This window comes from Ambystoma mexicanum, chromosome 2p, assembly GCF_040938575.1.
Source record: "Ambystoma mexicanum isolate Mex_15411 chromosome 2p, UKY_AmexF1_1, whole genome shotgun sequence".
Taxonomy (NCBI): Eukaryota; Metazoa; Chordata; class Amphibia; order Caudata; family Ambystomatidae; genus Ambystoma; species Ambystoma mexicanum.
Genome location: NC_090923.1, coordinates 892328923 through 892401011, shown reverse-complemented (window position 1 = coordinate 892401011; position 72089 = coordinate 892328923).

The window sequence follows — 72089 nt, the reverse complement described above, 5'->3', positions numbered from 1 at the left end:
TTTTGTTCATTTTTTACTCAGCCAGTGAGGTGGTAGGGCCCTCTAAAGGGAAAACCTAACCCTTCAATGATTGCTACAGGTGCTCCAAAAATATTTATAATAGACCCTCATCAGTTGTGCACATACTGCCTCTATCCTCATGACATTCAAGGATGTCTCATGTTTCAGACCATCACACAGAGGACCCTGCATGATAGCCTCCTTCTCTGCCTGGAAAGTAAGTGCCACTCCTCTGATGAAGAATCTGTCAAAACTGCTCCTGTCACTCCCCACTGTAACCACCGAGAAGCATGCTTCCAAGAGGAGAGCTTCATCAGTGGATAGAGGGACAGCACCACCTTCAAAGGAAAAGGAGATGAGGACACCCGATTTTGTCCACAAGGACAAAACATCAAATTTCAGAGGGAAAAACAGGTCCTTCAAGCTAGTCTATCACAGCTAAGACCCCCTCGTCCACGACTACAGCCAAAGGGATCTTCCACTGTGCCCTCTGTCGGGCAGATTACCGTCCACAGCCAAATCACTGTCGACCAGTCTCGTCCATGAAGGTCCTATCAAAGAAACATGAACGGTCGTTGCAGTGCATGATAAAACGCAGTATCAATACCACTGGCACCCGTGTTCGCGGAACAAAGGAAGAAGCATGCTCCTTCAATACTGCATGCCTCAGGATTTAATATTAACCTGTCACTTATCAAGGAAAACATTGAAATCCCTGACATCCTTCAAGAAGATTTTTCTGACCTGGAGTAGACCTTGGACAGCCCCAATTATGACTAATAGCCTTCTGTGTCAAACATCGGAAGACACTTCAGACCCTTTCCAACCCTCATTAGTGCAGTTCCTGAAAAATATAATGGATGTATTCTAGAGGAGACAAAGGGCGTACTTAGCTACCGCCAGGACGGAAAATACCAGCACACCACCAGTTATGACTCAGACAGTACCAGCCAACAGGCAGAGGAGCATCTCTGTTAAGGAGGTGAAAGAGCGTCTCTCTGCCACGGTCCATCAAAGCACCATCCTTACCGCCTGAATGACCGGCACACTTCTATTGAAGATCCGTAGAGGGACATTTCAGAGCCAGAGATGCAAGTAGAACCTGAAGAGGGAGAGACCCCTCAATACTCCCAACAGGACACGGACGAATGGGAGACTGTCACTGAGAAACAAAAAAGACAAGTGTCTCCCAGAGGTTCCCGTGCGCCTGACAGCACTGCATCATTCCATTCCATCATTGGAAAGGTAGCTAGTATGTTCGGTATCCAAGTCTTAGGTGAGAAAAATAAATCAGTGCTTTATGAGCACAGAGATGAGAGAAGAACAGTCGCAGCCATACCAATTTTGGATGCCATATGGGAAACGAGAGCTAAGACGGAGAATGAATACAAGATTCTAGAAGATGCACCGGTATTCCTGCGAGTGCACTCAGAGCCTGATTTTGTATTCACAGGGCGGCCAGGAAAACACGTCCCGACCCTGCTTCCCTGTTAACAGCCCCACCGGACAAGGAAGGCAGGAAACTGGAAGCAGTAGACAGAAAGGTGGCAGCTTCTGCTTCACTATCCATCAGAACCGCTAACGCTGTCGCTATGACGGCAAGGTGAGACAGGGAATTGTGGCACAAAATGTCCAGTTTCATGGACCACCTAGCAGCCGAGTTTCAGGAAGATCATGGACCACCTAGCAGCCGAGTTTCAGGAAGAAGACCGGGCTATTGTCAAGGATGGGGAAACGACGTCTGACCACATGATCGACTTCAGTTGTTGCAGAGGATTCTGTGTTCATGGATGACGCATGGACCAGCCTGCAGATGCCAAGCCTGGCTGGAGCCTACCAGCATTAGGTCTGAGGTGCAGGCTCAAATTCTGAACATGCCATTGGATGTACAAGAATTGTTTGGCAAAAAGGCATAGTATCACCTAAAGGGGATCAAGGCAGACACAGCCATGACCATTAGCGCTCTGAGGGAGAAAGATGTGAAACATTGTTCTTTTCATGGTGGATTAGGGAAGTTCCGACCTTACAACAGACCCTATTCCACGGAGAGGTAAACGTCTTGCAGATACCAGCAGTCCTCCATGGGATATGCAGCACAGAGAGGCAAGTGTGGGGCAGGTCAAACAAGGACCCAGTCCAAGCAAACTTGACGTGCCCACTCCTTCCACATTGCACCCTGGTGGGAGGGAGGATCAGCCATCATCTGCTTCAGTGGCAAAGGATCCCTTCTGACAAGTGGCTGCTACAATTAGTAAACAAAGGAAACCCCTTTGAATTCCTCACATCCCCACCCACGATACCATTGCATGCATACAGCTCTCACCACATGGCTCAACTCAATGTGGAAGTGAGCAAGTTGCTACAAAAGGCTGCCATAGAAGCCGTAATGTTCTCGCAGAGGGGAAAAGAATTCTACTCCCGCTTCTTAATGGTAAGAAAAAAGAGCGGACAGTAGTGCCCGATTCTAGACTTGCGTGCAATAAATAAATACATGAAGTGCATGAACTTCTAAATGACCACGCTACAACAGATCTTAGCGTGGCTTCAAAAAGGGGAATTTCTGGAAACGATTGACCATACATACCCATACATCTGGCACACGGACTCTGAGGTTCACAGTGGGAATCGAGCATTACCAGTTTTGTATGCCCTCTTTTGGCCTGCAGTTGGCACAGAGGATCTTCACCAAACGTCTAGCCCAGGTGGCAGTGCACTTAAGAGCCGGAGTGCAATTCTTTCCATACCTAGAAGATCGGCTTATAAAGGCAGAATCAACGGAGCAAGCAGCCATGGCTGCCCCTCAGACTAAGCAAACCATCACAGTACTCTTTCTCCATCAACATCGACAAATCAGTGGTCAAGCTGGCTCAAAAAGCCCTCTTTTTAGGAGCACAAGATACCTGCATCCCATGGTTGAGACATCCACTGAACGAGTCGCAGCAATCTTATACCTAGCAAAATGGTTCCTGAGTGCTCGTATTACCACGTTGCATCACTACAAATCCCTGCTGGGCATGACGTCGTCATGTCTGTTACTGGCTCCAAATTGCAGGCTGAGAATGTGCCCCGGTTCAGGCGGATTTGGATCGTCAATGGGCACAAGCATTGGGTTCATTGGAGGATGTAGTGCAACTGTCACACCCCTTTCATCAAACGTGTCACTTGTGGCGGGACGAATGAAACCTACAACAAGGCATGGCATTTCAAGCCCCTACCTCATGTTCTGTCTCAGGACAGATGTGTTCCTATCGGGATAGGGACCCCATCCCTGAGACTTGCCGACAAAGGGCACCTTAACCAAACAGGAATCTGTCCTACACATAAATATAAAAGAACTCTGAGCCATTCGATAGGCTCTGAAGTCATTTCAGCCCACCCTTGCCGGTCAGGTTGTCACTATGCAAACACACACCACCATCTCGATGCACTACACAAACAAGCCAGGGGGCATGAGGTCAGTGCTACTATCTGCAGGAGCGCAGGAACTCAGGAAGTGGGCTCTCGCACAGTGTGTTCAAGTCAGAGCAGAACACCTTCTGGGGAAGGACAACATTCTGGCAAACCAATTGAGCAGGAACGTCTCCCCATCCCATGAATGAGAACTTGACAGGAACGAGATCGAACACATTTTCAGAATGAGATTACCCTTTCATCGACCTCTTTGCCACCAACCGCATCACAAAATGCCCCTTCTTTGTGTCCAGATACCCATAACAGGATTCAGTGGGGGGATGCCTTCACTGACATGGACAGGTGAGTTCCTATTCACCTTCCCACCAATCCCATTGTTGGCCAGGGTCCTAAGATGAGTAAGAGAACAACCATGCAGGAGGATTTTGATAGCACCAGTCTGGGCTCGGCAGGTCTGATATTCGATCTTCCTCCGGACGTCACGCACCACAGCGATACGTCTCGGGATACATCTGGCATTGTTAGCTCAACAGAACAGGCAAATCCTTCACCTCGACCCAGCAGTCCTCTCACAGGGCTTTGTTGCTGAACAAAGACATACCAACCTGATGCTGCCAGACGGATGCTGTTATATCCTCTGAGAATCTAGGGCTCCTTTCACACAGAAAACGTGCGAAAAAGTGGAAATGCACAACAACCTGGCATGCAGTTAACCCTGATGTTTATCATAGTAGACCAATTGCTACCCTACCTGCTCCATTTGGCTAAAGCAGGTTTATCATCTGCCTCTATCAAGGTTCACCTCTCTCATGTCTTACTCCAGCAGTCCCTTTGCACCATCGTTTTTCTCTAAACCTGCAGTGAAAACATTTATGAAAGATTTACTTAGGACCTTTCCACTGGTACCTTCCCCCTACTGCAAGCTGGAGTCTCATTACAGTACTGGCAGCATTAATAGCTTCTCCGTACGAACCAATCCACAAATGCAAAATAAACTTTCTCCCATGGAAAGTTGCTTTCCTGGTTGGCAATCACATCGGCAAGACGGATCAGCGAACTACAAGCATTCTCCACGGCTCCTCCGTTTACAGTTTTTCTCAAGGACCGGGTAGTTCTCAGGCCACACCCGAAGTTACTCCTGAAGGTGGTGTCAGAAATGACCAAGTGTATCGTACTTCCAACATTTTACAGCAATCGCACTTCCAGCACTGAATGCGCCTTACAGTCACTAGACCTGTTGCAAGTCCTTAAATTCTATTTGCAGAGCACTACAGTGTTCTGCACTGCCTCCAGGCTTTTTGTTTCCTTTGCAGGCCCTCCTAAGGGCCAGGCCATTTCCAAACAAGGCCTTGCCCACTGGCTGTTTAATTGCAATACCCACCGTCACAAGATCAATGACAACCCGCTTACCTGTCCAGTCACTACCCACTCAACCACAGGAAGGACAGCAACAGCGGCATTCAAGGCAGGAGTGGCCATTAAGGACATCTGCAGGGCGGCTACATGGAGCACGCTCCATATGTTCGCCAAGCACTGTTGTCTGGAAAAGGACACTGGAAGGGAGTCGGCTGTCAGACAAGCAGTCCCGCGATGCCAGTTTACGCAAGGTAGTACCAGCCATTGTTCTTTCTTTCCTTCCTTGTACAAGCATGCATAATGTGTTCTTGGTAGCCCCCTGTTGTACCCAATCGTTTTTGGGATTTGCTTACTTTTATCAGAGGTTTATCGGCTCTTTTTCTGCCATGGCTGCTCCTTTAACTCAGTTAAACAGTGTTTCTGTTCCGTTTTTGTGAACTGAGAACGAACAACAGGCCTTCGAAAACTTACTGGGGCGTCCACTCCTGTTGACATGGACCATCAGTACCTCCAGGCTTTAGTGGCCTTGAAAGGTTCTAGGGTATGGTATAGAACTAATATGTGCTTCAGAGAAGTAGGTGTCATGCCTCCACTGGTTGGTATTCTATTGAAGCATGTTAATCTTTGACAGATCCAATGCTGGCGAAGTCTTATATACTTACCGGTAACTGTATTTTTTTCATAGATTCACATGCCCTCTGCCTGCATCCCAGAAGAGGCTGCTCCAGATACAGGCAGTCCTCCCTACTGGATGATGTTCAGGACTGAGCCACTCGCCGCAGAGAGGTGGAAAACTTACAAGCATCGATCAAGGGACCTGCCTTATGTACAGAAACATCTGTACATACTCAGTGATGACACGAGGGCAATGGCTGATCCAGTGGCGTAATGATGTGAAGCTTGCAGCCCATCCCATACAACGTTAGACTTGCTGCACCACTGGTTTTGGTGGCCTTCCCTAAAATGTGATTTAGTGGAATATATGCACACCTGTGCTATATGTGCCCAAAGTAAAGCCCAAGGGCATAAGCTTTGCTAGGGTAAATTCTGCGGTCGGCAGCACCGTACCTAGGGTCAGCGGACCTCAGCTCTCGTAAGCCCCTAACTCCTTCCAATGTCGCAAAGAAGTTGAGGTCCACACAAGGAGCAAAGGGTTACTGCTCTTTCATTGTAGCAAACAAGCAGGGATCACACACATGGAGCAAAATCCACTCCAGGCACATCTCTCCGATTTTGGGCTCGCAGGCCACTTTTGTACACTTGTGACATCACAATCCGCATCACTTACCAAAATCCTTCCCCCGAACCCAACGCCACTCCGGGTTGGTTCCCTGAGTGGTAGGTCCAGTATAGAAACATAGTGCGCAGTGTTACTGGTGGACACTGTGTCAGATGGTAGACTTGGATCATCCCTTAAAAATGCTACCTGAAGTGTTACATTAGAGAGCCCGATGATTGGCTGTGGATTCCCACCGCCAGCCCCTAACCCCCTGTGTCCTCATTGGTCAGGCTGCGGGCCCCCAAGCCTGGGACTACTTTTGTTCCCAGCCCGCAAGACACCTGCTCTCGTACACTGTGTATCACCAAGGTGTGACTATGTGTCGGTGTGTAACAATGGGGTGCTTCTACTAATGCTGCTATGAGACCGGTCCATTCCCAGCGCATGCTGTAGGTGGATTGTTGCAATTTGTTGCGAGCTCGGTCCCAGATGTGAAACAGCTGCGTCTTCCCAGCTTCCAGGCTTTGGCACCATTTCAGTTCGGCCGATTTGCGTGTGAGGAGACCGTCAGTGAGGCCGAATTACTTAGATTTCATTTGTATTTTTGCTTGGAATATTCTCTCCGATAGCTGGTCTCACCTTGGCGCGGTGGGTGAGGAATGTCACTTGCAACAACATGGCCTTGGTGGCAGCGGTCTCTGCCTGTATAACAAGGGGGGTGGTTACCGCCGTTCAAAGTTAAATCATTCTTAAAATGTAGAATGTTGTATTTCGAAGGAACTGTAGTGGTGTTTAAAAGTGATCACCCTATTCCAAACCTGCAAGAACTGAAGCATGAACTCGCATTTATCTATAAGTAACAAAGCAGATTAAATCATTCTTTATGCGCCCTTATTAATCAGGGAGCATTTATTTATTTACATGTGATAAAAAAGAAAAACATATTCACATCTTTAGGCAAAGCAAACTTTTTATGTTACATTTTGCCATGGTGTATAAAGCAACAAGATGATAGACAATGTTAAACACTAGGATTGTCCATTTGAAAGAAAAACTGAGGTTCTATGACCAACATTTACATTTTAGTTGAAAGGATAGCTCTTGTGCATGAACCTGTCTGCAGAGGAGAGTTTGTTCCTAGTACATCAAGCATAACTTTTTTTTCCCCAACAAATGTCTATATATTGATATTGCTCCTGTAATTTACTAACAGAGCTACAATATTATCTAATGCAATCAGAGTATATGCTCATTGACCCAATCATAAACTGCTCACAACAAGTAGAGTGCATTGTGTTTTGTGGGCGCTGTTATGTACATGACATTAGGGTCAGGGGGAAAAAAAGAACAACAAATAAGCAAGAGAGCAAAACAGCCACATTTGACATGAAATGTGGCATTATTTAGAAAGTGCTCAGTCTGGCTTTATGCAGTTTAATTTAAGCCAGACGAATTTTGATGTTTTGTGTTGAAGTCTTTGCACATCAATGCACATCAATGTAATGGTGGCCAATCCTTGGTCAACTTATGTCAGTATGTATGAAGCTCTGTGGGCAAGATCGATTGGGACCTATCCCAAATGTCAATAGTGACAGAGTGCTGGGGGGGGGTTGAGGGGGGGGGGAAAGGGAGGGGGAAGGAAAGGGAGGGGGTAGGGTTAAGGGGGAAGAAATACAGTTCTAGTAGTTTTCTGATGCTGGGGCTTCATTCAGCCCATGTTCAATTGTATGCAATTTGAACATTCACCACGCTTCTTTGTAATTCAGAGCATTTCTGATGTTTGACGTCTGTTGGATTTTATCAAGGACCCACCATTTCAACTGATCCTGGGTATGTTTGAATTCCACGTAGTGGGAGACCAGTGGTGCTGAAGTTGAGCGGCATCTTATTTTAGAGCGATGTTCCCCGATGCGTTTGTGTACTGGTCTTGTCGTCTGGCCTACATACCGTAAACCGCATGGGCATTCAATGGCATATACCACGTTAGGAGTTTTACAGTTGGTAAATTGCCTAAGCGTCCAGTCCTTGCCTTAAATTTTGAAGGATTTTATTTTACTTGTGTATTTGCAGGCTGTGCAATTGTCACAAGGGTGGTGGCCTGTCGGTGTTCTGAGGTCCCACAATCCTGTTCTGGTAGATTTCTTTGGCAGACGAGCATGTGTAAGCCACTTGCTGAGATTTTTGGACCTTTTCAGTGCCATCCTGGGTATAGGTTAATCTGGAAGGTTTTGGTGTACCAATGGCCAGAATTGTTTAATGATTTTTTTGATCTTATTTGTGTCTGGTCCGAAGGTAGTGACACAGGTGATACGGTCTTCTGGTGTATCTTGATCCTTGGGTTGAAGCAATGTTTCTCGAGGGATGCAAAGTACTCTTTTGCGGGTGTTTTTAACCAATTTTTTAGAGTAACCTCGTTCCACGAGTTTGCTTTCAAGGTGAGATGCATGTTGGCGGTGTTCTCGCGTTGCTGAGCAATTTCTGCGAACCCTGAGAAATTGTCCAAAAGGTAGATTGGTTCTCAGACTTTGTGGGTGATTGCTATTGAAATGAAGCAGTGAATTGCGGTTGGTTTCTTTCCGATATAGTGTGCATTGAAGCCTGTTGTCATCTGGAGAGATTGTTAAGTCCAAAAAATTGATAGTAGTCCGGCTGTAGTTGAGAGTGAATTGAATTTCTGTTACTTGAGTGTTCAGCCATGTAAAAAATGTGGCGAGGTCTGGTATGGTACCTCTCCAGACAAACAAAATGTCATCAATGTATCTGTGCCAATGAAAGATTTTCTCAAGGAATGGGTTCTGTTGATTGAGTACAAAGGAAGGAAGCTTCATATTCTGCCATAAAGATGATGGCAAGACTGGGAGCAAATGCTGCTCCCATGGCGGTGCCACTGACCTGTAAGTAGAATGTTTCTTCAAAAGTGAAGACATTTTTTGTTAAAGCAATTTCCAAAAGTTCCAGAATAAAGTTAACAGGGACTCTGCTTTGCTCCGTGTGATGAGTGAGGTGGTGTCTTATGCAATCCAGAGCTGCTGTTTGAGGAATGCTTGTATAGAGGGCTTTGATATCCAGAGTGACAAGAGTGTCATGGCTATTGTCAAACGGAAGGTCTTCAAAGATGTTAATAGTAGACATAGTATCTTTAAGGTATGTCGGTGTGAGTTGGCACAAAGGCTTCAGGAAGAAGTCAATGAATTTACAGAGGGGTTCCAAAATGGAACCACAACCTGAAACGATAGGCCTGCCAGGTGGATTAGAGGCATCTTTGTGGATTTTAGGAAGTGCATAAAAAGCTGGAATTCTTCCTTCAGAGGTATTAAGAAATGTTTCTTCATCCTGTGTGATCCAATTTTGTTCTCTGGCGTATCTGGTACTGGTGGAAATTTCTCGTTGGATCGCCTGAGTTGGATCTTGACTAAGTTTTCTATAGTTGTTTTTATCCTCAAGAAGTATGGCGACCATCCCTTTGTATTGGCTTAGACTTTGTATTACTATACCGCCGCCTTTGTCAGCTTTCTTGATGACAATGTTGTTGTTAGATGATAGTTGCCTGAGGGCTTGCTGTTCTCCATTCGAGAGGTTATGACGGAGTGGCTTTTGTTTCTTCTGAAGTTTTTTAATCTCCTGTATGACGCATTTCTCAAAAGTGATGAGAGCTGGTTTAGTCTCATTGTCACTTGGGCAAAACGTAGATTTAGGTTTCAAGCCTGTGCTATCTTCCACATTGGGAGGCTCAGAGTCTTGAAAGAAGGTTTTCAGACGGATTTTTCGAAAAAAAACTTTGGAGCTCATTTTCCAAAGTGAACCAGTTGGTGGGATTGGTAGGTACATATGAAAGCCCTCTACCAAGGACAGCTGTTTCTTCGTTTGAAAGATTGTAGTCCGAGAGGTTAAAGATTGGCAAGGTGTCACTATTCGCTAGCGTCGTCGGTTGCGGCGGCGTCCTGGAGGCGGCTGCCACTGGGGGTACATTTGCATGGGTGGGGGGCCCCAGAACATGTTGCCGGGACCCCCTCTGCCTAAAAAAGGCGGCTGGTGTTGAAAATATGGAGGTCTCTGTTGGGGGTACGGTCTGGTTGGCTGATTGGAATCTCCTGAACCTGACCCAGAGCTGGAGGTGTCAGAGAACTTAACCCATCTTCTTCTTTGTCTTGCCGAGCCTGCATTGCTTTGCGCTCTCTCTTTCTCCTTGTTTTCTTTAAATTCGGGAGCCAGATATGGATACACCTTTTCCAGTTTGAACTCATTCATATCTTTGGCTAATTTTTTGTTTTTTCTCTAATGTATCAGACATAAATTGATCCAAAATTTTGTTAATTTCTTTCAGTTTTTCTTTGGCATTATCCAGTGCGGTGTTGTTCAGGAATTTCCTCTCTTCTTTTTCTAGGTCTAGTTGGATCCGAAGGTGGATACGTTGCGCCGTCGTGATGGTTAAAACCATCAGGTCTCTACTGCATTTAGTCGCGATTTGGCTGAAACCCAGCATGTACTCCTGATCTTCAAGAAATAGAGCTGGTTCATTGCGTACAGTTAGGCCGATTGGTACTATGTTGGCTTTTAAATACTCCCTTAGAAAATGGCCATGAACCTCAGTCCGAAAGCATTTCTTTTTTAATTTCAAGAGTTCATCTCCTGAGGCTGTGGCAGTAGTAGTTTGTAATGCCCCTGGCATGTTAAACAATGATGGGCCCTCTATGATAGCGTTTATTTGATCCTCTGTAAAGCTCATGGTGCGGTCCATTGTGAGATTGGATAGTGTTCATAGGGGGGGGGGGCGGAGAAGGAGGGGGAAAAGGGGGGGGTGGGGTGGGGGTTTGGATTGGGTGAGGTGTGATGGACAACCTTGGTCAGAAGGGAAGAATATATCCCAGTGGGTCAAGTAACTAGTCTTTGAAGGGAGCAAATAGATGCTCAGACAAGGTTTATTTGAACTGGGCCCTATTACAGCAGGTGCTGCATCGAAGGGGTGGTTTTACAGGAGGGGGAAGCCGTACTGGCGGAACCTAAGGCTACATACAAAACTGTATAACAAGGGGGGTGGTTACCGCCGTTCAAAGTTAAATCATTCTTAAAATGTAGAATGTTGTATTTCGAAGGAACTGTAGTGGTGTTTAAAAGTGATCACCCTATTCCAAACCTGCAAGAACTGAAGCATGAACTCGCATTTATCTATAAGTAACAAAGCAGATTAAATCATTCTTTATGCGCCCTTATTAATCAGGGAGCATTTATTTACACGTGATAAAAAAGAAAAACATATTCACATCTTTATGCAAAGCAAACTTTTTATGTTACATTTTGCCATGGTGTATAAAGCAACAAGATGATAGACAATGTTAAACACTAGGATTGTCCATTTGAAAGAAAAACTGAGGTTCTATGTTAAGAACTATAACCAACATTTACATTTTAGTTGAAAGGATAGCTCTTGTGCATGAACCTGTCTGCAGAGGAGAGTTTGTTCCTAGTACATCAAGCATAACTTTTTTTTCCCCAACAAGTCTATATATTGATATTGTTCCTGTAATTTACTAACAGAGCTACAATATTATCTAATGCAATCGGAGTATATGCTTATTGACCCAATCATAAACTGCTCACAACAAGTAGAGTGCATTGTGTTTTGTGGGCGCTGTTATGTACATGACGTTAGGGTCAGGGGGAAAAAAAGAACAACAAATAAGCAAGAGAGCAAAACAGCCACACTTCTCTGCCTGGGCTATTCTGCTTGCACAGCATCTTGCGACTTGGGATGTCTGTGAGACGATTCTGGCTTGCTGGACTTTCCTAAAGCCTACTTTGGCTCAGATTATGTATTCAGCGTAATTGTCCATAGGGTTGGGGCATAACATGGTCAGGCAGGCCCCTTGAGTGCTCCTGTCATCCATAGGGTTAATAGCGTGTAGCATCTGCAAGCATATGCACAAGCTGTTCTGTCGTCTTGCGTTTCTGCAGTGCTGTAGCGAGCCTAAGTGGCAAAATAATAAAAATGCACACCGTATGTATATGTCACTGTCCTATAGCTCATAGAACTGTACGCGCGTGTTCTTCATGTGGATTGGTGTGCGAGTGTCCCGAAGGTGCAGGTTGCATGTGTGCTTCCTGTCTAACGCAGCCATGTCGTTATGGTGTCCCTAACAACCTGCAACATGCTTTGCGGGTGATCCAGTCGAATCGGTCCATATAACCATCTCCATCTCGGTCTTGACTGTCGTTGCTTGGTTTGGATAGTCTGTACCATTGCTGGGTTATATGGTCGAGTAGCTGGGTACCGTTTATAGTGTGTGCTCTTTCTGGGAATGTTGGGGATTGGTGCAACCTCATACGGTTGGTGGTTATTCTGTCGGCGTGCTTCTTCCGGTTGGGGGCCCGTCAGAGTTTTCCCTCTTCAGTCCCCCCCTGATTGCTCCGTTTGTCATCTCTCAGGCGCCACACCTTTGTGATCCCAGCCAGATGTCCGTAGTGACTTACATGTGCTTCAAAGGACCAGTACATATATATACAGCCATCCTCCTCCAGGCTTGCATTAAACCCACTTTCCAACATAAATCTTTGGGTTCCTTGGATTGTCTAGTTTCATTGATGGTGGATACATGTCTGATTCCATTAGCTGTTGCCTTAGTCTCTCTCATTCCATACATGTATGTCTGCTGGTCATCCTCTGCAGGCAGGAGTAGCTTCATTCCGATCATTTCTTCTGCAGTCGTCTTAGATTTTGCCATGCACACTTTTACCCCAAGTAGCGAGGCCATCCCCAGGATCAGGCCTCCTGCCAGTATTTTTAGGCCATCCGATAGCCTGGACGGCATCCAGGACCAAAGGTATGAAAACCAACTTCCATCCTTGTTTGTGCCTTTTGGATTCTTCTCTGATACTGCTGTCTTCATCATTTGCCGGTATGAACGTACAACAGGAACTTACGATCTTTGCACATGCTCCTCCCTCCATTGCTCTGAGGAGGGCCAAGACATTCCTGCTTTGTAAGGCCACCAATCGTATAGCTCGGAGCTCTTCCTTTATTACATTGAATCCGTTCACTGTTGAGTTTGTCATCATTAGCTCCCATCTTGTTGTTTGGTGCCATTTTGCATTTGCGTACATCTGGAACCCGGGATGTATTATCGCTGAGAAGAACAAGGCAGTCCTACTGAACAGCCGATGTGATGGTGGTACTTCGTCGAGAGCAGTTTCCGATTTGCCCCAGAAGTAATTCCCTTGTCGTTTTACTTTCCGTAATTTCCCATCTTTGGTGATGGTGTTGCCTGGAGGTAGTTCAGCTGGGGATAACAACCTCTTCCTTCTTCTGTTGCCTTCATCCATTTTCGGGACGTCATCTATTTTGACATGTTTCTTAGGCACTACCAGTGAGGGTACGTTGACATGTGCCATTGAACAGATCCCTCCCCAGTTCGGTGGTAGTTTGTCGTATGCTTTTGATCCACAGGCCCAATAATGATCCACGAGTACTGCTGTGCCTGATCCCATCTCCACTATCTTCTCTATCCACCTGCATCTCTCGTTTGTGCCTACTTCAATATCCCCGTCGTGTTGGTAGCACAGTGTACTGGGGAGACCCCCGGCCGGCCCATAGTCGGGATTTGCTCCAGAGTATTTTAAGACAAGATAGCTGCACCTTGAGATGGCTGGGGGTGCATGTTTTCTTACTCCAACACCAATCAAGAAGGACAACTCAATGGTTTGGCAAAGGGGAGTCAGTTTAATGACAAGTACAAAAAACGGGGAAACATGGAAATCAGCAGTGATGTGATAGTCCGTCTCGCTTCAACTCACTCGAACTTCATACAAACAGTAACATTTATACCCAAAACTCATCACCATTGACGTGTAACACTCAATAGTTAACATGCAATTCTATTGGTTAGGAAAAGGTAACTTTGCTGTCGGTGCTATATTTGTATATGGTAACGTAGTAAGAGGATTGGATAAACACCATCAGGTGGGCGTCTAAGCCCTTCCTTCTAACATTACTCTAGTAGACGTCACTATGAGTACGACGTCCCATTGGTTCTACTATCTATAGAACCCTGATTATTTGGTCCATTGTGATTGGGTTGGCTTCAACACCATGCATAAATCTCCACTTTACTTGGCAGCACACAGAATGGTCAACCAGGTGCAAGGTGCCATAAGATTCACCCTGCCTTCCCTCAATCCATCATTACTTTAGTGGCTATGTGTCAATTAGTTGGCTGTGGTCGGCCTCGAAATACTGTGTCGTCTTGTCAATAAAAGTTGGGATATCTCTGGGCGGCTGCCAAGCGTATGTGTGAACCCGTGCCTCTTCTCGCTTGGATGGTCAAGTGCTACTACACCGTGAATTAGCTTTGTTTCTCTCAATGTGTGTATTTGATTTTCGTTTCACCCGCCACCTGCCTTCGCCTTCTTATCTCTATCCTTCTGAAGCAGGATATTCTGTTCTTCGCTTCAATTAAAAGTAACTACTGTTCATAGCTTGTATTAATATGACCTTGGCTTCCCTGGCACAAGCTGCCTCTGCCGAGTTTCGATTCAGCCTTCTTTCCTCGTGTTTGCTAGAATATGAATCTTCTTACCTTTGGCCTATAATAACCTAGGTTGGTTCTGCTTTTAGTGCGAAGTGGACTAGCACTTATATAACTTATATATATAATCATTTTCGAGGTAGATTGTGTACAATGGTGCTGGCCGCTCTATTCTTCTACTTAGCATAGCAAGCCGCACTGTTTCCTTAGCTTTCTTGCGGTTACAAGCATATGTACAGGCGTTAGCTGGTTGAATATCTTCATCCTGCTTACAGTTTAAGCACCTTTGTCTTTTATCAACGTTCTCTTCTTTCAGTTTCACGATATCTTTATTCATGGCATTTCGTGTCTTTGTGCCATTCTTGGGTCATCATATCTTCTATGGGTGCATTAGTTCAGGCCCACATGACGTCACCATTCGTCTTCCATTACGGACTTTGTGGTTTCTTCCTGGACAGTACTTAAGCAATCTTCATTTCGTTTAATTTGCTGGTAGGGTTTTCTTAATGGGTACCTTACTGTCCATGGTTGTGTGGTTATTGATACTTAAATAGGTATTGTTCTTCTGATGGGTACTGGGCAGAGCCCTGCTGTGGCTCTCTGCTGGTTTATTTGCTCATCATACGTCACGTATTTCGGTGTGAATGTTTCCTGGTACTTCAAAATGGGCGACTGGAGTGCAGGCTTTATTTGGGACCACCTCTACAACAATGTTGGTGTTAGAGGAATAATTTGGTGGCCTATCGTCCTTGTCTAGCCATGTCAGCAAGCTTGCGCTCCCAGCCCATTCCTTGAGGCACTTGTAATTTTCTTCCAGAGCTTTGTTTACTGCAGCTTTTGTCAACGTTAGCGGCTTACTTCCCACCACTTCATCTATCCATCCTCCTTTAGTATATACTTTCCCAAATTCCAACATCTGGGGCCGCTCCCAGCAACCAGGTTCTCCGCCTGTTTCCCTAACGTTCCATTTGCATGGCAGGCAGTCCAATGTCACTTCCTTCGTTTCCCCTTTTTCTAGTCCGTCAAAATATACCGTAGTGCTTGAGTATGCTGCCAATAATTATCGAACATAGGTAGTGTTTTTATAAAACTATCCTCGTAGGGGTATAGTTCAGTTTCATATAAAAAAAGTATTCTCTACAATTCTAATACAATGCATGTTCTCTGTATATTTCATAAGTTGCAGTATATTACACCCCCAAAAAAGTATATAGTTCTTAGTCTATGTTGTGGCAAACAGGATTTTTGCTTTCAAAATCAATAATAAATCTGGTTTCTACCTGTCAGTGTGCGTTCTGCATTGCCACCTCTGGGCCCAACAATTACTTGGTGTATACCGAAGAATGTTAAACTTTTGGTGTTTCCATCATTCTGAGAAGTGCTTTGCCATCACATATGCACAGTCTTTGGCTCTTATGTGTTGTAATATACGCACCTTAAGTTTGCATTTAGTGCTCCCAACATACCATTTAAGGCAAGGACAAGTCAGGATATGAACAAGCTTGGATTCACATGTAATTCTACTCATAATCTGAATAGGATTTTTTAAAATAGGATGGATGGATGGATGGATGCAGGTTTTACAATTCTGTGCATATTGGCAAACCTTAAACCTACTACACGTGGAAAAGCCATTCCCCCCCAGTGGAAAACCAGTTAGCACTAGCACCAACTTTGTCAGGAACCATATAGCTGTTCACTAATGTCTTTCATAGAGGCACTCCTGCAAAAGGCAATATCTGGGTGATCATTCAGTGCCTGGCTAAGTCTTTATCAGTCTTTAATACCTTCCAATATTTATTTACAATTTGTTTAATGGTTTGAGAGTGGCTTCCAAATGTTAAAATCAGTCTGGTAGTGCGGTCGTCTTCCATATTTTGTGAATCTGGTTTCTGAACTGTCAACAGTTTGTCTGTCCATGTCCCGTACTTTAAGGTATGAGCACTCAATCACCTTTCTTATATTCACTAACAAACGTTGTTAAAGGAATGTTATGGTTAAGTTGCACTTGCAAAAACCTATGAAATTCAGTGGAAAAAAGTGCCACTCAGCGGCATACAGTCGTTGTTGGAATGACCGTAATTAAGGAAAAGGTAGCTGTCCTATGGACACCGCAGATCCCCGGCCTATCCACAATGACAATGGAGGCATCTGCACGACGCCAGCACGCTCTGCATGTCTGCATGTTGTCCTCCACCTATGATTATGTGTGGGAGGGGACATTTGGTTGTTGTTGAAGTACAAGCATGTGTATCTGGTCCTCTGTGTCCTGGTAATACTGCCACTGTACAGCATATGCGAACAAACATTAATTGGGTCGAGGCAGTCACCCACGGCCTACAGGTACCTACATAAGCATCCCACCTGCTATACGCTATAAACAGCCAACATCTCCCAAAATGCTTGGCACACGTATGGCGCTCTATCATTCAGTACAGAAGTGGCAACGGTATGCACATGCGCACAACGGATTCCACCCAAAACATGTCCTGTGGACAGCAGTTCGAGAAAGCAGTGGTGACATCACCCTGCGACCGCACCCACGCTGAGTGTGGCCCCTTATTTTGGTGTCACGAACCGGACCCATGGACAGCGGCAAAGTACAGTGGTTTTCCGAATAAAATACACGCTAAAGAACACACCACAATATGCCGTTGTACATGTATGAACATTTTTTGAATAATGTAGGCCTGTTTTCCAGGCGCGAGTTCTCCAAAGCAGCCCTACAAAAGGCCACACCCCAGAGCTGCTCCGCAATCTGTTTGCAACTTTTCAGAACAGAGTAGCAGGCCACATAATTTGTCGTTTAAGTGATGTTGGACCAAATGGGCTGTGCTACATTGTGTTTGCAAGCAATTGCAATCATGTCAGTCCGGCTCAGTGCGCACAGTAATGTAGAAAATGATGAACAGCCCTTCCTGTGACCCACAGGTGTGATAGTCCCCAATGTCATGGGTAGCATGCTGAAAATGGGAGTATGTGCACGTGCGTTTCCCCAAGGACGGCGAGGGCCATGCCCCAATAAAGCAGAAACATTCCTTCCCTTTCTATTGTCTTCTTTCCAGCACGCCGTCATTGCATACTGTTAAAAAGTTTCACACGCATCCACCAATAACATTAAAGAGCGCCCAATGTAACCGTATCAGTTCTGTACAACAGTCCTCTGCGTACACACCACGCCCAGAAATGTTATTGCGCAATCCCTCTGTCTCCACAGTCCCATTTCCATTCCCGCCATCCTCAAAATCCCTGTATGTGGCTTTCATGCTGCGTGCGGGCATGGGGGAATAACTTGCAACCAGGGTAGGGTGAGTTTGTGGTAAGGAACGGCTCTTAAAAGAGCCTTTTTTAATTTATATTTTTAGATGCTTCTAGAGAAACACCTTTTTTTTCAGGTTTTTATTTGCTTTTCTGTTTTCTTGTGCTCTCTTTATTACAGTAAACTCTTCACTGCATCCTGTAGACGGGCAAACAAAACTGTATTGCCAATGATTGACAACAAAATGCCATTTTCATGGAAAAACTCCTTATTTCCACAACTAATTAGGTCATTGTTGCAGAAGAACATTCCACGAGTGGTCAAAAAAGTACACATGCTTCTGTTGATAAGACACCCTCCTGCGTCTGGCTCGGAACAACATCCATGAGCAGCGGCCCATACTCTTTGTGGTATGGATGAGAAAAGCACCTTGGCAGTGGGAAAAAGTGTCTTCACGGTATCCAGCAATCTCCTCAGTTGACGTAACAGGTCTAAGCAAGCCATGTAACCCATATGCATGCCGACATAGTGGATGACGATCACATCAACAGTAGCAAAAGTGGCCAGGTCTTGGCAAAGTGCATGCATATTGGCATAACTGCACTCGTACACAGAGTTCCACAATGCATCCACTCCTTCCAAACCGAAATTGCCATCAAAGTGTCTGTCTAGGGCATAGCTGTGCAGATCTATGACAAAGGGATCACCTACAGTCAACACAATGCGTTTCACCATGTCAGCCACCCTCAGTACGCAGAGTATAATGTACAACAGTTTGACCGCCCCTTCCTGTGAACCGCACCCACAGTACTTGATTGGATAATCCCCACAGCCAAATGGGGCAACATGGTGAGAAGGGCAGATTGTGGCACGTGCGCTTCCCAAAGTACCGCGAGGGCCGCACCCCGGTAAAGCTGGATCCCTTGCACTATCTTCTCTGCAGCACTACCTCATTGGGTTATGTGTAAATAGGCACACATGCATCCACCAATCGCATCCAAGCCGCCATCATCCAACACTTTCACTCCTGTACAACACTTCAAATGTACCGTTACACATTCACAGTACAAGTGTCTTGCCATTCCAAAGCACGTTCACTACAAAGTTCAGTAAAAGTATGCACAATTTCTCCATCCACATTGCCACCCAGAATGTGGCATGTGTAATCCTGAAAGTACTGCGTAATCCGCAACCTTTTCGTGATGGTGAGGGAGGAGGGTGGCCGGGGAAGCAAAATCATGCAGGATAGGGGATTGCGTCTTCCATCCTAAATGTAGAAAGGTTTTTCTTTACATGCGTGCGAGCAACATTTTTAGTTTTTTCTTTTTATATGCGTTTGTTTGCCTCGCCTCACATTTTTACCACATTCTGCTCAATGCTTCTTGCACAGTGTAAAAGAAATCAGCATTGCCAATGGCGCTCAAATAAATGCCATTTCTATGGAACCACTGCATATTTTGCGACCTCATGATCTCATAGTGGGTCTCCTAGTGGATGGAGAACATGCCAGTAGTCTGCATACATTCACACATCCTTCTGTTTATGACACACCTTCCGACCTCTGGCTGGGGAAAAATTACACCGGCATGGCCCCATACTCCTCTTGGTGTTATGCATGTGAAAACGACCTTGGCAGTAGGAAAAATCTGCATCACTGCGTTCAGAAACCGCGTCAGGTGATGGATTAAATGTGCACACAACATGTAACCCAAATGTAGACTTCCATAGTGCACCACGACAGTCAACGTTCATGACGGAAGCCACATATCTGCAAAGGCGAACCATCCCGCCAAAACTGCAGTCATATTGACAGCCCCAGAAAGCATCCACTCCTGCCAGCCTGAAATTACCAGCAACGCCTCTTTGCACACAACACCTGTGCAGATGGCGCACAAAGGTATCACTGACGATAAGCACTGTGCGTCTCTCCATCTCTACCAACATCACAACACAGTATTGGGAAAAAAGGTACCGCCCCTTCATGTCAAACGCACCCTAAATGCCTAATTGCCTATTTCCCACAATTCCATTTCCATAGCCACCATGCTCATAATGGCAGGATGTGGCACGTGCGCTTTCCCAGCTACAGTGAGGGCCACGGCCCAGTAAAGCAGACGCAATACTTCTTCCCTTTGCACTGTCTTTTTTGCAGCATTCCCTCATTGGGGTCTGTGGAATTTTCAAACACGCATGCATCAATCACATACAAAACTTCTGCATTGCACACTATAATTTCTGTACACTACTCCATATTTGCCGTTAAACACTCTCAATGAACGTTCTGTTTGATTCCAAAGCCCCATCCACCAGAAACCTCTGCTAAAGAATGCATGATTTCAGCATCCACAAAGATCCTGAGGCGCCCCCAGTACACCTTTGGCCATGCACACAAGAGTGCAGCCCTTGCCCACACCCACCACAACACTATGGATCCATGCATGCGACCATGTGGCAGTTAACATTATGCACATACGTAACATATGTAGCAGCACTTCTACCCAACTCCCCCACACCATAAAACACCCATTCATGAAAATGTGTCACAATTGGCAGAATCTACAAACATACCACAGCCTGCGCCACCCGTACCCACTGCCATTCACAAAGTGTTGTCATTGGCAACCTAAGCACAGCATCTTCACAACATTGGGCCTACTTCAACAAATCTGCACACAGCAGAGTAACCAAGCACATATAAACTGCACTTCAACCATACCCTCTTCCATACTCACAGTATAGAAACACTGCACCCTGTGGCCACGCTGCACAACTTCTCACTGCGCCATCTCCTGCTGTACACCAAATACTGTGGCATGTTGCAACTATCACCACAACCATGGAACGCACAATAGACACTTTTTAACTCACTTGTGCTTCTGTAGCACGTCTACAATGTGTGCCACACCCATTCTCCAAATATCACCACCCTGTGCCTGTTGCACTATCAAACCCGCATTGCTGCAGTGGGTGTGTTCCTTGCACACATTCACCGCACCGTAATGCAACCATGCATGTCAGCATGTCACCAGCTACCACTATGCACATATGCACCACTGGCAGCAGCACTCCTACCCAACCTCCACACCGGTATGGAGCTATACAGCGTAAAATAAAACAGTTACCATAATCTACAAACATACTGTCTCCGGCACCCCTAAGCACTTTCACTCACATATTCTGGTCTTGCCCACTTCCACTCAAAGTATTGTCACTGCCAACCAAACCAGAAAATGTTCACAACATTGCCCCAACTCCAACCAATATACACACAGCAACACTATCCAAGCACATATAAGCTGCACTTCAACCATACCCTCTTCCATACTGACACTATGCAAACACTGCACTCGGTTCCCACATTGTGTGACTTTTCACTGCACCATATCCAACCACACATGAATAAATGTACCATGTTCTAACAGTGACCTCACCTGCGAAACCAGCTCACTTCTGCTGCTCTGTTACGTCTGAAATGTGCTCCACAACCATTCTGTACAAGTCACCACACTCTAACTGATGCAGAGTCAAAGATACATTACTGCCATTGGTGTGCTCAAGCCCTAGGCTCTTGAGTGCATGACCTATGGCCATGCACCCAATAGTCTAGGCCTTGAACACACCACCGCAACGTAATGCTACCATGCATGTCATCAACTACGACAATCCACATACACACCACTGCCACCAGCACTCCTACCCAACCTGCGCACCGCCATGGAGATATGCAGCAGAAAATTGCAACAGTTACCATAATGTAGAAAGAAAACACTGTTTCCTGCACCCGTGTGCACTTTCATTCACTTACTATGGGCGTACCCACTTCCATTCACAAAGTATTGTCACTGCCAACCTAACCACATACTGTTGGCTACATTGGCCGTGCTCCAACCAATCTGCACACACCACTCTATGCAAGCACCACCCTCTACTGGGTGCAGAGTCAGACGTGCATTGCTGCGGTGGGTGTGCTGAAGCCATAGGCTTTTGAGTGCATGCCCTACAGCCTTCCGCCATGCACCCAATCGTCTAATCTTTCAACAGACCCACCGCAACTTCATGCACCCATGCATGCCCCCATGTGTCCAACTACTGCGATCCATCTGCAGAGCACAGCCACCCACGCTCCCACCCAACCTATGTCATGGGCAATTCACTCCCCTTCTGAAATTCACCTGCCACCACTCACCACGGAAATAGGTCGCTACAAACAGGTCGCCACACAAGCTATCGAGCCGTTACGACAGCTGCTTCCAATCACCACACAAAGTAGTCGCCTGTCTAGTTACCCGTCAATTGGTGCAATACGCATGAGTACTGCAGGCACTCCTCCGTCTTCTTCCACCTACTTACATATGTCACATGAACCACTTCTCACTCCCTCACCCTTTACCTCCCTTCTTGCCGCCAACACATGCTGTACGGTATATTTTACAGACCCTTCCGCTGGCTCACTGTCCTCCGATACACCATGGCGGCTTTTGCCAAAAAATGTTGACACACAGCATACTTCCCTCCAGCCAACCACCGGCTGCATCCAAAGTTCTCTGACGGCACACCGTACCACAAGCCAATGGCACTTTTGTCCGCAGAGCGAACAGGGAAATGGGTCCACAGAGCGGACGCAGATATCACTAATTTTTAGACACGTACATTTCAGTTCTTTGCAACCAAAGAACTGATCGGATTCCCCCCAAATACACAAAAGCACGCTTTCTGACCCAAGCCCCAGCTCCTGCTGCAAATTTGGTGCCAATCCATCCAGCTGTTTGGGCTGTAGCCGTGTGCAAAGTTTTTGCCCATTCAGTCTATGGAAAAAAATGTTTTGGGACCCCCCTATAACTTTTCCCCCCTGCTCGAAACCTCACCAAACTTGCTGTGATATTACAGAGCAGGCTGTATACTTTATCAAAGTTTGGTGCGTATTCCTCCAGTGGGAGCGAAGTTATAAGCTGCCGAAAAAGTGGTCTTCCTATGGGTTTAGCAACTTAACCATAAATACACACCACTTCAGCTAATCGTAGGGAATTTAATAAAACAGCCGCGTGTGCACTGTGTTGCACGGCCGTTTGACAATTTCTCTGCCATTTTTACAAAAAGCAGAATTGTTGGGAACATGCAATTTATTCCTAATTTTACCCTCCACCGGTTCGCCAGCCCTTAAATCTGGGACATGTTCACAGCAGCCTGGAAACCCTTTAAGCTCCACATTACAATTTCCTAAATTGCAGGTGGATGAATTTTATTTCAATAAAATCTCCTGGAAATTACCTAAGATATGACACATCAACCAAGGAAGCACAACTTATGGTTGCTGTGAATAATGCCTAAATAGTAATGGTCCTTTTAAAATAATAGCAAATCTTCAGGTTATGCCAACTGGAGCCCTCCTGTCTCCAGCACCATGTTCCTCTTTTGGCCAGTGATTTTATTAGTCGCTTTGTTTGAAGTGCAAGCTGCAGCTTGTAAGTACCTGGGATGCACCAGCTACACAGAGACTCCCCCCCTCCCCCCACATTCCAGTCATGCACCGGCTAGAACCATTTGCTCTTCTCAGAAATGAGCTTTCAGAGACATCAAGTCTTGGAAAAGTCTGTTTTTAACACATCTTAGCAGCCACACTTTATTACAGATGTAAACAGCTAGAATGCCAGCCAGGCTTTTAGTGGGGGAGTCCTTTGTGAAGTTTTCCCCACAGCAAGCAATGGGATCTGCCTCGGGCCTCCAGGAACTTTTTCATGGAGACCCCTGGAAACAAAGTTGGCTTTTCTTTTTAAATGTTTGCCGGTATTTTGCATTTGAAGCATAATATACATTACTTCTTGTCAATTCACACTAAGTCTTTTCCCTGACATTTATGCTAGCTGGGGAACATTTTTCTCCCGTCTTGCTTTACACTGCAAACTTCTATGCAAATCCTGCTTTTCATGTAAAAGTGGCCTTTGCATTTCTTCTGCCACTGTGAATAAAAAATGCTGCTGTTCCTTTTGTAATGACAGGTAGGCCTTTTCCCATAGCACATCCTTGAGTTGCGTGCAGAAACCCACAGTCTGCCTTAATAGGCCTAGTTTCTATGCAAAGGTTTTTCTTATTTTCTTTGAAAGCTGGCATGCCATGCTTCCTGTGGACCTTCAGTTTGGTTTATTTGGGGGCTTTGATTAATCCCCACATATCCTCCTCCAACCCTGCCCCCGCTTCTGCCATGATTCTTTCATAGGGAAGGGCAGGGCAGAGTGGGGGTTTCATCCAAAAAAAAACTTTTTTGTTTTTCATTTTCCTTATGTTGGAGCCGATCCAGCCAGATTTCCTTCCTTCGGGATTGGGCACTCCAGTCTATCCTTCTGTCTCTGGGTGGCAGTGTGGCACAGCACCCCCTTTCTTCCTTCTCACCAGGGTCCCTGGCGTTCTTACAAGACTCCCCTCTTGCCTCCAGGCTGGAAGTGAATGGAGTTAATTATCTAACAAATAGTAAAAAGAGGTTCAGTACTTTTTACACTACATTTTTCCCCGGAAGATGGACATTGCATTTGAGAGAAACAAATTACATAGACATGACATTTCAAAACATTCATTCGAAAGAGGAAAATATTGCATACAAATACACAACATTCGAGAACATCAATTCGGCACACTTTCTTTTTTTTTTTTCATACAACATTTCCAAAGAATATTAAACTACTCCCCTGTTAATATTCCCCATCGGGGGTTTTCACTGCACAGACGGCTTCTCTGCTTGACTTTCATTTGGCTCCTCAATCATTTGTAAAGCGTGTCTGGAATGACAGCTCTTCAACTGATGTGGACCCATTTTTCTTCTCTGTTCTCCTTTGGGGATGCAGATCTTGTAGGCAACAGGTGATATTTTTGTAAACGGGTATACCACAGGACCAAGGTTCATGCTACACAGTCACGTTTCAGCAGAGTGCCCAGGCCCAAAAACCCTCCCCTGGTAATGACTGATGATCCATCCAAGGGCAAGTCAGAACCGTCCTTTATTTGCCATAACAGATAGGGATCATACAGGAAACACAAAATCCCAAGCAATCACAGCTCCTGGGCCTGTGTCAGGGGTATTTGATAGCACATTTTGTCACAATTTAGGCTTTTGGTGAGTGGTTCTATGAGTCCATTCGATTGGGTGGCTGTGGTTGTTGTGCCTATAGAAACCACCTATAGGTGTTAGCTAACGGGTCCTTTCATGTCAGGTGGTCTCGCCTGAGACTTCACCAAAACCTATTTACATTGTTGCAAGGTTGTGGGTGTACCATTGATACTTGCCCGTCACCCGCCACCCAAGGATTTGTGTTCACTGATTGGCTGGAGCGTGTCTCATCAGGCCTGGGACTCTTCTCAGCAATCTGTATACCTTAAGGTGATGAGAAAGACTGTGTCCCAATTAATGCCGCTGTTATATCCACCTAGTCTGAGAGAGTGCCTGCAACTTTCAATGTGTGTTGGGCAACACATGCATCTGTTGTCTGCTTCGCTGGGAACAGCTTCTGTCCCCACCATGGGTTAATGGCTATTCAGCTTGGCCGCATCACGTGGATGAGGACTGCAAAATGGAGCATTTTGGTCTGCAATTAGTGAGGATTCATTTTGCTATTTTGCAGTTGGTTCCCTGCCCCTGGTGTCCTGAATGTTCCACCCTCCTTTGTCCTTGGCTGCGAGCACTGGCCCTTTTGCTTCATGCTGCAGAGTCTTCCTTTGTCTGAGGCCTGTGGCTTTGTGTACTTTCACTACAGTTGTTCTATGGTTTCTCTGTCTATATATGTATTGTATTGCTTTCTCTTGAGGTTAGTAGTATTCTGTTCTTCCAGGTTCCTCATGTCCCTTAGGTTCCATATGGTTAGCTGCAATAAGCGGCTGCAAGCTTGTTTTGTGGCACTCTTGCTCTCTTGTGTTTCTGCGTTCCTGCTTTTGGCTAATGAAAGAAAAAGACTTTCGACGGTATGTGCATGTATCTGTCCTCTGCCTATTGAGCTGTGTATGCATGTTCTTCGTGTGACTTTGTTCAAAGATGCAAATTTGCTTCATGGCTAATGTTGCTATGTTGTGATGTCTCGAATGACATCCGCACAGCTGGATATTTATCGTTGGTCAGCCTGGTCCAGTGTTCAGGCACCTGTGTCTGCAAAGACATCAACTGCATAGTGTTTGAATGGTTGCCTAAGAGAATATCTGCTCACATATGTAGAATGTACTGGTCTTCCTGGTGGCTGGCCAAACAGTGACTGGCATCTCTCATTGTTCGAGCTGTCATGCGTATAGGGGTCACAAGGTGTATTACAGGGACCCTCTCTTCAGTGCCCCCTCTGGTCGACCACATTACCAAATCTATTCACTTTCGCTCTTGGCAGCCATATCTTCGTTACTCCTTCAAGCTGTCCACAGTAATTTGCATGGTCATCCAAACTCCATGTCTGTAACAGCAGTCTACTTCTGGGTTGCACCACACCCATTTAGCCCAATATTTCTTGTTGTAGTTGGGATCATTGAATACTACGATTTCAGTTGGGACCAGTGGGACATTCGACCTTATTGTATTTCAAGCTTCTACTATCTTGTCCTCACCAATATTGTCCACTAATATTTTCATCTGTTTTCTCTGTCTTCTTGTTTTCATGTTATGCATATCCTTATCACACATGTCAATAATATTAGTATCACTGCTGCTAATAGGTTTAGTCCATACTCCATCCAAGTGGGTATCCATGGGAATATATATGATGGCCAGCTTTCATCCTTTCCTGCATCTTTGTTTTCCTACCTCCATCTTGGCATACATTTTCGATAATCTGGTACCCACTTCAGTTAATGTTCAGTTTGCCTTGTCATTTGCTGGTACGAACGTGTAGCAAGAAGACCCCATCATCTTGGCGCAAACTCATCCTTCCATTGCTGTGAGTAGCTCTAGAACATATCGGTTCTAGAGGGCTATCAACCTTACTGCTCGAAGCTCTTCTTTTACGGTGTTGAAGCAGTTGACGGTTGTGTTTGTCTGCATCAGCTCGTACCTCGTTATCTGAAGCCATTTTGCATTTGTATATGTCTACAGCTGGAACTACTGATGTGAAGAACATGTCTGTCCTACTGAACAGTCAGCGCTCAGGTTGCATGTCTAATAGAGAGGCTTCTGTTGCTGATTACATATAGTTCTCTCTTTACCCTACTCGCTTCTACTGACCACCTTTCTTCTGGCATCGTTCATCTTGGGGAAGTCCTCTGTTTTGATGTCTTTTCGTGGAACCACTATTGCTGGGGTATTGATGTGCATTAGTGAGCATACACCTCTCCAGTTGGGTGGCAGTTTTTCATATGCATTGGATCCACATGCCCAATAATGATCCATTTACTTCCGTCCCAACCTTCATGCCTGGGTGCTTCATTGTCTGCTTGCCGTCTGTTTTCTCCAACCTTTACTGCTCCATCATTCTGGAAACAATGCTGCTTTCGTCAGTGGTATTATGGGCATTGGTCTCATGGTTTCATTTTCCACCCAGGTCAGTAACTTCACGCTTGCATCCCATTTGTCATTCCCAGCCTGCACTGTGTTTACTGGGACTGTCAGGAGCATGTGCGCTTTGCTCCCTACTACACCACCTTTCCATCCTTCAGCTGTTAACACCTGGCCATACACAAACCTCTGTGGTTGTTACCAGCATCCTGGTTCTCCTATTTCCTTGGGTCCCTTCTCAGGACATGTTAATTGTTTCAGTGTTACTGTTTTTATCTCTTTATTGTGGGCCATCAGTTATGTATCGTTCTTCCAATAATTGTCCATCATGTCAGGCGTTTTGATATAGCCTTCTTCGTATGGGAATGTTGTCTTTGACATCCATCTCAAAGTTGCTGTTCTCCCTTGGAATCTTCCTCGGGTAGTACACATGGACAGGCACATAAGGCACTGTGTTCTTGCTGTGGGTATTTCAGTTGCCACAAATGTTCTAGAGGCACTCATGGCATAGGGGATAAGAGAGCAGACATAGAAGCTCTCCCCTGTGGTTTGTTTACCTACTTTAGTCATGTGCTTGTACCACATGTTAGATACTCAAGCAGTATCAGTAAGATGGAGATCCATCCCTCCCATGTCTACATCAGCACTGCATCTACCTGTCCTTACTGTACTTACAGTGCTTACCTCTCCACCTGACAAGGTTGTGCCTCCTGCTGACATTGGGCTTATGTTAGTAGGGGTTACAGCTGTATTACTTATAACATACGACATTCGCGAAAAGATGAGGGAAAAAATACCTAGGGAAAATAATGCACAATGAGCATTCTTTTAAGAATATCACCCATTACTTACTCCTCTTCGTACTCTTGTGTATTTTTGAAGACGTTAGTTGACTGCCTGCAATGTGCTAGAAAAGGCGTTATTATTGTTCGTATTTTATTAACTCAAACCCAGCGAACTTGATGTTGGTTCATTGCCAGGAGAAATAATTGTTCCCAAACTGTGCGTTTTCTAGGATCACGAAGTACTGCAAGCACAGAAGGGTTTCCTCTATCCAATTGTGGGTGCGTTTGTGCTAACTAGGCCATGAAAACACAGAATAATACATTATGATGGCGTCTTCTGTTGCTGTTGGATCTCCTAACAAATTGGACAAAGTGGCCTTGGAAGGTTGGGGGATGTGGATCATGGGTAAGCATTGGACGATGCAATAATAAATCATAACTTTCACGATGAATCCTGTCAGTGTGCGGAAACAAATACTAAACTTGCAGCGTGCCCCCACTCTGGATATGTAGGAAGTCCTTTCCCTATCTCTCTTGCTCTAGAGCAAGTAATCATAGGTTGGCCCAGGCAGGGCTGAGATGTTCCGACGTGATTTTCTTTGTTCTTCTGTTTGTGGATCATTGGCCCTTTCATTGTTGGTGCTAGGAGAGGCTGCTGCTCGACGGGGCTTGACATGCCCAAGGTAATTCCAAGCCTTCTTATCTTGCAACTTCACCGCCCGATCTGTGACTTGTTCCACTGTATATGGTCCTCTAAACCGGGGCTTCTATTACCGGCACATAAAATCCCTTAAAAGCACCTTGTCTCCAAATAAAGTTGTGGATGTTTCAGACGTTCTTTTTTTTTTGTCACTGGGTTGTTTTCTTCGTTTGCCTAGGGCCTCTCCTGTTGGTCCTGCAGTTGAAGCAAAATAAGAAAGGCACTACTAGCCATAAAGGAAGCAGTGTAGTCGTACATTTCTTGCCCCAATACATCAGCCATTTTTTCTTCATCTACTAACACCCTAGTGGGAGGAGCCACGGGAAGTCTCATGCACTGCCTGACTACCACCTCATGTGGGGTTAAATGGTGGTTGGACCCTGGTTTATTGCGCAATGTGAATAATGCTAAAGGCAGACAATGCAACCAACTTTTGTTGAGCGTCTTTTTTTATTTTGGCAATGCCCTCTTTGAGCAGCCTGTTGAAGCGCTCACAAATCCCATTTGCTTGCGGGTGAATGGCACAAGAGAATTTGTGTTGTATTCCCAACAAGGTTGTGATGTGGTAAAACCTCTCCTTGGCGAAGTGAGGACCATTGTCAGAACGCAGGACCTCACACACCCCATCGTGGGAATATTTCACGAACCAGGAATTGTGCTGCTCTAATGGCATAAAGTTTGGCAACAGGGACCGGCTTTGATCCATTGGGGGAAATGGGCATACAACCACTATCAAGTAGCGGTAGCCCTGGCATATTTGGAGCATGTCAAGATAGTTGACATGAATGTGTTAGAATGGACCCATCGGGTGGGATATGGCTCCTCTCACAACCCTTCGAGTATGTCCTGCTGTAAATTTTTTACACATAAGGCAATTAGTCATGGAATTCTGCCACATGTTCCGTCAAATTATTACAGAACCAGTCTTCTCCAATATGAGCCACAAGCACCTCCTTCCCCATATGAGTAGGATGGTGTAACTGTCAGTGCAGTGTGCAATAATGAGAATGCCATTATCATATTCCCTGTGTTTTGCTGCCTTAAGGCTTCTGTCGGGAATATCGTACATCCCCCCCCCCTCCTTAGCCACAATTCCTTTTCTTCTCTGGGTGCATATCCCTGCAATTCCATAATCTGTCACTGATAATGTCATATCCTTCTTTTAATATGATTTGTTCATAGTTGCGTGCTGGGAAAGAAGTATCCATTTCTTTTTTTTAAAGCTCTTTTTTATTAATGGTCACGTATAGGCCGCCACACCACAGCACATCTGTTTAGCAGTTACATCAGGGGTAAAATATCCGTAACATTTCACATAACATTATGAAGACAAGTCAGCATCGGAAATCATATTACATAGATAGGATCTGAACGGGCCCCAAATGTCCTTGGGTCTGCATGCCGAGGGTCGGGTTAAAACAAACTGTTCCTCTGACTCGTTGACATGTGTCAGTTCTTGAAGAAATTGGTTTAGGGTGGGCGGGAGAGAACTTTTCCATTTTTGTAAAATACATTTTTTGGCAATGGCGCATGAAATGTTAAATAATCTTCTAATTTTCTCTGGTTGCTTGCCAATGTCCCCAAACAAGTATTTCTGAGGAGTCAAATCAGGGGGAACCTCAGTGAATTCTTCCAGGAGCTCAGCCACCGCCCTCCAGAAGCCCCTCAGTACCGGGCATTCCCAATACATGTGAAGGGATCCAGCCTTGGGAGCATTACATTTAGGGCAGGCGTCAGAGGCATCCGGTGCAAACCTTGCGATTCTGGCCGGTGTATAATGTAGTCTGTTCAGGATTTTAAATTGAATCACCCTTAGACCAGCATTAAGCGAAACCTTCTTGGATAACGCACAATAGCCGGCCCATTTCTTTTCTTCAATGGTCCCCTGCAAATCCGCTTCCCATTGTTCCTTTATCTGATTTAATATGGGGGTGTGAGCTTGCACAGCTGTGTACAACCTAGCAATCCCCAGGCCATTTTTAGATGTTACCAACTGCACACATGGATGGGGTGGGGGCTCATCCGGGAAGAGAGGCCACCTCTTTTGGAATGCAGACCTCATACAGTAGTATTGCAACGTTTTCAGGGGACCACCCCCCAGTGCCCTCAGCAAGAGACCCCGGTCTGCAAAAACACCATTCACAAACATGTCAGCCAGTTTCATTTCCCTGTTAGGGTCCCAGGACTCCTGTATATTAGCATCATGCGTGGGGGGTATGCCCGAGCGATACCTCTGGATTGTAGGGGACCTCCACTCCCAGCCTCTCAAATATCGCCATCCATGCCCTGACTGTACAGCTAACCGGATTGTATGCACATGTGTCTTTATACTTTGGATCGAAAATAACTGACTGTACATTCGTGGGATGTGTGGTGTGTTCCTCTATCCATGCATGGGGTGTATTGTTCTCGTTATTATACCAATATTTCGCAAATTGGGCTTGGGAGACGTGATAGTAAAGTTCGAAATCGGGGGCCGCTATCCCTCCAGAGGAATAGGGCTCTGCCATTTTCTCCCAGCTAATCCTGGCAGTGTTGCCGTTCCAGAGAAATGTTACCACCATGGATCTAAGCTTGGAGAAGAAGGCCCTGCCCGGCCATATAGGAATATTGACAAATAGGTATAAAAGTTTAGGGAGGACCACCATTTTAAGAATGGCAACATGGCCGGCTAATGAAATTTGGAGCCGCCCCAAATCTGAAGCTTGGAGCCTATTGCCTGTAGGGATTCCTCATGGTTATCTGCGTATAGTGTGAGCTTGTCCCTGGAGACCAGTATTCCCAGGTATCTAATGTGGTCTGCGGACCACTTGAGCCCCCCCCTGTGTCTGTAGGGCATCGGGTGGCAGGTGTTAGGGGGAATATTTCTGATTTTGACATATTTATGGTGTACCTGGAATAATCTGCAAACCCCTGGATCTCTGTCATGACGGGTGCTATATTAACCTCAGGTTCCCTGACATATAGCAATGTGTCATCCGCGTAAAGCGAAATTAGTTGGGTGGAGCCCTTCATAGTGATCCCTTTGTCTGAGTGTCTAAGACGGACCGTGGCCGCCATAGGTTCAATGGTCAGTGCAAATAGTAGGGGCGAGAAAGGGCACCCTTGTCTGGTCCCCCTCTCCAGGAGGAACATCTCAGAAATGGCTTTATTGGTCAGGACACGGGCTCCAGGTTCCGTATATAGGAGTTTTACGTATCGAATAAAGGTGGGACCCACCCCAAACGCCTCAAGCACCGAAAGGAGATAGACCCACAATACTGAGTCAAACGCTTTTTCAGCGTTAAGGGATATGGCCACTGCGCTCCTCGCGGGGTCGATCTGCGCCATGATACCAAAGAGTCGTCTGAGGTTTAGGGCTGTAGATCGAGTAGAACCAAACCCATTCTGATCGGGGTGGACAAGGGTCGGGACTGCCGGCAGAAGGCGATTCGCCAGGACCTTTGCAAAGATTTTAGCGTCGGTGTTTGAGTGATAAGGGCCTGTAGGACGAAACGTCCTGTGGTGGTCGCCTGGGCTTGTGGAGTACCACTATTATGGCCTCTCTCATCGTTGCGGGCAATCTGCCGGATTCAAGCGCCTCCTCCCACACTTGTAGTAGTATCGGCACAAGTTCCTCACGGAACTCCTTGTAAAATTCGGCGCCTAACCCATCTGACCCCGGTGCCCTGCCTGTTGATAGATCCTTGATTGCTTCCCCAATCTCTTCCATCGTTACCGGCTGGTCCATCGCCAGTCGCACCTCGTCCGGGAGCCTAGGGAGGGAGAGTGCCTCAAGATAGGTCTTAATTTCTGCGGATGTTTTCTTATCTTGGTTAGAGTATAACCTCTTGTAGAATTCCATGAATTCCCCATTAATGTCCTTATCCCCAAGGAGAACCCTCCCCTGTTGCGTGCGTATGCTTGTGATCTGTGTGGATTGTTTATCGTGTTTAATTAGGTTGGAGAACGCTCTGCCAGCCTTGTTGCCCTCCCCGTGCCTGCGTGCCCGAATCGGGGCCGCCACATATCGGACCTCCCTCAAAGCAAGCTTGTCAAATTCCTGGAGATGTGTGTGTATATCAGCTAGTACTTTCTTGTCTTGCGTATTTGAATGTTTTCCCGAGTACATCTAACTTCCCTTCAACTGACGATAGTTCGGTCCTCTCAGCCCTTAACATACCCGTAGTTTTAGACATCAACAGACCCCTCATCCAGACCTTGAATGATTCCCACACTGTCGAGAGTCTGTCGACCGATCTGATATTATTGGACAGAAACTCCGAAATTTCAACATGAAGTGACTCCACTACCCCGGGGTCACATAACATTCCACCAGACATTCTCCACCTCCTGAAGGGATTCGGGGTGTTCCAGAATAGTAGTTCCAACCATACAGGGGAGTGATCGGAGAGGGTGCGGGGTAGGATTTCACATCGCTCAACTGAGGGCGTCATAGGCATGGAGACCAACCAGTAATCAATCCTGGACTCGGAATCATGTACCTAGGAATAAAACGTGTATCTTCTACTGCCCGGGTGAACCTCCCTCCACGCATCAACCAGTGAGAGCTGTGCAATGACATGCCTAAGGTTCAATGCTGTCCTGCTTAGGGGTCTCATCACCGTAGAGGATCTATCAAGAACCGGATCAATGGCCAAGTTGAAGTCCCCCCCCCCCCCACAAGACACCCGAGACATCCAGTGATATAACCATCTGATATATATCCAGATAGAAGGCCGGGTCATCAATGTTGGGGCCGTATGTATTAACCAGGAGAAGCTGTTGGTTAGCCACCTCCCCCCAGACCATGACAAATCTCCCCAGGGGATCGACCTTGTGCCCACCCACCCGAAACCCAAGGCTTGGGTGAATAAGGGTGAGAACCCCTCTGGACTGGGTAGAGTAGTCCATGTGGTACCTCAGGGGACCCCACCCGGGCAGGCGGTGAGAATTACCTGTCCCCACCGCATGGGTCTCCTGCAGCATCAGTATTTGTGGATTATGCCTGGAGACGTAGTTGGATATCTTCCTAACCTTAACTGGATTGTTCAGTCCCCTCGCTGTCATGATGCCTGCTCCCGAGGAGCCAGGTCAGGCCCAGCGTCCCCGGAAGCAAACTTCATACTCATCAAGCAGGACCCAGCAAACCCCTATAGGGGCTCTTTGGACCTTGTCCTGGCGCCTTTGGCGCCAGGCTCATAAAAGGCATCTGTCCTGGCGCCATAGGCGCCAGGCTCATCATGGCAGAACATATGGTAATGCTTGGGTGAACTCACCTGAGGCAGACCATGCTGCATACTCACCCGAGGCAGACCATGCTGTCTGAAGCTCGAAGCCAACTAAGGCTGGGGAGGAACTATTTTCTTTCAGGAACTCTTTTCTTACTCGGGTGGGGCCAATGGAAGAACACTCACCTGAAGCTCTTCCAAGGCTATTTAAACCACGCCCGGATGGCCACACGTGCTTCGCGTTATTCTGCATCTGCAGCAGGACGCTCACCGAGTCGGCTCCTGCATCCTGGCTCCTGGCACGCCCGCCAGCACCTGGAACACCTGCAAGGAGAGAAAGGCAAGGATTAGGACATTACCTACCTTCATCCAGCATCCGGATTCTTCACTCCGTCGATCCTGCAAAAGAAAGTCAAGGGTTGGAAACGCATCTCATCGCTCGCTGCAGCGCCGCTTCCACTTACCTTCACGTGGCGCTGTCTAGTTCTTCAGCGGTCATAGGCGACATCGGCCGCATCCCAGCACCTACGGAAAAGAAAGACAATAGTTAGAAGCGCTCCGCTTCTCACGCTGCCGCGTCGCTTCCACTTACCTTCACGTGGCGCCGGCAACCTTTTCAGCGCCCATAGGCGACATCGGTCGCATTCAAGACCTACGTAGAAAAAGGACAAAACAAGGTGAGCAACGAACTAATTGCAAAAGGACAGATTACTCACCTTAAGTCTTACCTGAATTCTGTTGGGACCTCAGTTCCCTTTTTGGGTCGGAGCGGCTTTTCTGGCTTTTCCGTACCCCGGCCCCTATGGGGAAATAAGACACTCATTAAGGTGTCGGAGCAAACCACTAAGGCACACCTTCATTAAAAGTGCTCACCTGAGCTTACCTCGGCGAATCCATTCCTCCACATGGATTCCTCACCTAGTCCCTGAAAATTAAACAAAGGCCAAGGGACAAATAAGACTTGATCTTTTGAACTATATACTTACGGCAGCATTTTGGTAAAGACAAGCAGACATCGAACCCTCGCCAAATCCGAGATCCAGTGAAGTAACTGGAAATCTACGCGCCCCTGCGTCAGAAGCAGGATGGAGAGCTCGTCCATACAGAAATTAAGGTGAGAGTCTGCGGAAGGCACAGCTAGGGTTTGAGGAGGGCGAGAAGGGGAAAAAGGGGGGAATCTCACACATAATCTAGCCGACAGTTAACTCCCTTTTCCCATCTACAGAAGGATTATTCTACAGGCCAGACAGACGAGGTTTGGGGGTCCAGTCCATCTTCCAAGCACTATGCTTTACCGTGGAAGAAGTTGTAGCAGTCCAGAACGGGTCGGCGCCTCCGTGGGAATCAGGTGAGCGTTACACTCACATTCCACGTCAGCAGCTTGACCTGTAGCCCACCCCCGGGGACCCGAGATGCAACATTAGCCATTTCCAACTCTGACCAGTTCATAGTATTCGTGCCATACAGACAGTGCCAGCCCAGCCGCGACCAAAACTTTACTTTTCAACCAACAGGCCGTCCCCTTCCATCCTCCCTTTAGAGGTAGCTCTGGAAGGCAGCCAAAACCCTCAACAAAGTGTTCCCTTGAGTCCATCCAACAACTAAACGTAACTTCCCCTTCACCCTGTCCCACCCGTCCCCCCTCATCATCACCCCCAACTTGACGATGTAGCCCATACAACTTGTGGAACATTCCACTGGTGGCCATGTTGCTTCACATGGCCGCCGATCAGGTCCAACAGCTCCACCACCCAAAGTGCCTGGTGTACCTTAATCAGTTACTCATATGGGCCCCGGGCCCATGCAGGGTCGATACGCAAGTGCTTCTCATTCCACAGGTCTGGGCCTGTTTTGTGCTGGTCTGCCCCCTCTGGGAGGAAGGGGTATGGAAGTTTCAATATAATGCATGGCCTCCGCTGGGGACTTGAAGAAATGGGCGCTGCCCGCATGTTGAAGCCTCATTTTTGCTGGGAACATTAAAGCGTATGGGATCTGGCGCTCTCTTAGGAGCTTATTGACCGGCTCCTAGGTCCTTCTGCTCACTTGTACTCCGGAGGAGAAATCAGGATAGAAATGTATGCGACTTTCCTCATAGTAGAGGGTTCCCGCCTCTCTCGCTTTTCGTAGGATTGTGTCTCTGTCTCTATAGTTTAGAAGCCAAGCAATTATGATGCGTGGTGGCGCGCCTGGTTTAGGTGCAGGGGCCAGCGTACGGTGTGCTTGTTCCACCAGAAATTGTTCAGAGAAGGCCTCCGGTCCGAACAGGGTTTTGAGCAGTGTCTCAAGATGTCTCCATTTGTCCCTTTCCAAAAGATTCCGCTACGCCCACCACACGAATATTATCGCGACTAGAGCGCGATTCTAGGTCCTCGCACTTGCTCTGTAGCTTTGTCATACTTTCCTTAATTTGAGTGATATCGCGGCTGTGGTGCGAGATAACGTCTTCATTAGTGCTGATACGGGTTTCAGTTTCCGTTATGCGTAGGCTTTCCTTCTCCACTCTAGCCTTTAACGAGCCAATGGTAGAGACTATGTCATCTAGCTTTGTGTTTATTGAGCGAAACCCGTTTTGGACTAAAGCTGTTAGGTTGTCCAAATTCTCATTGGATTCAGCAGCGGGGTTCTCGGTGTCGGCCGAGTGGGTGTCGGCCGACGCAGCCTGCCCCTGACCCCCATGTAGGCGTCCATGGGGCCCCTCCTCGGCTTCCCCGGAGTCTTGGTGCCCTTGGCCGGCCTCTGTGGTTCCCCCATGAGTAATGGCGTTCCAGGTGGTGCAGTACACTGTATTCCAGTTACCAGTAGGGGTTTGGTTTCCCGTCCACTCGGAGTCTGGAGCCCACCGCCTCAACAAGGGTGATTGCAGGTCCGATTGAGCTGCTACCCGGCCGACCCCGTGGCAACCCGCGGGGCCCCTTCTCCGCCCAGCCTCGTCTCCTTACCGGTCGTCCGTGTGGGTATTACTGCGATTCACATCAGGTGCCTCGCCCCGCACCGCCCTGTAGGGTTAGTAAAGGGTTCTATGGGGCTGAGCAACTGCGGCAACCACCACCGGGGCCGGGTCGGGCCTTGAGCAGGTACGGGCCGGAGAGTCGTCCACGCCGCAGCAGTCCAGAAGCCGTATCGTGTCGCCAGAAAAGTGTCAGGGCAGAGCCGGGACTAAGCTCCTCCCCTTTTGGGCCCAGCCGTTCCGGCCGCGCCGCGGCTCTGTAGTAGACTGCTCTAGAGCTTGCCTCCGGATACCTGTCACTCCGCGTGCCGGTCAATCTGAATCGTGCCGTATCTCCGGCGACCCCGGACCCTGGGACTCAGGATTTCGTCTGGTCACCCACGGGCGGCCGGGCCAGCTCCCCAGCCCGCTCGAGCCGAAACAGGCAGCGCTGGACGGATAAACTAGCTCAGGATTTCTTGGTGGAGCGGGAGCTCTTAGATCAGGCGGCCATTTCCAACGTTAGCAACAGCACCCCCCGAAGTATCCATTTCTAAAATGTCCAAAAAATAAGCAGCGCGTTTTGCTTCCGCTCCACTGCCTTGTTGCCCCTAGAGATTGGGCCTGATACTTTGCCACTGCCATGCGCAGTGGGGATTGGAGTGCCTTTATCAGTCTGCCCAATAGGAGTGCGTGCTGCACCGGTGACCCATCATCACGCCTGAATCCACTCCTCGGCCAATGTTACAGCGCAGAATGCACTGTGGATGTCACGTAGGCTGAATCTGAATATACTGTCACTTCCTTGTTTTTGCTATGTTGCAGTGCCAATATTAAAGCCACTAGCCCCGCAGCCTGTGCTGAAAAATGCGACGGTAAACGTGCTTATCCCCACCTTAATTGTCCTCATGCTTGTCTTTTGTGTCAGTACCGCAGTCATAACTACTCCATTGAAGTGCAAGAATAAGAAGAATTAATCTTGATAATCTGAGCTCCCTAATACTGGAGCTGTGCATATTGCTTCCTTCAGCTCCTCAAATGCCTTAGTCATTTCTTTTGTCCACTGTAAGGTGTCCTATCCTCTTTGTGCATCTTCCAGTGCTCTTAACAAGGGCCTAGTGTTATGTGCTGTAGCCCAACACCCACGCTCTGCAGTAATTGCATAGTCCTAAAAACTGCTGCATTTGTCTTGGTTGTGGGTTTTGGAGTTTTGCGTATTGCCTCTGCGCTTTCTGGTGTCACTCTTGTGATATTAGTTGTCCAATGTACAACACCTCTTTCTGGAAATATTGTAATTTGGCCTTGTCTGCCTTGTACCCTTTTTCTACAAGCGCAGTCAACATGTGTACAGAGTCATCTCTGCACTGTAACTCTGTTTTGCTGCAAATCAATGTCTTTGTACTGCAGAACAACGCTCTAACTATACATTTCCTAAGTCCATTTGAAGGACCCTTCTGAGTATGGACGGTGATTCACAGTTCCCTTGAGGAAGTCTATTGTGTTTCCACGTATTTCTATATTGGAATGAAGTTAAGTCTTGTGAGTCTGGGTGTAGTGGTATAGAGAAGGCATTTTTCAAATCTATAACCGTGTAGCGGGTACCTTCCGTAGGAATGCTACAAAAAATTGTCACTCGATTCGGAATTATTGGAAATTCTGCCTCGACAATATGTTTCAGAGGGCACAAGTCCTGTATAAAACGCCATGACACCCCCTGTTGCCATTTTGCCAGGGTACAGCGCTGTGTTGCACAGTGATTTTGATGGTATTAAGATGCCTTGCTTCACTGGTGCTGCAATTGTCTCATAAATACCTCTGTCTGCCTCCTTCGACAGGGGATACTGTCTAGCTTGCAGTAAAATTGCTCCTGGCTTCAGTTTTATTTTCACTGCTCCTTTCCCTTTCAGGAGCCCCAAGTCTTAGGGACTTGTGGTCCACAAGACGCTAGGGACCTTTGCCAAGCCTTCCTTGAGAAATGTCGGCATTACTTGTAGCATCATCGCCATTCTCTGTGGAACCTCCCTGTTGTGTATCTTCACCCAGTATGTAATGCTAATGCCGAACACTACCTCATGATCTAAGCGGTTGTCTTTGAACAGTTCTTGGTCTGTCACGGTAGTTAGCCTATACCCTTCTGCCACCGCGATCACTGACCTCCATACTCGTCCGGTGTAATGTCCCATGTACTGTTATTCTGTCATCTCCCACTATTACTGCCTCTAATTTGAGTGGTACTACCATCCCTCCTTTCTCATCAAGTGGTAGTTCTGGTCTAAACGTGTATTAATTCGGAAAGCGCCACAATGTTCCCTGTATTCTCGGGAGCCATGATATTATTATTTTAGCTCCATATCGGAACAGCTCTTCATCTGCGGGTACCGCCTTCTGTACCGTGCGTCCACAATAAGCTTGAATGATTTCCCTCATGTTTAGAAAACAGATTCCAGGTGTGGAACACGCTATCCCTTAGTAAATGAGATGGTCATGTTAAGTTTGCTCATGATGTCCCTTCCCATTATGTTCACTGGGGTCTGTCGGGAATCCGGTAAGGGTACAGCTAGGTCATGCTACCCTATAGAAAGTGTAAGATTGTCTGTAGAAGGAACCAATTCCGTCGCCCCAGAAAATCCTTGAGCATTCATGACGTTGCCCGACATTTTATACCTCCCTTCCCGGATGCAGGGTCTAGTCTCCCCTGTGTCTACAAGAAAGGAGAAAGTCTTGTCACCCCTATATGTGGTTCCCACGGGTTGGCTGTAATCAATAGGGTGGAACACATCAGGTCGGTCTGTGGGCTGTCCTATGGAGGGTATAATGACATTCCATTCCCTGCAAATGGGTTGCCCCGCACCATGTTGCCGCCACCCGAGTTTCCGAATGGGGAGTCATTCCCATGGAGTCTGTGCATGCCAATGTCCCATCGTGTTGTGGTGCCATGTGACGGTTGCTTGTTATTTTGTGCCTGTGGTATCTGGGCTGTCTGTGAATACTTTTGCTCTGGCACCTGCATTTGTGCTGTCTGTGCCATGGGCTGATGTGCTTGCGACTAGGCGATCGCGGTGTCCGTACTTGTCATTGCGTCTGGTCTTGGGCATAGTACTGTCTGCTACCCCTGATATGTTTGGTAATATTGCATTCCCCCATTCTGCTGCATCCCCCATCTGCTCCTGCACACTCTAGAGATGTGCCCTACTTGTCCGCGCACCCAGCACAGGGATGGTTCTCTCATTTTCCTCCGATACCACCCAGAGAACCCTTCTGGGCCTTGTTGAACTGGTGGCCTGTATCCGTGATACCCGCCCTAAAACCCCTCTTGGCTTTGTTTCATTTGATGCCCATCCCTGTGTACCTTAGGTGGTCCCACTCCAATGTTCCCTCTAAGCTGTACACGTGTGCGCTTGCCCAGCTTCCTTCTGGGTGCCGCTCAGAAGATTATTAGCAGCGCACACCGACAATTCTCACCTATTCAAAAAGATTAAATAAGGCACAAGCCACAGCAATTGCCTAACATTTTCTTTCTCTTAAAATAAGCAACTATTCTTGATATTCTGCTAATTTGCATTACACTACTATGCACCTAAAATCCCTTACAGTAAAATATAACACAAGAGGTAAAAAACGAATATGAAAAACTGGCTCCATGAACAGGAGACTCTAACCAAGATATGCCTGCACACATTAACCACACATTTTCCCTCCCCATCCATGACTCCTAAACCTGACTCTACCACACTTTCCTCATGACTAACTGCTGCCCTGGAGTACATTAAGATACTACCGGACAACCTTGAATCTTCCTCTCTTTGCTCAGCAAAAGGTTAGTAGACGTGTACCTACATCCACTTGTTTTATGTTTGTTTGTAACATGAATAATGTTCATGTGCCAGAATTTCTGTTACTCATTTTGCCATACCAAAAGCATCACCCATACTATATAATCTAATGGTAGCAGGTAATATTATCCCCACCAATAATATTGCCATAGATTTGGTGGTCAGGAATGGCCATAGGTGATATTAGTGGGGATAATTGGGGATGCAGGGGTGTCCCCCGAACCCTTTAAAATAATATGGTGGTTGCAGGGGTGTCCCCCGCAGGTTTAATGGGTTAATATCACTGCAGACATATGGCTTCATTCCTGTATGGCGATATTTTTGTGGGGATATTAACACATGGAACCAATCTAACTACCAGCTCAAATATCGGATACTGACTGCAAGAAAGCAGGCTACTTGGATGTGTAACCAAATCCCATACATCCTCTTCTTCGTGCATATGTCACGCAAGTGTTTTGAACGGCCCACTTGTAAGTTAACGCATTATGAAACTCAAATATTAATTTGCCCTCTAAAGATTTTGAAAAGACAAATGTGATGTTCAGGGTCTCCTACTTTATCATTACTAACATAATCCTATAAGTAGAGAACAACATTGCAATATCATTTACTTAGCCTACAATGGATAATGGGTATGGACTATGCCTGGGATTACTCGTCCATAGTATCAGGGCACTGGATATTCAGACAGGAGAATGCTTTTCACACAATCTGCATCATTTCCAAGTGTTCAGAGTTCTTTTGGGCATAGACTGTCACACATTATATGGTAACTCGCTTCTATACAAAAACAGTTTCACTGAGCACTTGTGTAATCCTACACAATGACATAGGGGTGGGGTATGTCGCAAACAATCCTGTATGCACTGTAAAAGAATTGTGTACATGCAGAGTCATGACATTCTTAAAATGCATATCATATGTTGATGCATTTAAATATGCCTTGCTTACAAAGTATTGTGGGTATGCAAATATCCCAGTCAGATCTTCCAGGATGTTGCGGCATGAAATGTCAAATTTTGCTGCACAAACCTTTATTTATTGCGGCGTTTTTGTGGGACATTTTGTATTAACTGAAGGATGTAAGATTGCCAGATTGCAGGAAATAGGCAGAGTGGAAGGCTACAAGAAAGCCAGGGTATCATTATTATGTATCTTTTGTATTAATTTAATAGGAAGAGTCCCAGATGTCTCTGGCTTGGCAGAACAGTGTTTGATTTGGCTACATTTCTGGTTTAATGTTCATGCCTATTTAATAGTATTAACTAAATTGTAATGCTGAAAATATTTCCATTCTATGTTCTCCAATCCCCCAAACACCCACACACCTCTCTCACCAACACACCTCTCACCAACTCTCCATCACAACTTACATTCCTTAACCTCTCACTCTGTCATACAAATACTCACGTGCTATGTCACACTGTCAAGTCACAATTTGCACTGCCCAGCCCCTGCCACACTCCAAATCATACTCCCAACTCACACCTTACACTCTACAATTCCTCCCGCAATATACAGTCCTTCATTCTTTTGTGCTGCTTCTGCATCTTGCATCCTTTCTCCCATTCTATTGCACTCTTCCCTCATCCTTTTTCCCAATCTGCAGTGCACTGCCTCTTTCTGGCCAACCGCTTCCTCTCTGCTTTCTGGCTCACTGACCACACGCTGCCTCTACTTTCTGTACCTCTGCTCGCTCTCAGATTTCTGGCCCACCGCATCACTGCTTCCTCTGCTCTCTTGTGCAGCGCTTCCTTCTCTGACCCACTGCTGTCCCTCTGCTTTCTTGCCTATTACTTCACATCTCACCCATCACTCTCCCTCTCTCTCATAGTGTAACCATTTTTTTTTTTTAAATGTAGATTTTGACCCAGTTCCTCAAATAATGGGGCATTTAAAAAAAGAAAGGAGGATATGCTATTTTTAGACAACCCATTTTTAGAAATGAGCAGGTCACCTTATTCTCAAAGGTGACGGCGCATATCCACAGGCTTGAGCTGTAGCGCAAATTGTGCGCTGGCCAGCTGCCTTGAATGGTATTCTGGGTTGTTTGACCGAAGTGTAATTATTTGTGGCGAAATTGACCGTAGTCAATTTCGCTGCAAAATTGATTTGCACTTCAGCCAAACAACCCAAAATGTACCTTTCACCACCACCTCCCCTACTTAACTGCTTGGTCGCTGCCGCTTCCCCTGCAACCCTGCGGTGCCAGATCTGCCTCTCTAACGCGGGTCGGATCTGACTCCGCAGGGTCCCTTTTTCGTTATTTTCTTTTTTTTCTGTCCCCGCTTCCAATTTTGAGGAAAAAGGGGAAAACACTTCTGCAACCACCTTTGACCAAAAATACCGAACATGGGGAGCGGGTGACGCCCCCGCAACACATGTTCAGTATTTATAAAAATCGATCGAATATTACTGGACGAAATAGGTCAAATTGTAACATTCGATAGATTTTTGTCATCAAAATGGGCAGTACTTTGAATAGAATCGCTCTCCCGACAGTGTTCTGCAAGCTCCCAGCGCCTTTCACAGGGACATGCCCTCCAGGTGCCTGCCGTTGTAAAATGCGACCCAAAAAATGCATTTTTTATCCTTTTGAGGAACAGAAATGCAAGCGACACAGCAGCGGTTCATACCTTAAAAGAAATGCATGACAGGGTCAGGAAAGACCCTGTCATGCAGTTACAGCCCCACATCCCGTGCGCGTAGGGTTGCCTACAATTTCTGCACATTTAAAAGTGCATCTTGCTTGGAAATGAGGGATGCGCTTTTAAATTGACAGAAACGCCACTTTATTTGATCAATGAGGTGAAAAAGGCCATCTGAATTGGCGCGTATATAAAATGTGCCCATTCATGTGTCCTTTGTGGATTGGGCTGCACTTTTTTGGGACGCAAGTGATGAGATGTGTTAGCGCATTTTATTTCTTGTGTAAAAAAAAGTAGAAAACCTGGCACCCTGAGTATTATTTTTTTTAAAATAGTAATTTTTGCAGATTACTTAAAAAAAAAAGTAAAAACTTTTTTAAAAAGATGTTTTTGCACAAAACGGCCGTTTTTGCGGCATTTTGCACAAAACGGCCGTTTTCGCGGCATTTTGCGGGATCGCAAAATCGCTATAAACTGGAGGGTCTGCCCAGTGAGTGTATACTGCTACAATCCCTCACTTTTTACAGTGCTCTATCATCTAGTATTGGAGGCAAACACAGGGGCTGGGGAAGGGTATGGGTTGGAAGTATCACTCCTTGCGGGTGATGAACAAAGCAGCAAATTTCAAAGACCAAGTCAGATGTTTCGGCAGTACACTGAAGGGAATGTGTTGCCTGTTAGCTAAAGGATAGGAAATTCTAGTACCCATCTAGACAACAGCACCTTCTTTTTCTTTCTATGCTCAACTGTTGAAGGCTCAACAATATAACCATGTATTCTGTGTGTGCAGTCTCTAGCATCTTCCTGCATCTTATTTAACTGATCACAAAGAATTGCAGAAGAGGGACCATAGTTATAGAAGAAGGCACTAAATCATTTGTATCTCTGATGAAATGATGCAATTAACTTAAAAGGCATGTATGTGTGATTTTCTTCAACGGGGTTCCATAATAAACCTCAGTAAGTCTCTTGTTTAATTTTATCTAGGCTGTGGTGCACTTTATTATGTGCCCTGTCATTTGACTCCCTATGTCCGGGGTACAAGCAGGGCTATAATCCGATATTGCTCGCTACTTGGAGTCAAATGATTTTTCAAGGAGTAAAAAAGTAAATAGCTTTGCTAATAGGGATACTTTCTGCTTATTAAAATATGTTGTTTCCCCATAAAATTCCTTTTGAGATCGGGCATTAATATTATTAGTCCCTTCCTTCCTATGCCACTGTTCTCCTGGTCACTAATTAGAAAAACTATCAGTGGAGCTTTTTGGGTTGAAGCAATGATATTTTCATTGTTTCTTGTTTTTGTTGAGCACATTTTCCTTTTTTTGGGAGTAAAAATGCATGGTGCATATGTCTCTAAGGCTGGTGTTATCACTACCCACAGGAGAACGTAATGTGGATAGTAAGCAGAGGCACAAAAATTTTGGATCGTCAGATTCTAAGGTGCAGTTATTCTGATGCAATTATCATCCTTACAAAAATTTTTAGAAGCATGTTCTCCTGGCACTTGAACTCCTTTCAGCATGTTTTTGACACATCACTTTTAATTGCCATTGATCCATCGGCAAATGTATTCTGTGTGAATTTCTTGACAGTCACATCAGTTATGACAAGAGATATTTGACAGCCACAAACACCCTGGACGTCGTTCGCAGCAGTAACAGGTTGACAAGCCAGCCTATTCAAGGAGTGGAATCCACTAACACCAACCCACCACCAAGATACAACCTACCAATGGTATTGAACAATAACACACCAGCCTTGCTAAAGACTCCTTGGGTCGAAACATGTGTTGGCTGACCACAAGAGTATCGCATCAAGAATAAAATTCCCTTTTTTAGAAAAATCAGAATACAAAGAAACATTTCCTTAAGAATTAATATAGTTTGCATGAGATGTATGGGAACACAACTAAGAGATATTTGTGTTTTGTAATACAAATGAGTGAAAACATATAGGGCCTCATTAAGACTTGGGGAGGCGTGGGGGGTATCCCAGCATAAATCCCCCAGAATACCGCCCAAACCACTGTGACCGTAACTTGGCCTGGAGGAATTTCTGCCGTATTACAACTGGTGTTGGCGGTGTAATTCCTCATTCATATTGACTCCATATGGAGTCCATTGGACTAAATGTGCCTTTTTGGCGGAATTACAGCAGCGGAAATTCCAACGATTTCGGTGTTGAGTTGGAGGATTTACATTCAGTATTTTCCTGGAGGCAATCTTCCACTCTAGGCACGAAATAGTAATTTGGTGTAGTGGTAAAGTTGGCAGCAATGGAGTTACTGCCATCTTTACCACTTACCACCAAATTCATAATGAGGCTGACATTTTTCTCTGCGCAGAAGTACTTTGCAAGGTACTGTTCGGATATTGAAGTCTTGGACTGGTTGATGAGTTTGCTGTATAATCACCACTCTTCCTTGTAACCCCTGCTGTGCATCCCCATAAACCCTCCTAAACCCAGGCGTACTGTGTCTGCGGTGTGCTCTGTCCTCCTGTGCTCGTTAACACTGCCCCTTCCTTGGTGTATTTGGACTGTTTCTTCTGCACCAACTTCTCTGCCTCCTGCTTTCTGTCCTCAAACTTTTTCCTTGCGATTTCTTGCATTAACCTGCAGTAGTGTCCTATTGTAAGTTGAGTTTATGACCACGGCTTTTCCTCCATCCCCACCAACTTCTTTAGTTGAATCTTCACCTGCTCTGGTAACCCTTCATATAGTATATGGTCAAATAATGTCACTCTTTTATCCCACGGTTCTCATGTTTCAAGTCTCCATAAGTCTTGAATAGCCTGAATATGTTGTAAGGGGTCTTCTTCTCCCGTTTTGCATGCCATGATCATGCTAATATTGGTGTCTGGGTGCTGCACCTGTAGAGCTTGCCATACAACCACCAGTTGATAAATGGTGAACCATTGCGTGTGTACTGGGTGGTTACATCTGGGTATCCAGACCTTTTCCATACATCATTAGCAGCCTCTCCGAGGATTGCCGCTAATAACCCTTTAATGTGCCCTGACACTAGTGTCTGCCCTGCTGTTATTCTTTCCATTTCGTATATCCATTTCCCTGTACCTGCGGTTAACGAGGGTAGCATACACCTTACATTTTCCTTGTCAGTCTTTTGCCACGGTATATACTGATGAGCTGAAGACTCCCAACCCTTTAATATGAGTAGCAATACCCTTGAGATGGATGGGGATGCAGATTTTTATCAAACATCAATAATTCAGATGACACAAATAGCTTGGCAAAATGTTTGTCTGATTTAATGTTAAGTAAAACGGGGAGTGCAACGAACATCAGCAATCACTCAATACGTAACTCAACTCATTTAAGAAAAATCATCTTTTTTATAGACCAAATGTGTTATTACTGATGTGTAGACACGCGTCATTACCAACGTCATCCTATGTGGCAAACTTCTAAATCCTATCTGGAAGCGGGATTGGCTCTAAGTGAACTCAGTATAGGTGTAATATGTGTATAATGTAACGGAGAGAAATAATTGGATAATCAACACTAGGTGGGGCAACTAAGCCCTCCCTTCAAAATGGCCACTATGAACGTCACTAAATGTACAACATCCCATTGGCTACACAACTGTAGGACACCCAACTACGTGGTCCTCTACAATTGGCTGGCTACTATCCCCCGTCAATAACTTTCCACCTACGGGAGCAGCATGCAGACTGAACAACCAGGTGCGGGTGAGCTTGTCTTGATATCAGCTTACCACCAATTAAAAAGGACACTGCATCACCTCAATGGTTCAGTGTCAATTAGTGTCTGAAGTTGGTCCTTGAGTTTGTACTGCTCTCTGGGATTTTTTTAAGGAGTATGGGTACTGTCTGGCTTCTGTGCGTAGGTGTGATCTCCTCATGCATCCAATTTTCTTCTATCACGTGACTGGACACCATGAATTTAACCTTTTTTGTGTATTTAACTATTTTCCAATAATCCTCTGACGTCTTTGTTTATACTTGACCTTCTTGAACAGGTACTTCTGTTCTTTCGCGTTTAATTGTATCTAATGTCAGCCAATTTCAGTTCTGATAAGACCTTGGCTCTTTGACTCATCCAACTTCTTAGCTGAAATATATTCTGTTTAACTCAATTGCTTTTGTAACTGCGACATTGAATTCGAGGCCTTTCTTGTTGTTCAAGACTGTTACATATATAGTGGAACCTTCATTCTTTATGCAATCCATATGTATCTATGAGGTATACATGTATATGTTGGTGCTTGCCGCAATCTATTTACTATACGCATTTGACTAACGCCATGATTGCTTCGCTGCTTGCGTTTTATTGCATCTGTACACGTTTAAACGAAGTGTCTTCATCAAGTTTGTGGCATAAGTTTCTTCATCTTGATCCCAAAATGTCACTTATCCTTAGTACTTCTTTATTCTTCATAAATCGTCTGCCTCTCAGGTCTGATTATCTTCTATCTATGGAATCGATTTTGTTTCGTATAACGTCACCATTCACCCTGGTCATTCGGTTTCTTTGTTTCATCAGGAATCACATTCAAATGGTCATCATATTGTCTTGAATGCTTGTATGGATTCCTTAATGGATACTTTATTTCCCATATTCTCTTGGGTATAGGCATTCCTACGGGTACTGCACATAGTCGTTGCTCTTCTTCTTGCCTTGTGATTGGTGTAGTATATGTTGCATACTTTGGTTCATACTTCTCAGGTAACGTAGGTAGAGTAGGGGTACTTGGCTTCTCCTCTACACCCCCCCTCTGGGTGATTTATCAACCACTCTCACATTTTCTTCCTCATCCAGACATCCTAGTCTGAAAAAGTGCTTCTTCGGGATCCATATTTTTATGATTCCTTTCAGGCATCCAGCTGACTTCACATGCTCATCTTTGTTCCATGTCATGAGCATGCACTGTCCACTTGGACTGCAGTAGATCCATCTTCCCACATACTTCCTGTGGTCCTTTGAACACAGGAACTCCGTTCCTTCGGGTGCATGGATGCTAGACTTCACAAAGTCTCTGATCTTAATCAGTCAAGTCTTTAGGCTTCCATCCTGGTTCAACCTTGATGATGATCTTCATTCCTCCGGCTTTCTTTGCTGTCTTCTTACACTGCAAGATTATTATCTTGATCACACAGAATCCAAGCATCACTAACAATAATAACGCTCCAAGAAATTTGAACATATAAGCCATCCATGTGGAACCCATGAGAAGAGATTTCCAAACCAGCTGTCATCGGCAATATCTTCTTCTTCTTTTATCATTTAGCCATGAAGTTTCGTCAGCATGTTTATGGCCTCTGTTAAAGTTCCATTTTTGTCATCATGAGAAGGTATAAATATGCAACATGATTCTCCAATTTTGGCACAAACGCCTCCATCCATTGCTGTAATCCTGTCCAAGACATACCTGTTCTGGAGAGCCATTAGTCTTACAGCTCTCAGTTCTTCTCTGATTGCATTGAATCCTTTTATAGTTGTATTAATTGTCTGGTGGTATTCCCATCTGGTGATTTATAACCACTTGGTATTTGCTCCAACTTGGATTCTTGGCATAAAGATCATTGTGAACACTGATGAGGTCTGGCTGAAGAGCCTGTGTTTCATATGGAATGGCATCAAAGGCTTCTATTGTTTTAGCAGAGAAATAATTCTCTTTGTTCGATTTATCAGCTCCACGGATCTCTTCATCCTCAGGTGAGCATCTGCTTTAGGAAAACTGTCAATATTCGGGTCACCTTTAGGAATCACCAATGCAGGGACATGGACATTTACTATTGTGCAAATTCCTCCCCAGTCTTTAGGCAGTCTGATGTAGGCTTTTGATCCACAAGCCCAATAATGATGCATTATAACTGCTATTCCATGCACCATTCCTGGTGCATCGAATATTCGTGCACAGTTCTGATTTTCTCCCATTTTTCTTGTACCATTGTTCCTGAAGCAAAACTTAGAACTTTCTAATGGTACTATCTGCAATGGTCCTCCCCTGTCTTTGACCAATGTCAGTAGTTTAGCAAGTCTTGGCCATAAAGGCTTGCATAACCTTTGTGCATTCTCAATTGTTTCTTTATGGTATCCAATGATCATCCGTGCTCTGCAGATCACCACTCCTTTTTCCCATCTGTCTGGTGATAATACTGTTCCCCAAATCTGCATTTGTCCTCTGTTCTTCTATCTGCGAGGTTCTTCTGTAGTTTTTCATTTGACATCAAGTTTTTTGTTCACTTCCCATCTAATACCAGCTCCTTTCACTCCTGGCGTCTCATATCTGATCACGTGATTTCTCATCTGGGCTCTGTTTCCTGTCTTTATATCTTGTATGCAGTCATCTTCATCTGGATCTTTTCCGTTGCCCATTTAAGAGAAGCATGGCTTCCCATAAATTGACCTCTTGTCTTACAAAGTGCTATGTGCGATAGGCAATATACTGTCTGGACATCAATATCAATTGCTATGAAGAATTTTGACTTCCCCATGCTGTATGGCAGGAGTGCACATACAAAACATTCTTCTTCTGACGTCCTTCCAACTTCTTTCATGTGTTGGTACCATTTATTGTTTCCCAAGTGTGCTGTCTGGATGATCATTCAGTTCATAATTGTCTTCTTGGGTGCTTCTTTTAATTCTCAGTCTTTATAACCACATCTCTGAACACATCAGTATAGCTTCTTCTGGCTGGTTTATTTGCAGAGACATCCATCCGGGTTCCTTAGTAGAAGAAAGTTCAGCAAGTCTTTCTTTATCCCTCTGTTTCTTTCTAGCAATGGCTATAAATGCCCACATTGATTCTGCTATCATCTCTGCACGTGATTGTCTTGTAGGACTTGTGCTTGGGCTTTTTGTCACTGGATCAGGTGTGCCTGCATGCATTATCTGTGTGGTCCCAACCTTTGTCAATCCCTTATTTTGCTTGTTTTGCCAAACCTGTCTCCGGCGTTTAATGTTTGAACCAAGTACTATATGTAATTTATTGCTAACAACATCCATTTCAATCTCCGGTACCTGTCCATTTTTTCTAGGGATGGGAATGACTACAAATGGCCTGGGTTGTTTTGTAGTTGCCACATCTTTTTCCTTCTGCTCAGACACATATATAGGAATTTGTGCATCATTTGCTCCTATATAGAAAGCAGTTCTAACTGTGGGTGAAAGCAGTATTAGTATGAATACAATACATGTGTAAACGATACAATGGTAAGTGACACGGCAGCACCCGCTTCTAGGGCAGTATGGCAGTCGGTCCTCTTGGGGCAGCACAAAATTGCTGCTCTGGTTCCCCTTTTTGATCATGTGATGCTAAGGAAGGAAACATATTTTTTACTGGCACTGAATTTAAGATTTGTTTCTGGAACCTTTGTCGTCTTTTACAGCATTCATCCTCGATTAGTTTAGCTGCTTGTCTGAACCAATTCCGCTTCCAATAGTGGTGCAAATGTTCCTTTATCATGAAGAAAGATGCTTTCTGTGTGCTGCGATGAACTCTGCTTCATTAACTAGTTCCCAATCTATACTTCGAATCCAGGGCCATCTTAAGCACTTTGGCGGCCTGGGGCACGGACACCTCTGGGGCCCCCCTCCAACAGACCAAAGGAATTAAGGGATATATAATATCTAGTGCGCCCCACCCCATCTCACGATAACAACCCATAGCTTGATATGCTGTCTCGCAGAGATCAAAATACGCATGGTAAACTTCCTTTCAGATACCTTACACTCTTCATTCATGTTGAAATCAGAGTGATTAACAAGTAGCATTTCAAGGGCAACATTGGCAGTCTATGCAAGGGTACTTGTGTTCAAGCATAGGTATAGCAAACATTTAATCAATAGCAGCAATGTGGAAGGTATACTGGATATAGTATACCTGCAGGGCATAGATTTTATGACAAAGGTATACATAATCCAGAATAGTCTGCTAGTAGCTGCCTCAGAGACAGCAAAAGTGCTCAAGCATGGATACATATGAACAATGGGAAGCAAGGATCAAACTACACATACCATAGAGAGTGGATGACGATTTGAAGATACCAGGAAGGTCTCTGTATCCAGACAAACTGAGATTAGTAGTGGGACATGGTTTTCAAGCAGTGTCGCCGTTCAAGCGCAAAGAAACAGGTGGGTCTAGTGTGCAATATATTAATGCTCACTATCATTATAGAGCAAGCAACTCTATATATAGTCAGTGAAACCATGAATGAGTCTTTTTTAAAGATCGTACCGTGAGAATGAAATCACTCTGAAGGGCTGACAATTTTGAAAGGTTTAGGGACTTGCAATTTTGACAAGTGAGGAAATACAAGATTAAATGAGATAACCAGGATCACACATTGATTAAGAGGTGAATCTGGTATTCGTACCCACAATTTCTGGTTTTACCAATTTATTTTCTAGTATTTACAGAACTGAATTGGAAAATATGAAAATCACATAACCCAATATAAACATTTAAACAAAATGTTATAGAAACATATTATTCAAAAGGGGAATGATTCTAGCTTCATTGTCTCCATCATCAAGGAAAGTATATAAATACCAGCATACTAATGGATGTGATCTTAAAAGATTTCAAATAGGTTTTTCTTTTGTATTGTAAAGCTTTAAATACACCCTAAACACCGGCTTGTGCAATGGTATTTAAAAATGTGCAGAAAAACCATTTTGTTGTCACATAAGCAAACCTTAAAATATGCTGGTAAGAAGCCTGCAATATCTAGTCTGCTCTTCTGTCTAGAACTCCTTCCACTCAAATGGCCTACATGATAGGAAAGATCACGTAATTGGCCAAACAATGCCACCAGTATGTGAGAAGAAAACCTTTTCATAGAAGGCAGTACAGTACTGTCAGTTATATAATATTTGTCCAGGATCACTGTATCTTCTGCTGGCAATGCCAGGATCCAAGCATGAACGCTTTGGTTCCAGTCTGGAATTCGGACACTTAAAAACTTCTAACACTTTGTCATAATTGGAGGTGCCTGCCTATGTTTTACAACTCCTCATCTAAACAAACCAATTTCTAGACCATCACCATATTGATGATATGGTAGTTTCTATAGCAACCACTATCTAGTGCAGGTACATTGGTGATAACACTTGGGGTGCTATAGAACAATGTACATTTACATGCAGGCTTAACAACTTCATATATTGGAAACGCTGAGTCGGCCTTGCTGGAATTTGGTATTGTAATCTTGCATGCGAATGCATATCCCTGCAATGAGTGCTTAACACACTGAGCTATCCTCTGAACCATCAGGACACTCGACTGTATCAATATGTATTTCAACTTTGGCTATTGCACATGATCAATATAAGGTGAGAATGCTACAGTTGTTGTGCCTCACAAACTATGTATACCACATTGAACATAGCATTACAGGATGAAAAGATCTGAAAAAAATGTACTTGTCAACAACAGACAGAAAATAGGAAAATCCTGATGTGGGATACTTAATTTTGTCGACTTAGGGAAACTGACTTTATTTTTTTTTAATAAGACTCTTTCTTGGGGCCCCGTCCCAGGTGGGGGCCCGGGGCAAGTGCCCCTGTTGCCCTCCCATGAAGACGTCTCTGCTCGAATCTGCTTCAGACCAGATGACATTGTAGCTTCCTTGTCAGCATGAACAAAATTTTAAGTGTTTTTACTTCCTTGATCTGTCCCTTGGCGGAAAAGTTTCTATACAGCTCTGTGGTTACTTTCAGAATAGATTGCCACCTGGATTATTATGCCTACCAGGATCACGTTCAACTTTGTAGTATTTCTTGGGTCCCTTAGAAATGACACCACATCTATGTGCCTTCCAACGAGATGCGGGTAGTCTTCAATTAAACTAAACACCACACTGACCACTCTATATGCTGCGTTGGGTAATGGGGGCATTTGCGTTTTCTTCACTGAATTCAAGGCAATTAAAAAAATTCTTCGGTGATGATTATAAGCAGTTGTCTAACAATTTTTTCATTGTCGGTATTGCCAAGAAAATCTAGTATGCAACTAGTTCTCCCCACCAGTCACGGATAAGTGCGCAATACCAACTCAAAGTAAGAAAGTATGAGCCTAGAAAGGTCATTCCTGGGTAACACCATGGGTAACTCCGAACAAGAGCTCTGTTTGGAACAAATCTGGATACTGTATTCTTTTCCAACTGTTGTGTCCACGATCAAAGTTTGGAATATCCTTAATTTTATCAAGGCTTAAGTGTGCCTCAGTCCAAAGTTAAAACCCTTTTTCTCTTTTCTTATCAAGGCTTTAAGCATGCCTCAGTCTAAAATTAATAACCTACTGTGGCTTTCAAGAATGCAGATTTTCTCTTCACCCTGCAACTATGATAAACAGAGTGTTCAAATGTGTCCTTTTACCCTTTTATTTGTAGTTAAAAAGGGAGTGTCCAAATTAAGCCACAGTCCACTACAAGTTTTTCTTTCTTTCCACTTGACAGGTTATGCATCCTTCTTCCTCTTCATGGATCTAGTCTGCATGTGCTGTGGTTCTTCCCCGATGATTGTAGCTTCTTCGCGGTGGGGTGTAAGCAGAGGTGTCTCTTCAGTATAGATCTTTGTCGCCTAGGAAGATCCAAGCTCGCCTACCCTACACTTTGACAGCGGATGGCGTGCCGCCCTCGACAATGGAAGGACCGTGAAAGTGGGGGTACGTCCCACATTTTCCTTTTATGGTTATGAATCAAGATTTTGTTTCCTGGGTAAATTCTTGGGCATACAAATTCAGGAATTTGGATTGTTGAAGCATCTCATTCTGTGTTCTGTACTGCTGTACACCTTAGTCTCTGCAACTGTCCTGAAATTACAGAAAAACTAGATGTTAAACAGTTCAAGTAGTTTTGCAATTCAAGTCCCAACACTTCTGATGTTGGCTGAGCATCACTTCTAACCCGGGATGGAGGCCTTAAAGAAGGCCTCATACTTCTGCCAGTCACAATCTTGTGCGGCGTAAGATGGTGGTCACAACCTGCTTGGTTCCTCAATGTATACAATGCCAGTGGTAGGCAGTGCAACCACCCTTTTTTCAAAGTAAGCTTCCACTTAGCTATTCTTTCCTTTAACAGGCCATTGAGCTTTTCACAGATACCATTTCCTGCGGATGATAAGCCGAAGAAAACATATGTTTTATTCCAAGCAGTGAAGTTATCTGCTTGAAAACTGCATTAACAAAATGCGGTCCATTATCCGATCTCATTATTTCACATATCCCGCATCTGGGAAACACTTCCCGCACCCAGAACTTGGCTGCACAGGTAGAGTCTGGGTGCGTACATGGACCTGCCTCTATCCATCTAGAGAAAGGACATACTACAACTAAAAGGTATCTGTACCCATTACAATCTTGTATCATGTCGACATAGTCGATATGCAAGTGCTGAAAGGGACGATTTTGTCTTGGGATCATCCCTCACTATGCGTAGTGTATGTCCGGCTGCAGATAATACAATTTACCATAAAAATGCAACATGTTCCGTTAGGTTTGGTACAAACCAATCCTCAGCAATAGTTACAGCAAGATTCTCCCTAGTTGTATGTGCTGGATAGTGTAATTGTTCTAGCGCTATCTTTAATAAGGCTATAGGCATCACTGGTTTACCAGTGCTGTCTTGTCGCCACAATGCTTCAGAGAGGTTTAAAGAACAACGTCTTTGCTTCAATAAGTTCTTTTCTTCTTGCAGTGCTTCCCCTTGGAGTTCTACTATCTGTGTTTTAGGCAGATGATTATATCCCTCCTCCATATTTAATATTAGTCCTTTTTTCATTTACATCCATAGTTTGAACATTCATCCTTTCTATATCTGTATTTGCTACTCGCTTGGCTTCAGCATCTGCTGCTTGATTTTTGCGTTGTAGTGCCTTAATGAACTTATCCAATAAGGCTGCGTGTTGCACTGGCATGCCGTCCGCTCAGAGGTAGCCCCTCCTTTTCCACCGCGCTAATCCTGCGTGCACTGTTGACATCACATAGGCGGGGTCACTGTATACTGTTACTTCCTGGTCTGGTGATTCTCGACTGCGAGTATAAACTGCAATAATTCTGCAGCTTGCACTGAATAATGTGATGGTAATAGAGTACTTACGAGCACTCAAAACTCTCCATTTGCCAAACGTTTCACTACTGTGGCACCTGTATATCTTTGCCCGTCATTTTGATTGATTCTGGAAGAACTGTCAATGAAGCCAATCTCTCCCCCTGCGAGTGCATTCTCCTTCACTCTAGGGAGCTCATCACAGAATTCTTCATAGTTTGCACAATCGTTTATAGGTTCTACTTCTCTGATTGGCTCAGGAACTCGGCCTCTACAATCTTGTTTATTGGGCATAAATCTTGAATTAGTCTCCAAGACCGCCTCCCCCCTTTGATTTTTTAATAGGATAAACTGACGTATTACATGGTGACTCTGACGTCACTAAGATACCTTGGTCTATCATGGTGGAAATTGTCTTGAAAATTCCTTCATCTGCCTCTCGAGACATGGGATATTGTCGTGCTTGAGGCACAATTGCTACTGGTTGCAATTTAATCTTCACTTCCCTAACTCCTTTCAATAAACCTACGGCATAGGGGCCTGTGGTCCACAATGAGATTGGCACTTTTGCCGTATCTTCATCAAAATGTTCAGGATGCTTCTTTGCTAGCATCATTCGCTGCAGAACCTCTCTTAATTGCTTTGACCCAATAAGTAATGCATATTTAAAATATCCCGAAATCGTCCGATGTATCGCCGCCCTACAAATCTTCATCTGTGACATCAGTCACTCTGCTGGCTTCCTCGATGGCAATTACTGTGCACGATCGTCTACCTTTGTCATCAATTGCATCTAGCAAAGCCATATTTTCTCGGACTATAGCTGCTTCTATGTCTAAGGGGAAAATATGCCCCTCTTCTTCATCCTTGGGTATCTGTGGTCTAAATAGAAACTCATCTGGTATTCTCATGGTTCGGCCTACTAGACCTGGCAGCCAAGTTAACAGAATGTGTATCCCATAATGGAACACTTTGGGTTCCAAAGGTATTGCTCTAGGCGCTATTTGTCCTGTGTATGTCCTGATCATTTCGCACATGTTTAAATAATGCATCCCTGGTGTTAAGCATACTATGCCATCATCTGTAAATGAAATGGTCATATTCATTTTTGCTATTAAATCTCGTCCTAATATATTGACAGACGTTTGCCTTGAATAAAGCAGTGGCACCTTCGTATCGCACTCTCCTATAGAGACTGTTAATTCTTCTGTAAAAGGAACACGACTCGTAGCTCCTGTACAGCCCTGAGTATTCATTGCATCGCCAGACATTATAAATTTGCCCTCACGTATACACAAGCGTGTTGCACCCGTGTCCACTAGGAAGGGAGTAAGCTTTGCTGCCTATAATTACGTCTATCCTCGGCTCCTCACGAGGATTCGGTGTAATGGATAGGACTAAACACATCAGGTCCCCCAGTGAGCTGTCCTATTGCGGGTACAGCCTCACTCCATCACTCATGAATGGATATCCCCCATCAACAGTGACACCTCCTATTCTGTGCTTCATATGCTGCTCTGTGTTTTGCTGAAGTTGCATAGGAGATTGCTGCGACTGACCTTGCAGTTGATTACCTGTCATTTGCTGTGGTTGTAAGCCTTGCTGCACTCTGTGTTTACTGCTGCACTGTTTGATCTTGCGCAACTCTATTTCCACTCTGCTGCGAATATGGCATTCCATGTCTTATAAACTGAGTATTTTGTACCATCCCTTGGCTTCTACATATATGAGCTATATGCCCTGTTATTCCACACGTCCAACACACAAGCGGTTGTCTTCACATCTGCCCATTTTGCATGTTTTGATTGCCATTTTGAAAATTCTGAAACCCTTGTTGGTGGTTCTGAAAATTTACTTGATTATTCTGCCAATATCTTTGATTACCTTGCCAACCTCTCCCTTAATATCCCCTTCCTCTTGGAGCATATCCTTTATTTGTCTGATCAAACTGTCTTTGGTTATTTATTTGCGGGGTAGGTACTACTTGCTGTGGGTTTGATCAGCCCACGTTAGTTAACATTGCCCCTTCAATAGCATATTTAGGTAACTTTTTCTGCACTAATTTAGCTTCTTCACCTTTTTGTGCATCATCTTTTTTGTGATTCTTATCCTGTAGGAGTCTGCAAAAATGTGCGATGGTCAACTGAATTTCTGACCATGGTTTTGCCTCTATCCCCACTAATTTCTTGAGCTGCTTCTGTACTTGCTCTGGCAGCCCCTGGCATAATATATGGTGAAACACGAATATAGTCTTCCCCCAAGTCTCACATGTTTCAAGCGGCCAAGTGCCTTGAAAACTTTGAATATAAAGCAATGGATCCTCTCCTCCTTTCATCTTTCTTGTTATTATAGCTCCCATATCGGACGTGTCCGGATATAGCACTCGAAGCAATTTCCAAATAGCTGCTCTACAGTTATTAAACGGTGCTCCATCATGTGCGGTGTTGACTACAGTCACACCAGGGTAACCTGCTCGTGTCCATACGTCATCAGCTCTTTCACCAAGTATGGTGAATAGAAGACCCTTACTATCTCCTATAGCTAATGTATTCCCTCCCGTAATTGTTTCTAACTCATGTGTCCATTTTCCAGCACCGGAAGTTAGATTTGGGAGTTTACATTTTAAGTTTTCCCTCTCCATTTGGCTCCATGGTATATACTGTGGTCTGGCTCCTCCTTTTTCTTACAAATGGAACTGCGATGCTCCAAATTCATTCTCCTCTCATCATTTGTCTATCTATTTCTGGAGTAATATTCCCACAGTGCGGTCTACCTGGCAATGACCTTAGCCTGCTTACATAAGGTGGGGACTCCCCCCTCTGACCATGGGGTTGCCCTTTATGTCGGTCTGACTGTGTCAGTGGCTCTGATGCATCAGACATAGGTAATTTAAAATCTGACCATCTTACTTCTTTATCCAAAGGCGGATGTTCTTCTAGCTCACTTATAAAACTCCTAACTTCCCTCGAGTAGGTTTCCCTTTCTTCGTCTGATATTTCTTGTGCCCAACTCGTGCAACTTCTCTCATCGCCATCTCTATTTATTGTTAACATGTCTAAAGACAGCTCCTTTTGTCTCGTACTACAGGAGGCTTCCTCCGTGTCATGCAACTGCATACTCTAAAGATACACATTTTTTCCCTTCCTTTGTGCTTCCTTCTGAGCTTGCATTTCATGATCTACTTCATCGATCGTTTCCCCAATGCTTTGCAAATCAAATTTGTCTTCCAGATTTACTCCAGAAGTGCTTGGAAATGGCTCACTCATCTGTCTTCCCAGTTTACCCATGGATTGGGATCTCTTACTTCCCTTTCCAAATACTCAAGAAAGCGTGCTCTGTCTCCTTTTGCATTCCATGTCATCAGCAACTTCTCTGCGCTTTCTCGCCTCTTCTCTTATCTTGTCTTCCTCTTTCCTTCTCATATCCCTTTGTTCATTTGCCCTTTGTCTTTCCTCATCCCTTCGCCTTTGTGTTCTTTTCTCTCTTATCCTTTCCTGTTCATCGGCTTCTATTCTTTTCTCCTTTATTCTCTCCTTTTCCTCAGCTGTTCTTCTTTTATCACGCTTTCTTTGTTCTTCTGCTCTCGTTGTTTAGCTTGCTCATCTTGATATAACTGTTCTTGTATTTGTCTCTTTTCTCCTCACTCCTTCATCTCTCCTCTCTTGTTAGTCTTGATCTCCCCTTTGTCTTACATCTTTGATGCCTTTACCATCGAGTTTAAGTAAAATCTGACCTCCCAACCATTCGTTCTGTACGAGTGCTATCTCATCAGTTTTTTCCTAATCTCCCTTCCATCTTTTTGTTTCTCTCTCTTTGTCTAGAGATGTACTTGCTTGATTACTTCTCTCCTTGTCCCTCAGGACGACTTTGGAGGTTATATCTTTCTCTGTGTCTTTCTCTGGGCCCTTGTCACTACTTTGCGTAGGTGACTCGTATTACGGATTGCTATAACCCATCGCTGCTTTAAGTTCTCTTAATGGGTATAACCCTTCATCTTTCTTAGTCTCGTCTCTTATTTCAGATGGGGCGGGCGGAGCAGAAGTCTCTTCACCCCCCTCTTGGCATATGTTGAGTATCCAATCTAAAGGAGGCTCCTCCTCGTGTTCATACATTTTCCAAAGCTCTAGACTTTCTCGGCACTTTTCTAACTTTTTTCCTCCTGTGTACGCAGCATGCAAATATTTTGTCATATGCTGTAGAACTGTTCTCGATAATGACCTGCCTTGGGGCCACGGCATAAAGATTTTGTCTGCTGTCCCTTTAACCCATTCTGCACTGTACTGTTTAAGTTTAAGCGCGTGCTTTGGTAGCCGTTTGCAAACATGCCATAATGACGTAACTTCCATTTCTAATTTTTATTTCTCCTTTTATTATCACTTCGCTTACGTTCTAATTAGTTTTTCAATTTTATTTTTCAATCAACATACAATTATGAGCGGGCACCAATCGTCGCAAGCTCCAATCCCGTTTATAATGCAATGTCTTTTACTTTAATCTTGCTAAAAAACAACCATCAAAGTTTAATCTTAAAACAAATACTTTTCGTGTTTTACTTTAAACATTTTTTTCTTTTCAACCGTGACGTCACCACACTTTTCAACCACATAAAACAGACGGACTTGACCAGTCACTTGTACATGCACCTTACGATCCTTTCCTTAGGACTCATCTTACCCTCTACAATTCTTGTTCCGACTGGAACTTAAGCCAATTCCTTTAAGAAAGTCTTTCAACTCTCTCGTCTTCTACATGTCCCTCACAAAAGTGGGCTCTGAATTAAGGCTTCTGCTAGCATTCTTTAAAATCTAGGAACAGGGCGTATCATTATAGCGTGGCTACACCTCATGACTATTTTCCTTCTAAATTTCTTGGCAACACTCAAGTCACTATCTTTTCCCATATACATATATTTTATGCTCTTACTCTTGCATTATCACACTCTTTGGTCTTTCACTCACCATTTGCATGTTTTTCATCTTCGGACCCACGGGATCACCGCCTTTGTTACCGCCTCTTCGAGCTGCCTTTCCGATCTGCTTTCCGTAGATGTGGGAGGGGTTCCTATTCAAACTAGGGGTCCCGTCACACCCAACTTGCAAGTTTGTGCCTATTTCTTATTTTATTTTTACATTTTTTAAAAATATTTTTAATTGTTTTCAAATACAGAACAACAATCATTAACCCTGTCCCCAACTCCCCTTCCCTCTCTCTCTCCCTCCCTCACTCTGGAAGTTCTCTGTTCCAGTGGAGGCTCGCTTAAACCGCAAAAATGTCAAAATGTTTTATTTTGTGTGGACACCATTGTTCCATGTAGTCCGATTGTAGGTATTCCAAAACCACCACCCCCCATTCTTTCACAAAGGATCCTTTTGTACATTGCAGGGTATGCGTTAACTTCTCCATTGTCATCAATGTCCAGACCTTCTGTAGCCAGCCAAACACCAGTGGCGGCCCCCATCATCTCCAATTCTGAGCTATAGCTGCCCATGCTGCAATGACCAGGCCCATAAAGGTCCTCCACTGTGATTTTGTATATTTCCTCGCAATATGGTCCTTGATCCCACACAACCACACGCTATCTCCCAGTTGGGCCACATTTAGAAAAATACTTTGCATTTGAGTCTTCACTTCTGCCCAATATCCCTGGATAGCCTTGCAGTCCCACCACACATGTCTCCAACTGCCCTCCCCCACACAGCCTCTCCAGCAGATTTTGGACATATTCGAATATATCCTGTTCAGCCGCATCGGGGTGTAATGCCATTGTGTCACCACTTTAACCCACATTTCCCTCATTTGGACCAATCAGGTCAGTTTAGGGATGCCCCCCCCTAGTTCCTCCCACTGAGATTTACCGATAGATAACCCCCAGCGTTAGGTCCCACTTCAACATATAGCCATATAGCTCCACCTTACCGTCTCCTTTTGCACATTGATTAACTTGTACAGTACCGAAACCAATTTCTTGGACCCCGAGTTGGTCAGAGTGAATTTTTTGAATTGTGTGAGATCCCTCGAGGCCGCCTGTTTAATGTGTGTGGTCCCGAGCCAGTGTCTAAGCTGTTCATATTTATATCTATCCTCCTCTTTAAGATTCAGGAGCGTTTTGAATGCCTCGAACTTTAGTGCCTCCGGTCCTGCATCATTATCTCCTATTTTTGTGCATCCAGCTTTTTCCCCCCATCTACTGAACGCCCCCTTCTCCATTCCCGGTCGGAATTCTCGGTTCCCAAACATGGATGTAAACGGGGCTGGTACTTCAGTCAGGGTGCCCTTCCACGCTTGGTCATCCCAGGCTTCAAGTGGAGCCCTCATAACTTCGCTAATATGGAGATTAGGGTGCCTATATCACATACCTTTCCACAACAACTCTCCCAATGGGGATATTGCCACCTCCCTGTCTTGCTCTGCCCAGATTTTCCCCTGTTCCTCCCCCATCCATTCCCACAGGACCCATAGTTGCCCCACCTGATGATACTTAAAGAAATGCGGCAGAGACATGCCCCCCTTCCTGGATTGGAGCTGTTAGCACTGCTTTAGATACACTTGGTGGTTTCCTTTTCCATATGAATGAGGATATTGCTTTCCTAAGTGTTCTGAAAAAAGATTTCAGGACCTTTATCGGGATGGCTTGGAACTGCTACACCAATTTTGGAAGAATAGTCCTCTTTACCGTCGTGATGCGACCCCACCAGGAAATCGCCAGTGGATTCCGCCACTCCAGATCTTTATTTAATTTTCCCCAGTAGTTCCGGATAATTTCCCCTGTACAAAAGATCCACCCTATCCGTGAGGGTTATCCTTAAGTATTTTATCCCTTTATCCGCTATTTTTAAGTTAAGTGTGGCCGCTACCCGCTTGATCTCCTCTCCTTCCAGGATTAATATTTCCGATTTGCTTTCAAACCTGAGATTTCCCCAAATTCCTCTAGCTCCTGTATTTTTTCTGGGAGTGTGCGGGACAGATCTGTGAAGGCAACCAGCATATCATCCACATACGCAACCACGTTGTGCTGCCTTCCGGCCATTTCTATCCCTGTTATGAAGGCCGACTCCCTGATACTTATTAATAGTGGCTCGAAGAAGATAGCGTATAGGAGGGTGACAGCGGGCACCCTTGTTTAGTACCCCTTGTTAGTTCCACCTTACCCGTGACTTCCCCATTTATGGAAATTCTCACAGAAGGGGTGTTAGTCATTTCTCACCAAATCCCATACTTTTTGTTACGCTCACCTGGCTCCCACAGAGGCGTCGATGGAACTGGACAGCTGCGGTATCCACCAATGTGACGCATAGGGCCGAGATGACGGACTGGACTGGCCCACCTAGCTTCGTTTGCTTGGCCCGTAGGAATATTCTTCTGCAAATGGAGAAAGGGCATTAACCACCCGTGGAGTTGAGTGTAAATCCCCCCAACCCCGCTGTTCTCCCCACAGATCACCTTTGATGTCCCCTCTTATAGTCTCACCTGATGGTTTGAAAAGATGAGCTCTCCATACTGCATTGAGCGCAGGGGCGCGTTGATAACCAGTTGCTTCGCTGGCTCGAAGGAATTGGTGAGTTCCAGAACAATATTGACTCGGAGATTCCCGGCAGGACGCTGTAAGTATAAAGTTCGTAAGAGTTCGAATGCCTGACTTTCACTCTTGTCCGATTTCTTGCAGGTTGCAGCTTGACCCTAATGAAAAGTTCCTCGTGGCAACCGGTAGTATTCTGGTAAGGATTTGTATTTTCCAACACAGTTCGATAAAATAATGCCAATATGTAACCTGTTGCTTTCTCCCTTATTCAGGCGCTGAGAGAAAGTATGAAGTCTCGGGGAATAATACCTCCGGCGATAAAATCAGGTAAGTCTATTGTGGTGAGGAGGGTTCCCCTTGTTAGTCCCTTTGTTTCACCTTGCTGTCCTTTTGTTTCCCCTTAGGGGCCGGGGTTCGGCGAAGATGCAGTGGAAGCTGCGTCGACCCGTGCAGAGGAATAGTACCCCCGGTGGTAAAATCAGGTAAGTCTATGGGGGGGTAACTAATATTGCCTGTGTGTATTCCCTTGGCTCACCTTGCTGTTCTTGTCTTCTCCTTAGGTGCCGGAAACATGCAGGAGGATGCGGTGGAATGTGAAGATGCTGCGAAGGCTGGTGAGTTCAGCACGGCGCTGCAGCAGGCGAGGCGACGCGCATAAAATAACTTCTTTCTTCCAGCTCTTAAGGCGTGATGGATCGGGAATTCAGGTAAGGATCAAAGGTATTGCTCTTGTTCTAACCTTTTCTCCTTCTTTCTCCCTTTTTCTAGGAGCTCCAAACTCGAGGCAGGCGTGGCAGAAGGCTGGATGCAGACTTGCAGGCACAGTGAGCGTTACGCTGCTGGATGCAGAATAACGCGAAGCGTGTGCTGCTCTTCGGGCGTGGTTTAAATAGCCTCCAAAGTAGTCCCAGGTAAGTATTGCTCCCTAGCCCCGCCCGAGTAAAGAAATAGTCCCCAAGTAAAGTAGTCCCTTCCAAGCCTCTTTTGGCTTGGAGCTCTTGCAGCATGGTATGCATCAGGTAAGTTTGCAGCATGGTCTGCATCAGGTAAATTTTATTCGAGGGGATTGGGTCCTCCGACGTATTCCATATCTATGACATGTAATCACCACAGCTGTGCTGCTTCGGAAACTTTTTTCTGCGTCCTGCGTCGATGATGTTGATGTGCCGTCGTCGAGGGCCTCCTCCGACGTCATCCGATGTGATAAGTAGGACGCACGACGCCCGTAGCCTCAGTTCCGTTTTTTCCGCGAACGTGTTGCTTCGTGATTCTCGGTTCACGCCTCGACTCTTTGGAGTTCTGTTCTTCTCGGTTCTTCGAACCTGTTCGTTTTGTGCAAATCCTTCGTGTGAAGATGTCTTCTACTTCGTCTTCGACCCCGCGTCCGGGTTTCAAGAAGTGCGGGGAGTGTGGGTCCAAGATGTTGGTGACGGACTCGCACGACGCCTGCCTCTGGTGCCTCGGGGAGGCCCACGACACGGATGACTGTATCGACTGCCAGTCCCTCACGTCCAAAGCCTTACGCGAACGTAAGAAGTTGTTGTCGGTAGGTCGGGTGTCCAAGCCCAGGAAGTCGAAGTCTGCGGGGCTTTCGACGGATGATTCGAGGGGTGACTCTCCGCGTCGTCGGAAGTCTCGTGGGTCTCCTTCTAGGAGTCGGTCTCGCCACTCCTCAGCCTCTTCGAGGCGTTCTTGGAAGCGCAGACACCGGTCGTCTTCCAGGTCCTCCTCGGAGGACTCTGCCCGGCACGTCGCTTACCCCACCAGCCGTGCGACGCCGGAGGAATGGGCTTCCTTCGGGAAGAAAATGCTGGCGATTCTTGAGTCGCAGGGTACTAAGCCGTCCGCGCCCCCGAGTGGGGTCGGTCGTGAGAGGTCGAGAGACACCGCTCGCATGAGTGGTCGGCACGAGTCATGGGAGAGGTCCCGTTCGGACAAGGAGACTCGTTCTCGCCGTACCCGTTCCAGGTCCCGGTCCTCGACGCATTTGAGACCGTGTGCACCTGTGAGGTCTTCGAGGAAGACATCGACGTCTGAGGCGTCGAGGGCGTCGACAGGCTTTCTCGAGGCTCCGGCTTCGAGGAAGTCGTCGAAGCCGTCGATGCTCGGGTCGTCGAGGGACACGCTCGGGGCTCCGGCCTCGAGGGCTGTGTCGACGCCGCCGATGCTGGAGGCGCTGCGTCTGACGTCGACGCCGATTTCCTCGGCGCCGATCCTCTCTGCGCTATCGACGCCTTTCGTGACGGAGGTACCCCGTGGCACGGGAGAACCCCCTAGGGAAGGCTCTGGTTAAGAGCAAGCACTCTCGGGTGCCTTCTTTTCGCCACCTGGACTATATTTCAGAGGCGGATGAGGATTCTGATGGCCTGGTTCCTAGTCAGGTTCCAGATGAAATTGTCTCGGGCCATAGTCAGTTTGACGATTTGAGACAGTCACTGCATGATGCCAGTGGACTGGACACCTCTCCGGAGGTGGAGTTTTGTAGGCCTGAGCCTGGCTCTCATGCCGATTCCTCGTACCGGCGCCTTATGGCTAGGGTTTCTGAGTACTTGGGATGGTCTGCTCCCCCAGGGGAGTTTGTGCAGGATGATCTGACGGACATCCTTGATGTTGGTCCCCCAACTGACCCGGTACTGCCGTTCCATATGGCTTTACAGAGAAGGGTGGCGGCGGCTTGGACTGCTCCGGAGAGTCTCCCGGCGGTGGGCAGATCCTTGTCGCGAAAATACCGTCCAGCCAGTAGCGACCCCTGCTACTTGACCAGGCACCCCACTCCGGAGAGTTTGGTGGTGCAGGCGGCCAAGGCCCCGGCAAAGCAGGCGTCGTACCCTACCATCCCTCCTGATAGGGACGACAAACATTTTGATGGCTGGGCGAAGAAAGTGTTTTCTTCTGGTGGTATGGCGCTTCAGGCGGCCAACTCCATTTGTGCCTTGTCTCGTTTCACACACACTCTGTGGAACTGTGTTGCGTTGGCGGTTGAACATATTCCCGAAGGGGACGAACGGGATGGTTTCCTTGCTATGGTCCAGGATGGTAAGGATGCCATTTGTGAGTCCGTTCAGTCGGGATTGGATTTAGCTGAATGCGCCAGTAGGTCCATGGCGGCGAGCACCGTGATACGCAGGTTTGCGTGGTTGCGGAAGTCGGGGTTTGCTCCTGATGTGCAGTCCCGGCTCCTCAACATGCCCTTTGACGGTGAACACCTTTTTGGCAGCAAGGCTGACGAGAGCCTTGAGAGGTTTCAGACCTCAAAAGCTGCAGCGAAGTCGTTGGGCGCTGCAGTTCGCCAACCTCCGCCTTTTCGTCCTAGGGGACAGCAGTGGAGGGGGGTTCCTTTCGCTATTACTCATCCTTCAGTAAAGCGAGAGGAGCTGGCAGTCAAAGAGGCCAACGCAGGGGTACCAGAGGTGGACGACAGGGTACCCGTGGTGCCAAGGCCGCTCGGGCAGTTGCCTCTTTGCCCTCAGGTAACGCCGCAGCGCTCCCACTCAGTCGTGAGGCCATGTCCCATGGTTCGCCGGTTGGGGGAAGGCTGGCGCAGCATCTTGTAGAGTGGCAAGCCATTACTTCAGATGTGTGGGTTCTGGAGATCATAACCCACGGCTACTGTCTTCCCTTTCGGCACAGGCCTCGCGACAATCCACCGGGGAACCTCTCTTTGCAGAGTCCGGATCCGCTCCTTGCGCAGGAAATTCAAGCCCTGCTGGAGAAAGGCGCCATAGAACTGGTGCCTGTAGCGGAGAGGAACAAGGGATGGTATTCCCCTTATTTTTTGATTTCGAAGAAAGACGGGGGATTGAGACCCATCATGGACTTGCGCGGTTTGAACAAACTCCTCAGGAAGGACAAGTTCAAGATGGTTACTCTCTCTCAAGTCCTCCAGGCCCTTCAGCTTCAGGACTGGTTGGTGTCACTCGACCTCAAGGATGCTTACTTCCATGTGCCGATCCATCCCAAGCACAAGAAGTACCTGAGGTTCGCGGTTGGCGACTCGCACTTTCAGTTTCGGGTCCTGCCGTTCGGATTGACCTCCGCCCCGAGGGTTTTCACCAAGCTCATGGTGGTGGTGGCAGCGCATCTCAGGCAAGGGGGGATTCACGTCTACCCCTACCTGGACGATTGGTTGATCAGGGGGAGCTCTCCCGAGCAAGTCCTGGATCATCTGTCCGTCACCTGCCGCTCCCTTCACAGACTGGGCTTCTCCCTCAATTTAAAGAAGTCCCATTTGTCGCCAACACAGCGGCTCCAGTACATCGGAGCAGTGCTCGACACTTCCCCTGGGGCAGTGTTTTCCTCCCCAGGTGAGGGCTCTTCACATTCAGCAGATGGTGCACAAGTTTCAGCATGCCCAGACGCTCCCTGCGTTCGAGTTCTTGAGGTTGCTCGGCCTCATGGCATCCTGCATTCTTCTGGTGCCAGAGGCTCGCCTGCGGATGAGATCTTTGCAGTGGGCACTCAAGACGCAATGGTCGCAGTCCTCCGGCAGGATGTCGGACCCGGTTCAGGTGCCGCCCTCGGTCTCCCGGGATCTTCTGTGGTGGGCCGTCGAAGGCAACTTGATGAATGGGGCGCCATTTTGGCTTCCCTGGCCGGAGGTGACGATCGTGATGGATGCATCCCTCACGGGATGGGGAGCTCATGCCAACGGGCTGACAGCGGTCGTTGGTCTCCGTTGGAGTCCAGACTCCATGTCAATCTTTTGGAGCTGAGGGCCATCAGGCTAGCCCTGAAGGCTTTCCTGCCGACTGTGCGAGGAAAGAGTGTCCTGATCCTGACGGACAATACAGTGGCCATGCACTACCTCAACAAAAAGGGGGGGGCAGGGTCACTTCCTCTGTGCAGGGAGGCGATGCAGCTCGAGTTCTGGGCCATCCAGCAGGAAGTTTCGATCTCGGCAGTTCATCTGGCCGGAGACGAAAACGTGATGGCGGACGCTCTGAGCAGGCAGAGCGCAATCTCTCACGAGTGGGAGGTGGCTCAGGAGATTCTCCTGGAGATCTTCGCCCTTTTGGGGACCCCTCAAGTGGATCTCTTCGCCTCCAGTGTCAACCGGAAGTGCGAAAGGTTTTGCTCGCGGGAATTTCCTCCAAAAGGAGCCTTTGGAGACGCGTTCGTGGTGGAGTGGTCATTCCCGCTGCTGTACGCGTTTCCTCCAGTCCCTGTCATCCCGCAAGTGCTGTGGAGGTTACGGAAGTTCGGTTCCCGGATGATCCTCATTGCCCCGGCGTGGGCTCGGAGGACGTGGTACCCGGACCTTCTCGACTTATCCATCTGCCCTCCACGTCGTCTTCCCTACCGAGACGATCTGCTCTCACGGGAGGGGGGCAGGTTCTCCATCCAGAGGTCAGATCCCTCAACCTTCACGCTTGGCTTCTGAAAGGTTGAGGTATAAGGATTGGGACCTCCCTGAGGACGTGATGGAGGTGTTGCTTTCGGCCCAAAGGCCAGCAACAAAGTCTCTGTACCGTTGGCGTAAGTTCTGCGACTGGTGCAGAGTTCAGAATGTGGATCCTTTTGCATGTGACATCCCCATGGTTCTGTCCTTTTTACTTTCTTTGGCCCACAGGGGCTTGCAAGTGGGTACCGTTAAAGGTTACCTGGCGGCGCTGTCCATCTTTAAGCGCTCGTCTGAAGAGTGTTCTTACTTTAAAATCCCTTTGGTTTCACAGTTTCTGAAAGGGCTCACTAATGTGTTCCCTCAGTCACCTTTCCTGGTGCCCGGTTGGGATTTAAACCTTGTTCTTAAGTTTCTTATGGGTGCTCCGTTTGAGCCTTTACATTCTTGCCCTTTGAGGCTGTTAACTCTGAAAACTGTGTTTTTAGTTGCGGTTACTTCCGCTCGCAGAGTGAGTGAGTTACAGGCACTTTCAGTTAAGCCTCCCTTCACTGTATTTCACAAGGACAGGGTTGTCCTTAGAGTTCGTCCTTCTTTTCTTCCGAAGGTAGTGACGGAATTTCATTTGGCCCAGAAGGTTGTTCTTCCGGCATTCTATCCTCCTCCGCATCCTGGTAAGGAAGAGGAGAGGCTCCATAGGCTTGATCCTAGGAGAGCTTTAAGCTTTTATGTTTCACGCATGTCCCGGGTCAGAATGGACGATCAACTCTTTATTGGTTACGCTGGAAAGCGTTTGGGGCAAGCTGTGACGAAACAGACTTTGTCTCGCTGGATTATTTTGGCCATCTCGGAGTGCTACCGCTTGGCGGGTAAGGACCCACCGGCTGGCTTGCGGGCCCATTCTACCAGGGGTATGGCTGCGTCTACTGCCCTGCAGAGGGGTGTTCCTATTTGCAACATCTGTGATGCAGCCACCTGGGCTTCAGTACATACATTTGTACGTCACTATTCCCTCGATTCCATCCGAGCACAGGATCTGGCCTTTGGCAAGGCGGTCCTTTGCTCTGCTATTTGATTGGCTATTCTAAATTTTGATTCTAAATTCTTTCCCTCCTCCTTGCTCTGGTACTGCTTTGGGAGTCTGTCATAGATATGGAATACGTCGGTGGACCCAATCCCCTCGAAGAACAAGTTACTTTCTTACCTGGTAACGTTCTTTCGATGGGATGGTCTGACGACGTATTCCATATCGCTCCCGCCCTGCCTTCCCCGCTGCAGAATTTCTTTTGCGATTGCAGCTTACGTTCCGCAAGGCTTTGTGTCTGACTGGCAGTTGACTAGTGTCACACGTTCTGGGGGAAAAAACTACAACTGAGGCTACGGGCGTCGTGCGTCCTACTTATCACATCGGATGACGTCGGATGTCGGAGGAGGCCCTCCACAACGGCGCATCGACGTCATCGACGCAGGACGCAGACGCCGAAAAAAGTTTCCGAAGCAGCACAGCTGTGGTGATTACATGTCATAGATATGGAATACGTCGTCGGACCATCCCATCGAAAGAACGTTACCAGGTAAGAAAGTAACTTGTTCATCTATGAGCCTGGCGCCTGTGGTGCCGGGACTGGACCCAAATAGCCCCTAGCAGGGGTTGTTGGGCTTGCTTAGGATAACTTGATGCCTGCCTCCGGGGTTGCTGGACTTTGTCTGGGTCCCCGGGGGTAGGCATCATGACACTTTTTAATGTTCGAAACAGCATTGACCATTCCATGCGGTCGATTGCCTTTTCGGCGTCTAACGATAAGATTGCCGGGGTTTGTTTTATTCCGATCTTCTCTACCAAGGGTATTATCCGCCTCAAATTATCATGCATCTGTCGGCTGGGGATGAAACCTGATTGATCCATACTTATCAACTTGGGGAGGAGCAGTGATGGTCTCGCTGCTAAAATTTTTGTCTATAGTTTTGAATCCAAATTGATTAAGGCAATCGGGTGATCTGACCCTGGCTGGGTCGGGTCTTTCCCTTTTTTGTGGAAGACTAAAACCTTGGCTTCATTCATAGATTGGGTCATGGTCCTCTCTTCCATGAACGTGTTAAATAACTTTGTTAAAAATGGACTTAGGATGTCTGCATATTTCTTATAAAAGGAAGCCGTATACCCATCGGGACCCAGTGCTTTGTTCATCGGGAATCCTGCTATTGCTTTCTTCACCTCTTCTGTAATTTCCCCTTCCAAAATGTCCCTCTCCTCTTTCGTTATTTGTGGTATGGGAAGAGCCCTCAAGTAGGCGTCTTGGTCTGAGCTGTCCAGATCCCCAGTAGCATATAGGTCTTTGTAATAGTCCCTGAAAACCTACCCCATATCACTGGTGCGAGTAAGTGTCTCTCCCTGTGCATTCCTTATTGTCACAACCCTTGACCCAAAACCCCACTGGCATGCCCACATGCCAGCTAGGGCCAGGACTCAAGGTTCAATTGGGGCCTCAGGGGCCTTGCACTATCTTCATAGACTCTCCAGGAGTCGGTCCTGGCGCGTTTGGCGCCAGGCTCATGTTCAGGATGGGAAACCTCCTTGAAGGGACTACTTTTTCTTTGGAGGCCTGCAGCCATCATGGAGATACCCACACAGTTTAGTTCCTAGAACCAGACTGTGCGGTGCAGTGTTTTAGGGTGTGGTAGCCCCGACTACTTTACCAGGACTACTTTACTAGAGGGCTATATAAACCACGCCCAAGTTACAGAACGTGCTTTGCATTATTCTGCAGCCAGCAGTGTGATGCTCATCGTGTCCAGTGACATGATAACAGTGATCCTTGAACAACAGACCTGCAGAGGAGACCAAGAACATCATTATTAGTCTCTACTTACCTGCAAATTCCATCCTGCCTCTGCCCATCGATTGTCCATCCTTCTGCTGCTCGCGGTCATCCATCCAGTCATCCGCATCTTCGGGACACCACAAACGCAACGGAACGAAGCAACCTGGAAGGAGAGAGAGAAGGACAACGTTAAAACAAGTTACTCACGGCGCTAGCCGCAGTCATCATGAGACCCTCACCTAGTTGGGCATTTCTAGGCCGGCATTGTTCCGGAACTCTTTGCACGCCAGAAAAGACCATCGTGACCTGAAAAGGAAGAACGAATTCAGGTTAGCAAATAAAAGACAAAACAGCGCTACACTTCGCGCATTACCTACCAAATCGTTGTACGCTCTTGCGTCCTTCATTCTGGCAGTAGCCCGATCCAAGCTGCGCATTCATTCACCAAACCTCCGTGCACCTAAGGGGGAATAAAGAAAAGGCATTAATCACAAGAAAGAAAGGGAAGGACATATAAAGACTGCTGCAATCAGACTTTTTTTTTTAAAAGATTTTATTGATTTTATTCAAACAACAAATAACAACCCAAACCAAACTTACAGTGGATGCATAATTCACTCTCGTATACACATACATTATAATGTTCACACCCACTGTGTTCCCCGTCCCTCCCCCCTCCTGAGCCTACTTTCCCACATTGTTTGTTTCCACCCCTTGCGGTAGGGAGTCCTCTTCTGCCGCGCTCATTGAGTCACCATCACTTGGTCCATCATACGAGGGCCCGAATAGTTCTGCTATCAGTTGCTTCCAACCTGACAGGGCTCCCGCTTCTCGCTCTATATCCCTTTTACACGCTTCCTGCCATGCCACTGTTTCTGCCTCCGCCCACTTCTGCAAGTCCCTCCACCATGTTTCCACTTTGGGCCTGTAACATGCTTTCCATCCCATTGCAATACTTCTCTTTGCCAGGACATATGCTACATCTTTTAATTTTTCACATGTTTACTCTTACGCGGTCTGGGGAACCCTCCCAACAAACAAGCCCACACGGT